Genomic DNA, 72,089 nt, shown 5'->3' with positions numbered 1-72,089 from the left:
TAAAAAAATTACTATAGATTGCATGATTGGGTCATGGTTACATTCTATTCTTTTCCTTATAATACATCCATATGAAAAATACTAGAAAAAAATAAGATTGTACATTGGAACCAATCCTATAAATGTGGATCATGTGCTAAAAACCCATTCCTAAAATTGGAGGAAAGGAGAATGCTTCAAATTTATTCTTTGCAATTTCATGGGCATAAAATTTTTCAATGTAATGGCAAGCTAGATGAATGTTTCCATTTAGGAATTGAACACAAAATCATTGATAAACCTTGAATTAGATATGATGCAAAAAAAAATTATGGAATGTCTCATATTTTTCTTCTTTAAGGCCTCTAATGATAAAATCTCTACACCCAAGAGTTGTATTAGCCTATAAAGATTGAGAGAAAAGTAAAACAAATGAATGGGCTTAATGGATGCTATGTAAAAAAGCATGTAATGTAGACCTCATGAAATGTAAGTAATTGATAAGAATTTTGATTTTGTGTGGTTGATAAATTGAACGTGGGATAACTTTACTAGCAATGCCAACTAAAATACCCGGTGCCTAAATTTAGCGTGAGACACTTAAGGTGGGATACGCCTGCCATGTAAAGCCTATTGGCTAATTACTAATGTTTATGCTCCAATTCAAATCAGTGGTAAAATCTATATTTAGACTCACATTAGATATATTTGATCATGTGCTCTCCTTATCTTTATTGGATCTTAAGCTAAGATATAATTCTATGCTATGTTTGAATGAGAAAAGAGGAGGGTAGCCTAGGTTAGGTCCAACTTCTAATCTTTTTATAGCTTAGGTGGATTCTCTTAGGTAGATGTTAAAGCTTCTAATGATTCTTTTAATTGGTACAATACATCTCTAAATAACTCTAGGTAGGTTTATTGTCTCATGTTTTTAGGTTGGAGGTGCCTTGGTTACTAATTCTAAAATTCTTGATAGGAGAGGCTTTGATCATTGGCCAATTAAATTTTCAACTTCTTCTTTTATTGGTCTTGTTTAGTGGTAAAATGACATCAATGAACTTAACAATGTAGACTATGTGACATGAATTCATTGACAAACCACTTACACTGAGCCATTAAATACAAGAAAATAGGAACTTCCCAAATATAATTCTCAATATAACCTAAGTTAGATTAGAAAAACCAAAGTAAGATGAAGCAATGATAATGATAAACTTAAATTATATCAAGAAATAATTCAAGCAAGTCCTCTTGCATGTAATGTTAATTAACTTGAAACTATGCAATGTAAACCAGTTGATTTAATGACAAGGGTAAACTACATTTGGGTGTTATATATTTCCAATCAACCTAAGTAAGATATAGAAATTAGTCTATTCTAAAAGATAAAATAAAGGATAGAAAATTTACCTTGAAATATGCATGAAAATGTCCTTTTTATTTCCAAAAATAAAATATCTAAAACAATGACTAAGATTGTAACTATAGATCTATGATTGGGACATAAAACTCAAAAAACTCAAACCCTTATTTTTCCAGATATTTAGGAACATGTTGACCTAAAGATAACCTTTTGGAAGGTTTACACAAAGTTTAGGATTTAGGGTCTCGGGGAACTATAACAAATCGATCTAGGTTCTTCCAAAATCTCTTTACAAGTAGTTTTCAAATCCGAAGTTGTAATTTTGATATCCTACTCCTAAACAAAAAAAAAAGGTTTTGTTTTATTAGATAAGGGCTTGCCTTGGTCAAGTACTAGATTGAGGAATCAACATTGAAATCAAGATGAAAAAAACTTATTAAGGAAATGCTAGCATGTACTAGGAATAAATATATCAATGAGAAACACATGTACCTTTGTAAATGAAATTGATTTTGATATGTGATCAAGAATGAAAATATAACAGTCTTGACTTAGAAACCAAAAGGAATCCATATAAGTTGAAACTACATGAATGGAAATTGTTTTGATGTGCCTTGGTGAAGAATGGAAGAATGTGAATGGTTTATATGATAGATCTCATCCTTAGAATCCAAATTCCACTTCCTTGAAGGAAGAAGATTGATACAATAAGGAAATACTTGATCTTGATTAATGCCTCATGTATTCTTTGAAACACTTTCTTGAAGTCTCATGAATGCATCTAAGTTTTCCCTTGATTACTTGTATGATGATTATGAATAGCATATAGATGAAAAATAAATTCCCATGCCTTAATATATATTAGTTTTTGTGATAAAAATGAAGTAGTCACCCCTAAAAGAAAAATCAAACAATTAAAATAAGGTAAGATACTTCAAGCCCTAGAGTCTATATCCCTTAATACACAGATCAACTTAGGTGAACCTATTTCCAAATAGGTCAACCTAAGTTGACCTATTTCCAAGGGGCCCCAAAAATGGGGTCCCCAAGGTCTTAGAGAAAGTACAAAAATATTTAGGAAGTAATAAAATTATGAAAAGATATGAAAAAAAAATGTGATAAAATAAAACCTAAAGACCATACTAAAAAAAGAAAGATGGCCTAGAAATTTGACCAAGATTGGAAGAATAGAGAGAGAGACCAAAAGAACACTAATGAGGGCTAAAAAGTTCCAAAATGAAGTGCTTCTATTTTAATATGGTACATTTAGCACCCAATTTAGTGGAAGTATGAGGCAAATCATACTAATCATAAAGGAAGAAGGACAAGAGATAGTTAGACAAGTCACAACGAGATAGAACATCACAAAAATCAAGTGTACAAGTCTCTAAACCTAGAGTCCTAATTGCATTTACATGCATAAGAGCACAAAAATAAAGTAAAATAAAGAAAAAGAAAAATCAAAAGAATCAAAAGGGGTTAGAACTAAAACCCAAATAAACTAGTGAAAGAGGCCTTAGCTAAGTAAATGTGTCACTCACCAATATCATGTTTGGAAGACTATTAAAAAGCATAAAATATCACATAAGAAATATAAGATCAGTGCAGAAGATGATATCCCTCATGATTCTATCCTACTAGCATGAAATTTTAGAGAGAGAGAGAGAGAGAGAGAGAGAGAGAGAGAGAGAGAGAGAGAGAGAGAGAGAGAGAGAGATTATCTTTCTCTAAAAGTTCTATGTGCCTTACTACATCTCACAAAAAACAAAGTAGGATCAAATGGTCTAATGGTTTTGACCCATTGATGAATTTTACATACATATGTATGTATGTGTGTACACCTATGGATAAATTCCTTAGTATCACCATTAAGTTTATATATGTATGTGTTATTTTTGGATGGACAAGGATCCATTACCCATAGAGATAAATGATTATGTGTGTTTCTAAATGCATTTCCTTAGGATGGAGAAATATCACTGATACCCATTAGGGAGTGACATACATTGAAATGTAAAAGTAAAAGTGCATAAAAATTAAACTATAGTACAAGGAGGGCATATGCATTCCACCTTACTTATGATGACTATGTAGCCATACACATCATAAAGAAGAGAAACAAGATAATAATTTCTAGCAACAAGGATATATCCTATAATAAATAATGTATTTCAAAACTTAGCAAAGGGAATTGGCTCTTATTAGCTAAGCAAAAAGATAATTATGAAAGGATATATCACTTATGGGAAGAGATCTTGTTGAAAATATACTACCTTCAAGAGGAGTGTCTAAACAAATATAAAAACTTCAAGAAAAAAGATGGGGGGGGGGGGGGAGAAAAAAAGAATGTACCTATTCAAACCCATGTATCTAGGTGGACTAAGGATCCTTGGAAGTAGGATGAAAAACTTTGAAAATACATAGTAAGGGTAAATGTTTATAATGAACATATTCTTGAAAATAAGAAAGAGTTGATGATTAAATCCATGAACCTCTTGTATATAAGAGAGAGAGAGAGAGAGAGAGAGAGAGAGAGAGAGAGAGAGAGAGAGAGAGAGAGAGAGAGTCACAATAAAGACAAAAATTACTTATAGGAAAAGAATTTTATATGATAAGAAAATGCCATTGTAATAAGGAAATTTGATCCTTAGATAAAAAGATAAAGAATGCACAAGATACCTTCCCACCCCCCCCAAGTAGAGAAGAAAGAAACTTAAGGTGAACAATAGGAAGAATGAGAAGACCATGGAAGATTATAAAGTGATAAACATAAGCTTGTAAGATGTAAAAAATTGTAAGCATTGACCATAATCTATCATTGCACAAAGTAAAACACTCTATATTGGGCAAGATGTATCATTAAAAAATCGCAAAACCAGATATGGAGAGAAGAATAGATACATCATAGGATAATAAATTCTACAAAACACAAGGTCAGGAAAGATGTAACATATGAAGTAAATTATAAATGATGTAGATGATAATTACATATCAAACACTCAAATAAAAGACATGGAAAGAGATGTTAGGAAAAAACAATCATATCTTCTAGGAACCAAAGCATTACATACCAAAAAATAATAATTTACCATAAAATAATACAAAGCAATAGACAAATAAAAATATATATGGAAGAATACTATGTTACACCTACTTAGTGATCATGAGAGGAACAATAAAGTGATAAAAAATCCTTGAAAGAAATGTGAAATAATGCCCAATATATGCCCTATATGAGAGATTCTTTACAACAGAGATGCACTTACAAGTATATGATTGTACTCATTATATTAATCCTTATATAACACAATAACTTCAAGAAATGATATCAAACTATAAAATAATTCAAGTTCATAGGGAATATTGGATGCATTGAATAAGAAAATAAGAGGACACATTATGCCTCCTTAGTGGTTTATACTAGACATCCAATTTTAAGAAAACAAAAGATTGCACTCGAGATGTTGATCCTTATGTAGCACAATAAATATATGCACAAAAAGAAGTCACTCCATAAAAGAAAAATAAGTTGTCAAAGGATAAAATGGGTTCTTCTATTGATATAAAAGGAAATAGAGCCCTTCATTCTCCCCAAGTTAGGATACTAGGGAAATGACTATTATGTTGCTGATGCAGGAGCATCTTGGGCACAAGGGCAATCTTGCATCACCTAAAAATATTTTTGGTTTGTCTTTAAATAAGGGATATCTTAGTGTAGAATCCCCATTTATAGAAGCTTAATATTTTTTGTAAGTTGGTCATTTGAGCTTCAATCTGATTTCTTTGTTGTAGGTTCAATTTAGATATATTAGTTTGCCACTAAATTTTTATTGCAATATCAAGTCTATTTGTGAAGTTATTGACTTTTTTGGTATTTGCAATAGGGTATAAAAAATTTAAACTTGGTTTTGAAGGCTTTAGAAGCTTTGAGAAAGGGTCAAACCTTGGTTGGAACTTGAGTGATTCAAGAACTATAGAGAATTTTGTGGCATTTCTGGAATGAGGTCACAATAAAGAATTAGAGAAACCAATGATGAGTTATGGTCTTCAAAAGTTGTGCCACCTCAAATGGATGAAAAAATAAAAATTCAAGAATTCTTTTGAGTTCTAAAATTTATTGGGGCCTACTCTAATGTAAAAATATATAAATAATAGTAATTTAGGGTTGGTTAGCCTCAAGATATAGGGTTTACTTTCTATAACCTTCTAGGTAGTTGAAAATTACCTATATAAGGAAGGCTTGTAGGGTTGTCTAAGAAAATTCTTGGATGGTGGTGGCTTTGGTTGACATAATATTATAAGGAAAATTCCTATGTGGCTATGCATTATTTATTTCTATAATTTTTAATTCCATACTTTTGTAGATAATAAGAAGAAATTTCTTGTTCTTAAACTTTCTGTTATTTTTCTATTTTTGTTACGTGTAAAGAAAAAATTCTAGACTAACTGTGCCACATCATCATCAACCAAAAAATGCAAAAATGAACCAATAACATAAAAGTGGAAAAGCCAAACTATTCAATAGAAAAGATTAATAATACATCATTAAAATGATCATCATCAATTCTTTTACATACAACCATGTCATGACATTCATCAATATAGATTTGCCGAACCAACCAATAACAATTTAACAGTTGCATAACATTTTAAAATTTGTTGATGAACATACAACATTTGAATAGTACATATGATTAAAAATTTGTTGATCAAACATACAACATTTTCTTTGCATTACATTTTGAGCATTAGCTTTACAACTGTTTATAACATGAGTTAAAATGTTGTAAAATAAGTACATCTCAAATGATGAGTAAGGAAATCAAACTGAGATGACTTCCAATGCATTCTTTCATAAATCTAGTCTCCAAAGCTATAGGACATCTCCCACCTATTTCTTGAGATGGAAGTGTGGCCCAAGCGCTTTAACCTCACCAACCATAGAGTGAAGTATTCCCCTAGGATTCTTCCTAACAAGAAGAATTCCCTAACCCTAGCACAAGAAACCTAGCTTCCTAGAAAAAGATGGGTCAGATGTATCTGGTGCAATCGTGTAACATTTCTACATTGCAACCATGTGCCTAGTAGTCTAAACATAGAATGTAGCTGGGAAATAAAATAACTACACATCTACACATATGTAGTAAAAGAAAACCAAATAGGCATAACCATGAACACATATGCAATATTTGGAAAACAAAATGGTGTGGCCAAGCACTTTTCAAATCTAGAATTACTTGTAGAAGAAATAAAAACAATATGTAACCATTCTACAGTACTGGCATATAGGGAAACTAAACATGAAGATATCCACCTATTTGTCCCATAATCGCTACATTACACCCACACATAAGGGGATATACACTTTTAACAAAAAGTGTTCCAATAAATCAGATTTATAGCTCAATAATTAGCCAATCACAAAATTACTGAATGAAACACTTTCAACTTATGTGTTTGTATAGTTCAACCAAACTAAGCACACATTCAAATTTATTCATCCATACTTAAGATTTCACCATTTTTTAATTGCTGAATCTGCATATGCATATAAGAATTTAGAAAAATATTCATTATGGTTTCCTTAAGCTATATATATAACTATGTTTATATGGCCAGGCATGTTGGTAATAGACAAGAAGACAACCAAGCTCTCAGTTTGGAAGTCTTTTGCTGATTCTAAGTTTAAGGCATCATTGTCCATTTGAAATTTATTTTCTTTAACTCCATGGTTTAGGAAACTTCTGATTTAGAGTTACAGTTTGAAATGTCTTGGATTACATTTTTCAAGCATCCGTCTCGGAGTTTAAAATAAAGACTTAAATAAACAAATAGTTCAATCCATATATGATACAGTGTAATATACACTCTCCTACACTTAATGAGCTACCAATCTAATTATAATAGAATTTGGTACATTGGTGGTATAATAGTTTGAAACACCATAAGAAAATCACTGGTGTAATGACAACTCGGAGTCATAAAATGATTATGAGGTATATGAAAGTAACAGTTTAAATTCATATTATCTAACCTACTGAACTACTGAAGGATAATAGTTTTATTCTCAGAAGAATGAATAATACAAAACTCTATTTCCAAATTTCCTTAACTCATAACAATATAATACCATCAAGTTTAAGGTAACATTGTTACAGTAAAAAAAATATAGTTTTAATGTAGTCTCTCTTAAACAGTAAATCTAGACCCATATCAATCTTCCTAAACTTAGATCAGAGAACCAAAATAGGAATATGTTTTATAATTATACCTACAATAATTTTAAGGGCGGGGTCTTCATAGGTAAAGGAAATTCATTTGAAGATAATAACATTAACAAACATTCAATTAACAACCATGACATTTAAAGCATTAACATTTACTAGGGTAGTAGCAATACGTTTTTTACACTACATCAATAGTGATGACAACACAACATCAAGAACAACATGAAATACCAAAACATTTTAGTAAGGGTATCACAAGACTTTTTAGTAAGGTACAGACATGAAGTTTTAAATAGTATTCGTAATTCATGTAAGGCTAACAACAAGATATTATAAACAATCATAGCCTTCAGCTAAAACATATAACATTAATAGCATTTAGCATCAATAGTTCTAGCATAACGTCTAAGGTAAAAATATTAGCATTTAGCAGTCACAACAATAACGTATAAGAGTAACAACATTAACACTCTACACATATGGTTCTAGCATAACATTTCATGAGTACAACATTAACACTCAACAAATACAGTTCCAGCACAGCTTAAAGAATGAGCATACCTCATATCACACACTTAAGAAATTAGGGTTTCACAAGACATTTTAAACACCCTTTTTTTTTCTTAACCTATTTCAAACAAGGTTGGGGTTTTTCTAAAAGAAAACTCAGACTAGTCATATTTATTACTTCAATGCTTGTTGGTACCAACATGACTAGGAGATAGAGCATACAATTTTATAGAACTATCACTCATTAAGCAATTTAATCTCCATTATAAGAAAAATGTAAATCGAGGAATACAATAATAGAAGGAACCTGGAAATTTAGACCGGTAGCTATGTGTGTGCTCCCACTTGCCTCTACCTTGAGTGTTGTCCTTGCTATAACTACTTCTTTTTCCTACTATGTGCTTCCTCTTACCTACTCGACTGTGTGTTTTGTTTTCTTCAACCCTATTTTAAAATAGCTCTTTCACCTCAATAAGGCATGTAACTGACCTAATGGCCGCTCCCAACTTTAAACAATGAAACTATCGCATGTTTTTGCATGATGCCAACAAGAATAATATACTCCTATTTAATTTTTACCAATGTCTTTTTAAAAAAGAACACCACTTTTAACAATTTATTCCAATATACATATAATGTTAGAGTAATTAAAGAACAAATAATAAAACATGCTCTATAAGGTCCTACATACATTATCCAAGATTGGAGCTTTTCTAATATATTCAAAATTAATCATTAAACAAAACTCGTCCTTCAGTAAGTTATTATATTTCTTTTCTATTTTCACATTAAATCAATTATTATTTCTAAATTCATTCCCAATATTCCAAAGTTAACATTAGTAATGCAGTGTAAAGATAAACAAACATATCTATCCTAAGTGACTTGTGTGTGGTCACACGGTCATCTGACACATCCCCTTCCAGGAGGCTAGTGTCAGTGTAGTTTTTTATTTTTTCTTATTTTGCTAGGTTTTTCCTACACTTTTAATAATCTCGCTTAGGTTAATAAAGCATGTCTTATTAGGTGAATGGTTGTGAGGTGTCACCTTCCTACATGTGAGCATCCATTAGCTATCTTGGGAAGATACTTTGCTATCTTTAGTCCGATAGATGGTTGCTCCTCATTGGTTGGTGTTGCCACCTCCTCTCTCTTCCTTGCCTATATAAGCAAGCTACCTGGCTTGTAATCTCTTGTTTTTGCATCCTCTTAATGCTATTTTGCTTCCAACATTTGCATTACTCTCTTGGAGACTAACTCTATGATGCTATTTTGATTTTGTATCATTTGCATTCATAGTTTAGATATTTACTCTTTGCACTAGTTTTTTGGGTTATTAATCTTTTCAGATTCTAACATGGTATCAGAGCTTTTCTATGTGCAAGAGTAGATTTTAGTTTCCTTATTTGAGAGATTTCGGGGGGGAAAATAAACTTTATTGTAATTTTTTGAAAAATGAAGTATGCTCTTCTCTTGCATCTTTGGATGATCCTGAGAATCAAAAAAGTTTTGACAAAAAAACACTTTCTGGGTTTTGTTCGCAGCCCCGAAAAACCATCTGGGTGTCTTTTAGATTTTGCATGCAAGCTGTATATTTTTCAGAATCGAGCATGCAAAGCTAAAACCATACCTCTCTCCATTGGAAGTCGCAAATTTGAATGCAATTTTTCTTCAAATCAGGGGATCAGCAAATTTTTGAAGCACTTTCAGCCCAAACGGACATCACCATTGGATCCAGAACGCCATTTGCAGTTAGGATTCATATAAAACTTGTCATTTTTGGAGACAGAGCTCCGCGAGGCAAATTTTTTTTGGTTGCAGGGCTTCTGTATGGATCATACGGACAATTTTTGGCATCAAAAATTTAAATTTTTGGGCGCCGCCGCCGCACCACCACGGGGCCATCACTGCGCCACCCGCGCACAGCCCGCAGCGGCCGCAGCAGGCAGCGCCGCTCGGGCTCTGCCGCGGCCCGGCCGCCGCCTGTCTGCACACCTCCGCCTCCAGCCGCTCTGCCCACCACCAGTCTACACAGTCAGCAGTGACAACATTTTAAACTACAGTCAGCAGCCAGTCCGCGTGAGACACGTGGCAGGGGTGCTACGTGGCACATTGCCACGTGGACCCTGCCACTTCAGCACTCTTGCCACGTGGCTGTCACATGGCATGCCATGTGGCACCCTCCTTTTTTCTGATACGGGCCAGTGGCCGTCAAATTTAAACCCTAGTTTTGCTGATGTCAGCATGACATCATCCTTGCATCACCATCCTTGCTTGCCCTCTCCTTCAAGTTCTCTTTTGGACCTACTTGTGGTTTTTTTGCCATAACTTTTGCATACGGAGGTGTTTTTCCGATCCAAAAGAAGTGCCGGAAAGTTGGTTCTGAGATGGAGATGCTGGTATAGGTATTTTTGAGTTTTGATGCAATTTGGTGGCCTGTTATGGTAGTCAAAGCTAGATGTTCTATTTTGCACTCCGAGAGGCGTATCTTGAGCTTTCGATCTCCGATTTTGGACTTCTTTATATCATTGGAAAGCTCTTTTTGTGCTATTTCTAGTGATGCTAGTTGTTATTCCAGATTCTATTCCAGACACATCCTATTCAGTCTTTTGCATTTTAACATTCTGGTGGATATTCTGTTTGTTTCAGGTCCGGAGATCAATTTTGTTGCTTCAGTTGCTTCATTTTGGGCTTTACCTTCTATTGTTTCAGCCTTATGTTTTTTATGATCATTGTTGATATTCACTGTAAGCATCTTTATGCAATGCACTGAGATAAAGTGCCACTCTTGCATTTTGGGATCCTTTTCATCATTGTGATTCATTGTACTCGCACTATTATATAAAGTGCCATGGGGGGGATAGTTGTTTGCTGATTATAGGCTCTCTTTCTCTAATTCCTCATGCAGTGTCTATGACACATGCCTTTATTTGTGTTTGTACCTCACTCTCGATGAGTTTGGCTCCTGTGTTGTACGAGATTTTTGGCCCATCTTTTCAGCTGCCTGTCACCTCACCTACCTTAAGGGGAGGTTATATTGTTGTTCTATGCTTCTTTGGTTGATGGTTCGTGCCTTCTATTTCCATGGAGGTTCCTTTGGTTGATGGTTCATGCCTTCTATTTCCATGGAGGTTCCTTTGGTTGATGGTTCGTGCCTTCTATTTCCATCGAGGTTCCTTTGGTTGATGGTTCGTGCCTTCTATTTCCATGAAGGTTCCTTTGGTTGATGGTTCGTGCCTTCTATTTCCATGGGGGTTCTACAGATCAACATTTTGACAGATTTTTGCGGTTCTTCATGCTTCAGTGATGCTGCTTCTTCATGGTCACTCCTTGTTCCTATTTTAGGGGACAATTTCCCTAGCGAGAGACTTCTTCAGTTCTTCACTAGGTTCTTGAGGGTTTTTCCCTTGTGGTTTTTTCTCTTTCCCCACTTTCAGAGGTTCCATCTTCTTGAATTGTACTTGGGTACCTAACATGGCCTCGTTGTCGGAACCCATTTCTACATCCACCTAAGCTTCGCTTATGGGGGGGTGTTAGTGTAGTTTTTTATTTTTTCCTATTTTGCTAGGTTTTTCCTACACTTTTAATAATCTCGCTTAGGTTAATAAAGCATGTTTTATTAGGTGAATGGTTGTAAGGTGTCACCTTCCTACATGTGAGCATCCATTAGCTATCTTGGGAAGATACTTTGCTATCTTTAGTCCGATAAATGGTTGCTCCTCATTGGTTGGTGTTGCCACCTCCTCTCTCTTCCTTGCCTATATAAGCATGCTACCTGGCTTGTAATCTCTTGTTTTTGCATCCTCTTAATGCTATTTTGCTTCTAGCATTTGAATTACTCTCTTGGAGACTAACTCTATGATGCTATTTTGATTTTGTATCATTTGCATTCATAGTTTAGATATTTACTCTTTGCACTAATTTTCTGGGTTATTAATCTTTTCAGATTCTAACAGCTAGCCTTCTCTACCTCAATCACACTTCCGTCATAACAATCCCTGCATCCACTCAAACACTTGCAATCATAGCAAGGAGTTAGTAATGATCATTATTAACAACTTAAATACATCATTATTAAGTATAACATTAACTGAATCAGAACTATAAGCATGACATCATGATTACATCAAATAACATCATCATTGAATGCATTTAAGTTATACATATCTGTCATGAATAAATCATTTCAGTTTAGAAATCTAAAATGTTAACTTTCATTTATCTTTTAATTTAGTCTAATTCATTTGACTAGGTCAACATGGCCACATAAGCAAGAAAAGAAAAGGTTCTAGGGCGAGACATGACATCCTTGTGTACTAGGAAAAGTCATCATCTCGATGTCTCTCACAACAAAATTTTATTTACACATACCAAACCTGTTATATATTTTGAAATTAAATAGCTATACAAAAAGATGGGGAAATGACTTTAGTAAATCATCAGCATCTTCCCAAGTGGCACTATCCACCCTGAAATGGTCCCATTGGACCTTACATTGTAGTACATCCCTATCTTGTATGCTAAGGGTACATTGCTCAATGATTTGGGTGGGCTGAACTGCCATCGCCCTTGGATCCTGTACCTGTAATGCATGCCAGTCAAGTATGTGAGATATAGCAGGATGATAGGTTTTAAGCAAAGACACATGAAAAACATTATGAATGCAAACTAAACCAAGTGGCAGAGCAAGTCGATAATCAACTGGGTTGATGAGTTATAGAACCTTGAACGGGCCAACAATTCTTGAAGAAAGCTTTGAACTCTTGCTGAATGAGATTGAAATATTTTGTGGTCTAATCTTGAGAAACACCTTATCCCCAATTTGAAATTGGTAGAAGGTTTGTTTCTTGTCTGCATAACTCTTCTATCAATTTGTTTCCTCCTTCAACTGACTACAGATTAGGGTTACCTGGTCCTCCATTTCTCTTAACATCTCAAGACCTACAATAATCCTATCCTCAACCTTGTCCCAATTGATAGGAGTCCAACATCTCCATCCATAGAGCACCTCAAATGGGGCCATACCAAGGAATGAATGATAGGAGTTATTATAGGAAAACTCCACCAATGGAAGGTATTCCTCCCATTTGTACTGCTGATCCATACAGTACATGCATAATAAATCTTCCAATACCTGATTCATTCATTCTATTTGACCATCAGTTTTAAGGTGGTATGTTGTACTGAAGTTCAAACATGTACCCAAAGCAGCGTTCAAGGTTGTCCAAAACCTTGAAGTCATCTGAGTGTCCCTATTAGAAATAATGGTCTCTGGAATATCATGTAGTCAAAAAATTTCCTGAACAAACTTCCTTGCCAACACCAGAGATCCATCCTTCAAACTGCCAGGAATAAAATAAGCAACCTTAGTCAACTTGTCAACTATGACTAAGATGACATCATGCCCATGTTAGGTCATGGGTAAACCCTGTACAAAATCCATGCTGATAACTTTCCATTTATATTGTGGAATCTTGTGGGGATATAGAAGACCTGTTGGGTGGGCATGCTCAGCCTTGACATGTTGGCATTCTAAACACTGGGCTACATACACCGTCACATCCTGCTTGAGTCCTAGCCAACAATATAAAGGCCTCAAGTTAGCCATCATCTTTTTTACCCTCAGATGCCCTAAAAAAGGAGTGTTATGCATCTCCTCAAGTACAATTTTTTGCAATCCTTCATGATTGGGAACATAAATCCTATTTTGATATTTAAGTAGACCATCCTCATCAAAAGAATAGTCATCAAATCATGGATCAGAAGCATCTGTATCCAAAGCTAACTTTACCCACTCATAATGGGTATCTCTAGGAAGGTATTGAAGAATATACTCTTTCGTGTGAGTTCGAGTTGTAGATATAGTAGTAATGTGTCTTCTATGGCTAAGTGCATCTGCTACTTGATCTATTCTATTTACCCTTAATATACTCGATGCTGAAATCATATTCACTAAGGAATTTGGGCCATCATCTTTGTTGGGCATTCAAATTTGGTTGAGTGAAAATGTACCTCAACCCCATATGATCAGTCTTTAGCTCAAATGTCTTCCCCAATAGATAATGTTGCCACATCTGCAAGACATGTACTATTGCAGCCAACTCTAGATCATGAGAGGTATAGCTTACTTCATGAGATTTAAGTTTCCTAGATTCGTAAGCCACAACTTTACCATCTTGCATTAGAACACCCCCAAGTCCATCTCTAGAGGCATCTATGGTGAAAACAAAATTCCCATTTAGGTCTAGAATAATCAAAATAGGAGCCATGGTGAGTTTTTCCTTAAGTAACTGAAAGGCTTTCTCACATGTTGCTATCCACACAAACCTTTTTCCTTTATGCTAAAGAGATGTAATCGGTGCTGCTATGTGGGAAAATACTTCAAAAAATTTCCTATAATACCCAAAAAGACCCATAAAACTCCTAAGTTTCTTGACATTCTACGGAGTTGGCCATTCAAGGATGGCTTTGATCTTTGTGGGGTCCATAGCGATGCCTTTGGCTGACAAAATGTGTCCCAAATAATGGATTTCCTTTTGATAAAAGGAACACTTCGAGAGTTTCTCTCAGTCATTGCAACATTATGCGCAAATGTTCTTCATGTTCTTCCAAATTCCTAGAGTATATTAATATGTCATCAATGAATATCTCCACGAATTTATCAAGACAATCTCTGAAAGTGCTATTCATCAAGTTCATAAAAGCAGCTGGTGCATTTGTTAGTCCAAAAGATAAGACTACAAACTCATAATGACCATATCTTGTTCTAAATGATGTCTTAGATATGTATTCCTCCTTAATCCAAAGTTGGTGATACCTGGATCACAAATCAATCATGGAGAATACGGTTGCCCCTTTCATTTGATCGAAAAGTTCATGAATCCTGGGTAGTGGGTATTGATTCTTTATGGTCACCTTGTTCAACATGCGATAATCAATACATAGTCTTAAGGTACCATCCTTTTTCTTGACAAAAATTACAGGAGCTCCCCACGGTGATACACTAGGACGTATGAATCCTTTATCTAAAAGCTCCTCTAATTGAATATTCAATTTATACATTTCTGTAGAAGTCATGCGGTAAGGAACCTTTGATTGAGGTTTTTCTCCTGGTATGAGATCTATAGAGAAATCAAACTCCCTTTTAGGGGGTAGTTTAGGAAAATCATCTAGAAATACATCTCAAAACTCTTGTAAAATAGGGTGATCCTCTATTTGAGGTGGAATCTCATCCAGATTCTTAATATGGACATTGTATAACCAACATCCCTTCCTTTTGGCTTTCTTCAACTACATCACTGAAATTAGCCTCAGTTCTAAAGTTTGTTTGACACCATTTAGTGTCACTGAATACCCAGTGTCATCAAGAAATCTAATCACCTTATCCCAATAGTCCACCAAGGCCTTATGCTCTTTTAACCAATTAATACCTAAGACGACATCATATGAGCCCAAAGGTGCTACATACAAGTTGACCTTAGTTCAAAAGCTAGGAAGTTCCAACTCACTGCAAGATAAGCATTGCTCTACCCTATGTTCAGCCCTATTACCATACTCTACAATCCAAGGTTCTTCCATAAAACCAACCCTAATAGCTATCTTGGTTAATATTTTAGGATCTATAAAAAATTTAGTAGCACCATTATCTTTTAGGATGGAAAGAAGGTGACCAAAAAGTGTACCAATCATCTGAATGAGAGTGGCTTGATACTCCACCTATCAGTGATCAACTATAGCATGGATGTGGTGTTACAGAGGAAATTCCTTCTTATCAACTCGTTGCAGACACTTAATGACATAATGGTTTCCTCCACATACAAAACAACTTGCCCTAGGTGCTCTTCTATTTTGATCTCTTCGGTTGCTTCCATTCCTTCCACCACCATTCCTAGAATTCTAATTGCTGTTCCAATTTTCCTTATTCTTGTCAAAATTCTCGTGTCCTTTATCTTTCATGTTTCTAATTTGTTGTTTCTTTCCATTCCTTTTGACCCATCATCTCGATATCCTTTGTTATCTTGATATGACCTGTTATCTTGAAACTTCCTCTTATAGTTTTGGTTGGAAGATTTATATGATGAAGCATCCTTTAATCTCTACTCCTACTTAAGGGCCTTATGCAATACAATGTGCACGGTCTCAGGCTCCTGCATCTCAACTTCACTATAAATTTTAGGTCACAAGCCCATTACAAACTTTCGAGTTCTAAAAAGTTCATCATGCTGATCCTATGGAACATATTTAACCAAATGGCAAAATCTCTCATGATATTGTGTAAAATTCATGTTCCCTTGCACTAACTTATAGAAATCTATTGTTTTCCTATCATAATAAAGCTGAGGTAACCATCATTTGCGAAAAAACTACAATAATTCTTCCCAAGTTACCTCTCCATGTTGGAATTTCTTTTCAGCCATGACATTCTCCCACCAGGTGGTTGCTTCACCCATTAGCTAATAGGTGGCCCAAACTGCTCTAGATTTCCCAATGTAGTTTTGCACTATAAAGTACTTCTCCATGCTAGCAATCCATGCCTTTTCATCTTCCCCAGAAGCTCTTCCATGGAATGTGGGTGGAGTCACCTTTTTGAGATCTTTTCTCAAATCAGCAGCTATCTGAATTCTGTCAGAATTAAGGAGAGCACTTTGATGGTCAGCTTCTAATTTTTTCTCTATCTCAAACTTCCTAAGAGCTTCATCCATTTGCTCATCCTCACATTTTTTTTCTTAACTCCTCTTCTTGCTTACTTAGAGCTTTAGATCATTGATCTTCCTCACGCTTCCTTGCCTCTTCTTTGGCTTGTCTACCTCAAGCCCCTTGCTCTAGGTTGTCCATCCGCTAACTTTGTTGTTGTAACAAAGCTCCCTATTGAGTCAATGGTGCCATTATCTAAGCCAACCTCTCATTAGGTTCCTCAGCTCGTGCACTAATTCTAGACCCAACTTTCCATTTAGATCTTGTGGCCATGGTAATAATTCAACACCTGCCAGGCATAGGTACAATTAGCTTAGAACCCCAAAAGCCTAGATTTAAACCATGCTCTGATACCATATGTAAAGAGCCAATTCTAGACTAACTATGCCACATCATTATCAACCAAAAAATGTGGAAATGAACCAATAACATAAAAGTGGAAAAGTCAAACTATTCATTACAAAAGATTAATAATACATCATTAAAATGATCATCATCAATTCTTTTACATACAACCATGTCATGAAATTCATCAATAAAAATTTGCTGAACCAACTGATAACAATTCAACAGTTGCATAACTTTTTAAAATTTGTTGATGAACATACAACATTTGAATAGTACATATGATTAACAATTTGCTGATCAAACATACAACATTTTCTTTACATTACATTTTGAGCATTAGCTTTATAACTATTCATAACATGAGTTACAATGTTGTAAAATAAGTACATCTCAAATGATGAGCAAGGCAATCAAACTGAGATGACTTCCAATGCATTCTTCCATAAATCTAGTCTCTAAAGCTATAGGTCATCTCCCACCTGCTTCCTAAGATGGAAGTGTGGCCCAAGCACTTTAACCTTGCCAACCACAGAGTGAAGTAATCCCCCGAGATTCTTCTTGACACAAAGAATTCACCAACCTTGGCATGAGAAACCTAGCTTCCTAGAACAAGATGGGTTAGATGTATCTGGTGCGACCGTGTAACATTTCTACATTGCAACCATGTGCTAAGTAGTCTAAACATGGAATGTAGCTAGGAAATAAAATAACTACACATCTAAACATATGTAGTAAAAGAAAACCAAATAGGTATAACCATGAAAAGATGTAATATTTGGAAAAAAAAATGGCTTGGCCAAGCACTTTTCAATTCCAAAATTACCTGTAGAAGAAACAAAAATAGCACATAACCATTCTACAGTACTGGAAGATAAGGAAACTAAACATGAAGATATCCACCTATCTTTCCCATAATTGCTAAATTACACCCACACATGAGGGGATATACACTTTTAACAACAAATGTTCCAATAAATCAGATTTATAGCTCAATAATTAGCCAATCATGAAATTACTGAATGAAACACTTCAGACTTATGTGTTTGTATAGTTCAACCAAACTAAGCACATGTTCACATTTATTCATCCATACTTAAGATTTCACTATTATTTAATTGCTGAATTTGCATATGCATATAAGCATTTAGAAAAATATTCATTATGGTTGCCTTAAGCTATATATATAACTGTGTTTATATGGCTAGGCATGCTAGTAATAGACAAGAAGACAACAAAATCTTAGTTTGGAAGTCTTTTGCTAATTCTAATTGTTGGTGTTTGAAAATGTTACCGATTTTCAATTACCTTGATGAGAACAAAACACTTCTAGGGGCAGCTAACTCCCATCTTCAATATGCCCATTTAGACACCAGGCCAACTCTAAGGCTTGACCCTTCTTCTTCTTCAGGCTCTGCAAAACCTAGGCGGGTAGACCTATAGATTCTTTATATGGTACCAGTTATCAAAGCATACACTGAATCTATTATGAAGCAGATAAAACCCTTATTTCTCCTGATAACTCACAAAATAATGTAATTCTACAGTAGCTAAATGAAGATCTAGGAATCTCATAGGCTGAGTGAGGGTTCAAATTTTATGTCCACTTCAACATGAAGGGAAAATGATTGATTCATATTGAGAAAAGATAGCATGTCCAATATGCAGAAAAAACTTGATGATCCTACAAATGACCAGTGCCTTATCCATTAGGGCAATCCTATACTCCAGAATTATGCATCCTTAAACATCAATCAACATATGGCATATGTTGAGACATTCATGTTTGGTTTGTTCACCTTATGAATTAGACAACAATATCCAATATAACCCCATATTTTCACACATCCTTCTTAATTAATCTACAACCTTTTCTGAAACCACAAGTAATTATATGACTCCTTGAGTCAAAGGCAAGCAAACCTCAAACATACAATTGGGCAATTGCAAATAGGTTCAAGCTCTTTGTTCTTGAACATATAAAATTACAAATTCAACAAGAAAGGAGACAAAATTATATTGAAATTCAAAACCTTCTGCACATTGTATTTATCTCCTTGAAATAAGTACATTAGGAATGCATAAAACAAGATACAAGATCACACTATTGTATCAGAACTATCTATGAAATCCATATGCTGTTCATACAAGATATGCTGGGTGTGTGGCTTTCATAGCCTGAGCAGAGCTCCAAGAACTGGAAATAGAAAACCAACCAACAACCTACAAAAGAGAAAGAAAAGAAAGATATAGCAAAGAAAGAATTCCTGGATTCATTATATAGCTGACATGTTTCCTTTCAGAATTCTTTCCCTTAGCAACTGAACAACCTCTTTCTTCCATCTCCCTCTGACTTGATATTTTGCTTTGTCATTACTGTAACTGATTTGAGAAATTTCTCCGTTGAAATGATGAAACCTTTGAATCATCAAAATATTTGATTGCCCCATGAAAATACTAGTGAAATTTCAATTTTTACTGAGTGAATGTGACCCCAACTATATTTTCACCATCTCTTTAACCCATTCAAGTCATTACTTTGTTAAAAATCAATTCTGAACTTTCATACCTGAATACGGTTGTAGAAAAAGAACCTGATAAAAAACCTCATACTACTCAAATAGACAGATTCCTGTGCAAAAACCAACTGCAGAATCAGATAGTTCATCTTCTCCCAATTCCGAGGATATATACATTGCCTATTTTGCCTTCCGAAAACCCCCTGAAAGTCGATTTGAAAATGACTCCCTCTGCTAGAAATGCTCAGGTCTGCATCCTAATTTTCAAAATTTTTAAAAATTTCTAAAGTATCAACTTTAGAAAATAACCATTTTGAATTTAAAATTCACGTGCATCCCTTTTTTGAAAATATCAACAAAAGTGACATTCTCAAAAAAAAATATTTTTTCCTTTATATTGCCTCTTGGGTCAAAACAGGTCTGACCGGGCTTTTTTGCCACGTGGCAGCCTCTGACTGGCCGACCACTACTCATTCAGACACCAAACTGCCACATTAGCATCGACTGAGACCTGTGCCACATGTCCAAATTTTGTATTCTCGCATTTTTAATCTTTCGCACAACTTATTATTGCCGGGAAGCGAGCATCCGTTGATCTCTGCCATCTGGCGTCATCTCCTTGCATTGCCTCTGAACTTGCCATCTGTGCCACATCATCACGCCCGTGGGACCCACTGCCATGTGGTAGCTTCTCACATTTCTAGTTTATTTAACCTGGGCACAACTTCCTTTTGCGGGGAAGCAGGCACGGTTGATCCTACCACATGTCGTCATCTCGGAGCGATCTTCAATTTGGGCACCACATCAGCGCACACATTGGTTCATTCAAAATTGTACATAGTTTATCAGATGACGTTATTAGTGGGACCTCACACATCACTTGGCCTTCACAAAAAGTGCTTCTAATAAGACACCATATGCTTTATTTGAAATTATATTTAAAACCATGAAGATATCCACCCATGGGGCATGTGGGATAAAACACTTTTACTAGTTTTTTCCCTCTATTCTCATAACCGTCTCATAGATGAGACCATTCAGCAATACTAACACTGCCCACCTACCCTCATTTCCTCCAACACCCACAACATGTTTATGAGAAGTTTAACTATGAAAGCGAGGGCTTTAGAGAAAGTCTCATAGGTGGCTTCGTTCTAACAAAGCATGGGCTATGTTTCTTACGCTATGGCCTTTTCCAGTGTGTGTTCTATGTTCTTTGTATGGGATTTTACCTCCACTTTAATACTGTGGGAGCTCCATTTTCTTATCCAGCCTAAGATTTTTGTTCATTCCTTTTAACAATGGCGGGAGGCTTGTTTCATAGCATCTCAGACTTCCTTGTCCCCTTCCAAACAGAGGTGGTTTTTCTTTTATGCTCTGCAAGTTCATGTGCCGCTTCTTATCTTATGTGACGTGTTTATCCTCTTTCCATTTGCGTGGGGCTGCTACTTGTCAGTGTGAATTCCTCTTTTCTATGTGTGTTGATTGTTGTTCAAACTGCCCTGCCTCATTAACGCAAGCTTCCTTCATTTTGGTTGGAGTGAACATCTTTTGTTTGTTGCGTGGACTCAATATGTTCTATCGCTTCTACATGGTGTGTGAAGGCTCTTCTTCTTAATGTCGTGGGTTGTTGTCTTTTTGTATTAGGTGGAATTTGTTTGCTTTGGCATATTTAAAACTCATAGCTTCCCTTTATTGTTTGGCAGTTCACTTCATGTTTCAGCTACTTAGGAACTCCTCAAGCGTGGATTGAGTCTTGCTGGCTCTTGTGGCGTGGGCAGTTTCCTTCCATTCTCCTTTATTTAACTAGCTCTTCACAAACAAGCCATGAGATAATCATGCTTATCTTAGTATCGGTAGTGGACAGACTTGTAAGGTCCCTCAACGAGAACATTAATGTAAGTAGCTTGATCGGTAAAAAGGTTTGTAAGTCTGGCACCCAACTTGGGAAAATGTAGTGCAATTACTTTCTCATCCAGATGCTTGGGCAACACGTATACCTTCTTCTCATACTTGCTTGTTTTCCTTTCATTCCAAAGCTTTAGTTGTGCAATTACCTAGTTTGTGAATGAGCAAGACATGAAAAAACTTGGGTGTCCAGTGGCACAACCCAAGTTCATGAGATGACCCTCTGCAAGGATAATGATACCGTTGTTTGTTTCAGGGAACACCCATTGGTTTGTATGAGGCTTGATTATTATCTTCTTAATGCCAGGGAAGGTTTCAAGACCATGCATGTCAATCTCATTGTCAAAATGACCAATGTTGCAAACAATGGCATTGTTCTTCATCTTCCTCATGTCATCCATCATAATAATATCCTTGTTTCCTATTTTTGTAACAAAGATATCTACAGTGCTCACCACATCTTCTAGAGTGAGAATAGGGATACCTTCCATTAGGGCTTGTAGAGCACAAATTGGGTCAATCTCTGTGACAATGACTCTAGATCTAGTAGCCATCATGGCTGCAACACAACCCTTGCCAACATCTCCATATCCACACACAACAACCTTGCCAGCAATCATCACATTAGTCTAATAGCGTTTAATCAGGCCCCGAAATGGGTCTGACTAAATTTTTTTTTTTTCAAACAACTGATACTCAAAATTAATCCATTGACCATCTGATGCTGATTAGAATCAAGTTCGACCACTGAAAACTACTTTTAAAACTCATTTTTCAATATTCAATCAACTGTCAAATATGTGCTAGGAGGTCCATTGACTGGCTTTGAAATCTAACCAAATCAATAATCATGCCTTGAAATTGAATACACTGAGTCTTTGCTCTACATTCTTGTACCCTGTCGAATCTCATCTTATGAAAAATTCCTAGTCAAAAGATATTCACCATCAAAGTTGCCTATTCAAAATTACCTGCAAGTAAACAAGTCAGAAAACAACAAACTGGGCTCAGAATTGGCTCGAAAAATTGGGCGAATGAGCACATGGGAAAATGAAAATTGGGGCACTCATTCTCTATCATGAGGAAATTATGGATCTATGATTTAGGCTCACGAAAAATAACTGGGCGCAAATGGCAATCAGTCAAAGTAGGCTACTTGGATTTTGCAAACTGGAAACACTGATAGAAAACATTTTTTGCGAATGAAATTGACCTAGAAAAGTGTGCAAATGGATTCATCATGAATTGAAAACTGACACACTTGGAGTAATTTTGGAAGACAACATAGGGGTACAATTCATTCGATCTTACCAATCATGGATCAGGAGATATGATGTCACGAACAGGGGTTCCAATCAATCTGCAAATGCTGAAACTAGTGAAAAGATAAAAATTGCGTTTGAAAATTGATCAAACAGATTCATCATAAGCTAAAACTTGAAACATAACAAGTTTCTAACGTCTACAATGCAACGCAAAAGGAATTTTCTCATTTTGGTCAACTGGTCAAAAGTTATAACTCATCAAACAGGGCTTCCCAGAATTATGTGCAAATTGCAAAAGCATGAAAACAGTAACTGACCAACTTTGAGGGATTCAAAACCTAGTCAAAAGGACTCAAAATGAATCGAAATATGAAAAATAGGTTTTAGGGTATGGATAATAGACACTCCCAAAGTGGAAAGTCATGATGTAATTCTGGGTGCAAGATATTAAGGCATAAATAGGGCTTCTTATCCCTATTTTACACGGTGTAAAATGCAAATTTGAAACTAGCTCAAAACAGGACTTCGCCAAACAGCTCAGAATGATGATTTATCTTCATAGAATAGGTGGACATGCTGAATGGAGGGTGTTAGAAACATTGAACACCATGTAGGCCTCATACTAATAGACGAGTACAATCTCATCAAAGGGGCATTTATGGGGCTTGATTTCTCAAAAAATTAAAATGGGACTAAAAATGAAGCATGTAATTTTTCATCCCAACACTAAGTTTAAGGCATCATTGTCCATTTGACATTTATTTTCTCTAACTCCATGGTTTAGGAAACTTCTGATTTAGAGTTACAGTTTGAAATGTCTTGGATTACATTTTTCAAGCATTTATCTCAGAGTTTAAAATAAAAAATTAAATAAACAAATACTTCAATCCATAGATGATACAACGTAATATACACTCTCCTACAGTTAATGAGCTGCCAATCTAATTATAATAGAATTTGGTACATTGGTGGTATAATAGTTTGAAACATCATAAGAAAAGCACTGGTGCAATGACAACTCAGAGTCATAAAATGGTTATGAGGTATATGAAAGCAACAGTTTAAATTCATATTATCTAACCTACTGAACTACTGAAGGATAACAATTTTATTCTAAGAAGAATGAATAATACAAAACTCCATTTCCAAATTTCCTTAACTCATAACAATATAATACCATCAAGTTTAAGGTAACATTGTTACAGTAACAAAAATATAGTTTCAATGTAGTCTCTCTTAAACAGTAAATCTAGACCCATATCAATCTTCCTAAACTTAGATCAGGGACCTAAAATAGGAATATGTTTTATAATTATACCTACAGTAAAGTGTAAGGGTGGGGTCTTCACAGGTAAAATTGATTTGAAGATAATAACATTAACGAACATTCAATTAATAGGCATGACATTTAAAGAATTAACATTTACCAGGTTAGCAACAATATGTTTTAACGCTACATCAATAGTGATGACAACACAACATCAAGAACAACATGAAATACCAAAACATTTTAGTAAGGGTATCACAAGACTTTTTAATAAGGTACAACCATGAAGTTTTAAATAGTATCAACAATTCATGTAAGGGTAATAGCAAGACACTGTAAACAATCACAACCTTCAGCTAAAACATATAACATTCATAGCATTTAGCATCAACAGTTCCAACATAATGTCTAAGGTAACAATATTAGCATTTAGGAGTCACAAAAATAATGTATAAGAGTAACAACATTAACACTCTATAGATATGGTTCCAGCATAACATTTCATGAGTATAGTATTAACACTCAACAAATATGGTTATAACACAGTTTAAAGACTGAGCATACCACATATCATGCTCTTAAGCAATTAGGGTTTCACAAGACATTTTAAACACTCTTTTTTTTCTTAACTTATTTCAAACAAGGTTATGGTTTTTCTAAAAGAAATCTCAGACCAGTCATATTTATTACTTCAATGTCTATTGGTACCAACACAACTAGGAGATAGAGCATACAATTTTACAGAACTATCACTCATTAAGAAATTTAATCTCCATTATAAGAAAAATGTAAATAGAGGAATGTAATACTAGAAGGAACTTGGAAATTTAGACCGGTAGCTATGTGTGTGCTTCCACTTGCCTCTACCTTGAGTGCTGTCCCTACTGTAACTGCTTCTTTTTCCTGTTGTGTGCTTCCTCTTACCTCCTCAACTTTTTGTTTTTTTTTCTTCAACCCTATTTAAAAATATCTCTTTCCCCTCAATAAGGCATGTAACTAACCTAACCACCACTCCCAACATTAAATAATGAAAATATCACATGTTTTTGCATGATGCCAACAAGAATAATATACTCCTATTTAATTTTTACCAATGTATTTTTAAAAAAGAACACCCCTTTTAAAAATTTATTCCAATATACATATAGTGTTAGAGTCATTAAGGAACAAATAATAAAACATGCTCTATAAGGTCCTATATACATTACCCAAGATTGGAGAATTTCTAATATATTCAAAATTAATAATTAAACAAAACTCATCCTTCAGTAAGTTATTATATTTCTTTTCTATTTACACATTAAATCAATTATTATTTCTAAATTCATTTCCAATATTTCAAAGTTAACATCAATAATGCAGCATAAAGATAAACAAACATATGTATCCTAAGTGACATGTGTGTGTTCATACAGTCATTTGACACATCCCCTTCTAGGAGGCTAGCCTTCTCTACCTCAACGATACTTCCATTGTAACAATCCCTACATCCACTCAAACACTCACAATTATAGCAAGGAGTTAGTAATGATCATTATTAGCAACTTAATTACATCATCATTAAGTATAACATTAACTGAATCAGAACTATAAGCATGACATCATGATTACATCAAATAACATCATCATCGAATGCATTTAACTTATACATATCCATCATGAATAAATCATTTCAATTTAGAAATCTAAAATGTTAACTTTCATTGATCTTTTATTTAATCTAATTCATTTGACCAGGTCAACATGGCCACATAAGCAAGAAAAGAAAAGGTTCTAGGGTGAGATGTGACATTATGTGTTTATCTTATTATAGGGAGTACCCCTTTAATGCAGGAGCATCCTAGGTGTAAGAGAAATCTTGCATCACCCAAAAATATTTATATTTTCATTCTTTTCTATTTTAATAAGGACTAGAAGACAGGGGGTTTTCTATTTCTAGGAACTTTCTATTTTTAGTAAGTTTGTCATAGGAGCTTGGAATGTTCTCATTTTCTACATGAAAGTTCATTTCAAAATTATAAGCCTACCATCAAAATCTCATTGCTCTAGCTTAAGTATCAAAGAAGTTATTGTGGGAATTTGGTGGAAAATTTAGGAGAAAAATCTTCAAGCTCACTGTTGGAGGCTTTAGAGTGCTTGGATGAGGTCCAAAAAATTGACAAAAGGGCACTTGTGCAATTTCAAGCTTGTAGATTACGAGTTGACATTTCTAAAAAGTGGTTATAGTAGCTAACCAGAGCAACAATTCGAGAGTTATGGCCTTCCAAAGTTGGGCTACCCAAAATTTCTAAAATAATTTGTTAAAGACGTATTTATCTAATTCTATATGTATTGTTAGGGTTTGTTAGCCTTAGGCATTAAGATTGAGCATCTAGAACCTCTAGGTGGAATAAAATTTCCTATTTAAGAAAGACCCAAACATTGTCTAGGACAACTCTGGGTGATAGTTCACAACATTATATTGTAGATTACTATAAAGAAGGCACTCATGTGGTTTAGCATATTATACTTGTGAATTTTTTAATTCTACATTTATGATGAAAATAAAAAGTCCATATTTTATTCGTGCATTTGTTGTTGTTTCTTTGTTTTTGTTATGTGTTTATGATATCAAATGGAGTACCCTTCATTAAGTGGTATAAGAGCTAGAGTTCTTGAGTGTGTGGATAGATCACCTACTATGAGGCAATTCACACCAAGACCATGGTTTGGGTTGAGTGTGTAGATAGATTACCAATTGTGAGGCAGTTTGCACTAGGATTTTAGTGGAAGTGTGAAAATGCCTCCATGAAGAGACTATGGTGAAAGGGCTATAGGTTTTACACCTAAGAGTTTTAGAGCCCTCCAAAGACAAATGAAAGCATTGGAAGAAAAAATACATAGAAGAATAAATCTTGTTGGAATGCTCAAAATCGGAAGAGTACTTCTGAGAGAGGGGGGGGGTGAATTAGAATTATCTCACTTTTAACCTTTCTAATGCTTTAAATCAAATGACTAAAAATGAGATGTATGCATGCACACATATTAAGTAAACATAAAATAAACACATGCACATAACACAAACAACACCAGATTTTGTAACCTAGAAACCCTCCAAGAATAAGAAGGTAAAACTAGGGTGGGGATGATACCCACAAAAATAACTACAACAATTATTGTTTGACCACTTTTGATGGTTTTACCTATGAAAGCCCTACCTTGTTAAATGCTTTACACTGTATCAATAGCGACCTTGTTAGAGGATTTACAAACACTTTACATGAAGTGTCACCTATAAAGGATTTAGTCACCTCTTCAAAGGATCTACAAAATAGCTATTAAGCTAACCTATCAACATAGGATTTTCATTATCTAATACAATGGCTAGAAAGTATTAGAAACCTTTGACCTAATTGCTTGCAATCTTAAATTTCCAATTTTAGGCACTTGATCTACTCCTTCTAGTCTTGATCCTTTGAGATCTGATATTTGATCATGTCCCTTGTCCCTTGTACTATTCTGATAAACTAGATATGTAATTGCTACTCTGTTCCTCTAAGTTTTTCAAACTTCACTTTGAATTTTACTATAGTTTACCCATACACTATTCTCTTCCACTCACATACAATGGGGGTTTTGTCCTCCTTTTAAAGATTGTGAAGACTTAGGGTTAGGTATGGATCTACGATTGATATTGAATCTTAAGTTCTCGCTTATTCCTTTCATTTTTCTTATTTCTTGTATGCCTTCTCCATTTTTCTAATTGGTTTCATGTTGATTGCATAGGAAATTCAAAAGATTCAATCTTATCCTTGTCTTCCTTTGAAATCCTTCTATGTCGACTCTAAAAATGGTTTACATCTGAGTTTGTGAGGGCACAAAATCATATGCTAATTCTATGGTACTCAACACATAGTGGACTACTAGTGCTTGACACATATACTCTCCTGGTTTTCTCGAAACCTATTACATTCTATCTTGCTTGACACATCTATAGTTCTATCTTACTCAACATGTAAAGCATCCTAGTTTGCTTGTCATTAACTATGACTTGACACCTATTTATCACTTGACACGTATATAATGCTTGGCACCTAAAGTCACTTAGCACCTATTGGAAATTTGGCTCAACACACACTGTGGCTTGACATACATAGTGTACTCGGCTTCAATGTAGAAAGTGGTTGTGTGTTGACACTCAAATGTCAAAACCATCTAAGCCCAACAATCTCCCCCTTTGACATGAGTGTCAAAAACAATTAACTGAACATTACTAATGTATCCTTATGAGTACCGTATCCAATCTATTCTGCATATGTTCAAAATTTCAAAATTTGTTCAAAATACCTTGTTACTCCCCTTGAGCTGATTGTGCCTTGACATCTTTGTCTTCTACCCTATTCCTATATTATGTACCTATGTTCTATATCTGATCTATTAGAGCTATAAAATTCCTACATTTTGTATCAAATATTATATGGAATAGAGCTATCTTTCATATGGTTGTCAAAATTTTGTATCTCCCCCTCACTTTGTCTTATTACTTATCTCCCCCTTTTGGCTATCTACAAACTTTCCTTCTTATTCTCAAAATAAATGAAAGAATATAATCAAAATTTATATGTCCCTTATATCTCCCCTAAAACATAAATCTCCCCCTTTTGACACTTATGTCAAAGGGTTCTAAGGAGTAATACCATACTTAGCCAAAAAATTACTATTTACCTCCATTATTGTTTTCAGAGCTGCATCCAAATTTTCCAAAGAAATGTCAAGGGACTTTTGCTGGATGGTAGTCTCTACAGCAAGGTGTACAAGTCTATCAAGTGTAGAAAGATTTGGATCTTTCTTTAAAATAGTTTTTGCATAGACTTGTTCCTTGTGGAGGACTTCCAAATGTGGGGTGATAGAGGATTGAATTTGCATTAATTTAGCCTTTATATTGGCTTCCTCTACTGTGAGTATAGCTAACTCCCTTTGAGTGTTAAGCAATTGTGTAGAATACTTCTCACTTTGAGCTAGATCCTTTGGCAATTGTATGCTAAAAATTTTCAAATTTCTTTCCAAGCTCATTATTCTTTGACTTGTTTCATGTGTGAAGTTGGAAAAATCACACAATTTTCTATACAATGAGAAAATGTTCTCTAGTACAACTTTGACCTTGTTTATTTTCTTGGCCAACTCAACCTGTTCAAGTGCTATACCACTTGATATCTTTTCATTTGATTTCCCTTGAAATTTTCTGTCTAACCATTCCATGAGTTTAGCATTAGTATCCTAGTTTTCATTGGTCACCTGGTCAACTATATCTGATAGTTCCTCTATTATTAGTTTTGCTTCATTTGGTGATTACAAGTTGAAGACATCCATAAAGATGTCCTTAATCTCATGTAATGCTTGGTTGTGTTTGAACTCTTTCCTGAGTATCTCTTGCCTCATCCTTCTATCTAATGAATTTTGCATTTCATTGATTTGTGCCATTGTGATGGTCTTGGAATCATAGGAGGGTATTATAATATCTTCATCTAATTTAGGGTCTCTATAGTGAAGTACCCTTGTTGTCTGGTTGAACTCGAGCTTGGAGTTGAAATTTGTAAAGGAATGGCTTTAGTGCTCAGCTTCTAAAGGGTCTTTGTTGGAGTTCCAGTCTTTGGTAGTTCTACCAATGTTCATATGGTAGCTTGCTCCTTTTCTTTTGACGTATCTTCCTTCTCATCAGATTTTCCTTCCTCTACACTTGGCTTCTATATTGTATTACCTACTCCTGGAGGTGGTGGAAGCATCAAAGTTTTAGTGCTAGTAGTTTTATAAGTGAAAGGTATTTACTTTGGTTTCACCTTTTCTCTTTGTGGTTTTGCTACTGCCTTCTATATTTCATCAACACTCATCAATATAGGGCTTGTGTATAACTATGCCTATAAGGTGGATTGGTGAAGGATCTTGGAGAGATCCTCTACAGTTAGGGGATTGATGTTTTGAGATGAATTGTTAGGAACATCCTTAATAGTTATTGTATCTATAGGTGTGATGGTTATATGAGGAGGGCTAGGAGGTGGCATTTGTGTGTCTTTCACACTCTGTTCCTCTTGCTACTTTTTCTATTCAGCTATTGCCATATCTTGTCCTTTTTGTGTTTCTTCCTCCTCACCTTTTTCTTTCTTATCTTCCTCCTTTTTCTTCTTTTATTCATATTATTTTGTTGTGGTTTCCTCTTGCTTCTCTCCCTCCACTTTCTTCTCTTCTACTTTCTTTTCCTCTATCTTTTCTTTGGCACTAGTCTCTACCTTATTTGTTTCTTCTTCCTCATTGTCAGTTATCTTATAAATTGTTTTCCACAATTGTGTGGATTTATTCACTACATCCTCAATCTTGTTTTGAAGGATGCTAAAGGCTCTATACTTAGGTGCAAATTTACCACCATGTTTCTTATTAGCCTTTTTTATTTTCCCTTTTTTCATGTTAGAATTTAATTGAGCTAGGGTAGATTTTTTGATCTCCCTATCCATTTTTAGACAATAATGCCATTTATTCTCAACTATCTCATATAGTTCCTTGGGCATGGTATTGTCAAATTCTAGAGGTGTGTTTTTGAATTCTGCCATCATGTCATACATAGATTCCTCTATTTTATTTTTCTTTTCTCTATTGAGCTTATTAAAATCAAGAGTCTTTAAATCATTTAAATCTACATTCCTAATATTTTCACAAAGTTTATCAATAGTAGACTTCGGAGGATGACTTACCACTCTAAATTGGCTGTGGTCCTCTGACTCTATTCTCTCTTCATCATCTATAACTATTTGTGCCACATACTTTCTTCTTTTTTTGGCTCTTCAATAGGCTATTCACTAGCCTTCTTCCTATCTTTTGATTGTTCCTTGGCATTTTGTGTGGATGCACTTGTAGTAGCCCTTGTTGCTGGAGCTGGCTTATCTTGAGTTGGCGTAGTGACCTTCTTGGGTTTGGGCTAAGCTGGAGGCTAAGTTGTAGCCTTTCTCTTCTTTTTCTCAGTAGGTGTAGGTACTTCCTTGGCTTCTTCTTCCTTGACACCTTCCTCCTTGTCTTCTCTAAAACCTTCGGTAAACTCTATTGGGTCTTGCCTTTGCTCTTCTTCTTCTTCACTTTCTCATTCTACTTCTTCTTCTTCTTCACCATCTACTTCTCCTTCAATGCTTGCTCCAAATTTTTTCTTTATCTTCTTTACTATTTTATCTTTCTTCTTGATAATAGAAGTTGTCTTTAAGTCTATCTCAACCTTTGATTTGACAACATCATATGTTCCAAAGTGAGGAGCCTTCTTGTCTATCTCTTCTACAAGTAATGTTGTGATTGTTGCTAAGGCTTCATCTATATCAAGCTCATATCCAAATGGCCTTAGCCATCTTACTCTTGGTATTGCTACTTGGATGTAGGTGTTGTCAATGTCAACCAAAAAGCATATGTCATTGATGTGTTTTTCAACTAGGGAAACTGGTATTCTAACTGTTTTCTTCATGGATTTCTTAAAATCTTCAAAGTAACTTGTCATTTGTGCCTCAAAATTGTCACCAATTTGATCAATGAACTCATTGATTTGTGTAATTGCAGTTTTGTTGGGGTTCCAATTTACCTTTCCTATAGAAGGAAACTCTTCCATAACATAAAAGAATATACACATAAGAACTAAACCAAATTTGCATTGAGAACCTTTTGATCTCCTTATTGCTCCTAGTTTTTCATTAATTTGTTGCAACATTAGCTCTAATAGATCATAGGTATGAGCTTTCTTTACCCATTTATAGGCTACATCCACAGCTATACATGGCACACTATTCAATCTGTTGGATTGGTAAAATTTGTGGGATATTATTCTCACAGAAAAATCTAGAAGAGGATCAGCAACAATATCAATAGTCATACCCCTCTTATTCCATTTGGCTCCAGTATTTCTTTCAATGATTTCTTTGGAATCACTATGAAGGGTCTTAGGCTGATCTAGGGTTGGGAAACTTGTTGTAAGAATTTTCTTAAGGGAAAAATTCATCCAGGAACTATGAACTCAAACATGAGCACACAATAGACCAAAGAGAAAGATTATGATCCGAATGACAATGTATTCAATATGCCATGATTAAGAGTACACTAGGAGTGCCTATATATAAAGGCCTCTCAGGAAGCACCTAGAATGTCTCTAGAAACAACCAGAAGATAAGACAACTAAGCACCTTATCCAACATTTTAGATGAGTAGATAAGAATGAAAAAGTGTCATATGTGTGTAGAAAATTCCTGTGTTGTAGAAAGCATGTGCTTAAAAGAGGTGTGGACCCCTATGATGTCATCATGACAACACACAAGAGTGCACAAACTCCAAAGTGTCTCACAAATAAAATAATGCAAAATAATTAAACAATACATAAACTTAAGTAAACTTAATTAAGTGTAATAAGTAAATACTTATTTACACCAAAACCCCCCCTTAAGTGAAAATTAGGGGAATGCCCTTAAGCTTACAAAACTAGGATGAATATGTAGAATGGGTACTGACTACTAAGCCATTTTAGGTACCCATGTACATAATGAAAATGCAATCTCTTAGAAAGCGAAGAAAGAGGGAAAACCTCATGGGAAAAGCCCTCCCCCAAAAAGAGTGATAAAAAGAGATGCATGTATGGATGGAGTAATCAAGACCCCCCCATTATGAAATACATCTAGTATATACATAAGAGAATGAGAGAAGGAAGAGAGACAGAACAGGCTCCCCCCCCAAAAAAAGAATGCCAATAAGTGAAAGCTACTCTGATGAAGAAGCTGGTCCAAGAATGCAGAAAGGTGTTCCTCCCCTTAGGAAGAAACAATGCCAAAGGTACACTCCTAAAGATGTATGGTGGCCCATAGACCTACTCAAGTATCCCTATACTAATGCTCAACTAGAGGTGGAAGATAAGATGTACCATGCTGTGTTGGACCTTTCAGTGTAGCAATATAAGCATGTGGACTGGACTGATGTGACCTCTCACTGCAAGTATTGATAGAACCCCACATGTCTGAACCTGTTGAAGCACTATCGCTGGTGTCACTATCAATTTCCACTATGTATGATGTGTGGAGAGGAATAGAGGATAAGTTGGGTGAACTCTCCTCAAAATGAACATCCTTCTCCACAAAGATCTCATGAGTCTCTAGATCCATAAGTCTATAAGCCTTCACATTGTCTTCATAATCAATGAAGATACAAGGCCTAGGTGCCGGTGCCTTGCAACTCCTAGAAGAAAGGTTTGCCCATGCTAGACTACCGAAGACTCTAAGGTGACTCACAATTGGTTTTCTATCGCACCATGCCTCAAAAGGAGTCTTTCCATCTAAGGTTGGATGAGGAGACCTGTTAAGTATGTGAGTAGCACTACTAATGGATTCAACTTTTAATGTAGGGTCAAGAGACTTGGCCTTAATCATGCAACTTTCCATGGTCTTGAGAGTCCTAATCCTCATAGCTGCAACATCTATCTTGTGCAGACTAAATGCTGGTGAGTTCTGAAGATCAATCCCCTTAATTCTGCAAAAGTTCTTAAGTCTTCTGTCAACATATTTTTTCTCATTGTCCACCCTTAGTACCTTGATGGCTTTCCTTGACTTGTGTTCAACATGAGTCTTGAAATATTGAAGCTTATGAACCAATTTATTCTAATGATGAAGGAAGAAGACCCAAGTGAATCTTGAAAATTCATCAACAAATGTGAGTATGTAGTAGCCTTGGCTGACTGAAGTCACTGCAAAGGGTCCTGCTAATACCATGTGAACTAGCTGAAGAACAACTAGAGCTCGAGAAGACTTCCCTTTATCATACTTCTCCTTGAGATTCATATCCAATGAGCAAGATGAACACTCTCTCTCAGAAAAGTTGATATTAGGTAGACCTTTGACCATGTGTTTTGAGAAAAGTTTCTGAAGAGAGCCGAAGTCAAGGTGACCAAACTGATCATGCCATAAGTTGATGTTTGAAGTAGAGTGAGTTAACAAGGCTTGAGAAGGACCCTTAGGCACAAAGTGGGAGAAGGAATAAAGCCTCTTGTCATCATTGACTTTCCACACCGCTACCAATGAATCATCTTTGAGACTTTGCATGCCATCACTGAATCTGGAAGAAACTCAAACTTATGACCATCTCCAGGGTGAGTTATTTGGTAAACTGATAGGAGATTGGAGCTAAGATTTGGAATGTAGAGAACATCCTTAAATTCCCCATTTTCATTTCCACATGTCCTTTCCCTTCAACTTCCATCTTAGTATCATCTCCCATGAAGATGTGTGGTACCTTTGATTGCTTCAATTAAGAAAAGTCTTCTTTTGAAGAACCCATGTGGTAAGAGGCACCTGAGTCAAGTATCTATTCCAAAGAAGAATTTGTGTTTGCCATAAGTGCTTGACCTTTACCTTTTGAAGAGGTTGGAGTAGAATCCTTGGAAGTACTTGGCACTTGAATCTTGTTCTTCTTGAGTAGATTTTCTAACTCATTGATTCTTTTTGTCTTGCAATGATGCTCATCATGATTTGGCTTTTTGTAGTATGCACAAAAAATTTTGTCCTTCTTTTCATTACTTCCCTTCTTGTTTAAATAATAATTGCCTTATTGAGAGGAGGATTGTTATGTCTCAAATGGTATTTTCTACTTCCACTACTTCTTGTTGCTGTTGCTTTCCCCCCCTTGACTTGATTTGTGATCATCACTAGCCACCAAGGCTTTGGTCTTAGATGACTTGAAAAGTCCAAAATCCACCAAGTGAGATTGTTCAACAATCAACATGTCTACAAATCCATAAAATTAAGGCTTCTAGTAAGAAAATACCATGGTCAACCTATGAGTATTAAAACTCAAAACAAAGTTGGTGTACTAAGAAGGTAGCCTCTTTAGGATATGATGAATCAACCTATCATCCTTCATGGGATTTCCATAATCTTTGAGAAGTGCCCTATACTCATTGACTTTAATGATGTAATACTAAATTCTATCATAATTCTTAGGATCCAAGAGAAGTAGATCATCCTCAATCTAAAATCCCTTTTCTTCATCCACCTTACCATACAACTATTCAAGTTTATCCCAAGCTTCTTTAGAGTTACTGGAGACTGGTTGTCAATGTGTACTGACATGTCATATCTGCTATAGCACTAGGTGACTGTGCACTGGTGACTTGCATGGAAAAATATGCCTGCATGTCAAAAAATAGATGTGGCTATCTATCCATGTGTTGTCGTAGGTTGTGGGGTCTATAGTTAAAGCACCATGTGGCAGCTTTACATAGGTCTGCGTGTCTTTCATTGCAAACTATCCACAAGCGGGATGTGGAAAATAGCATGCCAAGAAAAATTAAATCTGCACTGACGTTCACTGAGAAACCACAAAAATAGTGGCCAAAAAAGATTGTGTGCCACTAAGAAGTGTGCTATGGGCTATAGAGAATATGTTGTTCATTGGAATATGCTTGCCTACGACCAGTATTTTAATACGACTACTACAGAGTTGCTTACGATGCCGAATTTGGTGATCACGAGCATCAAAATTATAAAAACTACCAAGTTTTGAAGTTTGCCAGAGATTATGTGGTGATTTTGGGATTTTAATCCCACATAAATTTTTTGTTTGCACCTTCGGGTGTATAAAAATAGACCTGCATAGTGTTTAAACAAACTGCTTGCCAAATGTTGGAGTGAGGCCGCAAGTCGTTGGGTGTGACTTTGCAGTGTTATATGGAGGGGCCAGGTGGGTTGGGTTGGCTGGCCAATATAATTAAAAAGTTATCTAGAATATTTTGATAAGATTCCTGCTACTATGATGGTATGGTCTTTGCACCCAATGTCTGTTGAAGCCCTGCGAATGCACAATATGCTCCAAATAACAGATCCAAGGTGTCACTGCCTGGGTCTGCTAAAAAAATTTTCTCCAAATTTTTGCAAATAATGAAATGGAAAATAAATAGCAGAGAAACAATTAAATTATAGATCTAAAATAAATCAATTGAATTTGCAAAAAATGACCATACCCAAATAGCAAATCGGGGCTTGCGAGTTTTGATTTGCAAAATTTTTTTGCCTCACAATTGACTTTGGGCCAAGGTAGCCAAGTTTATAGTCAATTTTCACCAGTTCAATGTTCTAGACACAATGGCAAGGTCAGATCTAGCTCTAGACACTCCCAATTTCTGTAGTACTCCAAATTTGGACTGAGGTGTTGAAGTAAGCATGGTCTCGAATTAGCTATGTGATGAGAAAATCTCCAACTTAATCTGATACCATGTAAGAATTTTTTTAAGGGAAAAATTCACCCAAACTCAAACACAAGCACACAGTAGACCAAAGAGAGAGAGAGAGTATGATCAGAATGACAATGTATTCAATATGCCATGATTAAGAGTACACTAGGAGTGCCTGTATATAAAGGCCATGTTCTTGCTCCTACATACATTAGAGGTATGTCCCTTTTTACCACATAAATGACAAGTAGGTTTAGTGTTCTTACCTTTTTTACTCCTTTCTTCTACAGTCTTGGATGATTCTCTTTGTTCAGTGCTAGTGTAACCAAGTCCTAAAGTATCATTACTAGCCCTTGGTGATTTCAGTAGTTGCTCAAAGTACTTAATAGCCTCATTGGTTTTGTTGAAACTTTTTGCTAACTCCTTTTCTCTTTTCAATTCATTTTGCAATTTCTCATTTTGTATTCTCAAGGTGGAAATCTCAATGTCCTTCATGTTTAGCTCATGATGAGCATTCATCATCTAGCTTAAGGTGTCTAGTTGCATGTTTGAGATCCTTTCAAACTCAATTGTCTTCTCCTCCAGTCTATTGGTAAGATTTCTCTTGTCATCTTCTATCATGGCCTTGTCTTCAATGGCTCTCTTCTTTTTTGTAGTCACTTCACAAAGCATTATGGCTTGTGACTCTTGTTCAATCTTGAGTATTCTGATTTCTTCAACTTGTGCTCTATTTTTTTCCATTAGTTTTGCTATTGCTGCATCAAATTCCTTGGAATCTCCATTGGAAAATACTTGTGTGGTATCAATCTCCTTGTAGTATATGTCATTTTCAGCTATGGTTATATCCTTCCTTCTTTTTAAGAATTTTCTAAATTCTTCTCTGGCTTCTTCCAATTTGTGTAGAGCGAGGTGCACATCAATCACTTGATTGTCTATGATCTTCCCAAGTTTGAAGACTTCCATCTTCAGACCTTTTCTCTAAGCTATTAGGCTTCTCCTTGTGAGAACCAGTTCTCTGATACCAATTGTTGGAATTTTCAAAATGGGAAGAGTACTTCTAAGAGGGGGGGGGGGGGGGGGTGTGGATCGGAAGTATCCCACTTTTAACCTTTTCTAATGCTTCAAATCAAATAACTAAAAATGAGATGTATGCATTTAAACATATTAAGTAAACATAAAATAAACACATGCACATAACACACATAACACTAGATTTGGTAACCCAAAAAACCTCCAGGAATAAGAAGGTAAAACTAGGGTGGGGATGATACCCACAAAAATTACTACAACAATGATTGTTTGACCACTCCTGATGGTCTGCCCCGTGAAAGGCCTGCCCTGTTAAAGGCTTTACAATGTGTCAATATAGATCTAGTTAGAGGATTTACAAACACTTTACATGAAGTGTCACCCTATTAAAGGATTTCATCACATCTTCAAAAGATCTACAAAATAGCTATTAATCTAACCTATCAACATGGGATTTTCACTATCTAATACAATGGCTAGAAAGTATTAGAAACTTTTGACTACTTACAATCTTAAATTTCTGATTTGAGGCACTTGATTTGCTCCTTCTGGTCTTGATCCTCTAAGATCTGATATTTGATCATGTCCCTTGTCCCTTGTACTATTATGATCAACTGGATATGTGACTACTTCTCTATTCCTCTAAGTTTTTCACACTTCACTCTAAATTTTACTATAGTTTACCTGTACATTGTTCTTTATCATCCTTTTAAAGATTGTGAAGACGTAGGGTTAGGTGTGGATCTATGATCCATATTGAATCTTAAGTTCCTGGTTATTCCTTGCATTTTTATTATTGGTTGCATGCCTTCTCCACTTTTCTAATTGGTCGCATGCTGATCACATAGGAAATGCAAAAGATTAGGTCTTATCCTTGTCTTCCTTCGAAATCCTTCTATGTTGGCTCCAAAAATAGTTTACATCTAAGTTTGTGAGGGCACAAACTCATATGCTAATTTTTTGTTACTCAACACATATTGGACTACTGGTGCTTGACACATATACTCTCCTAGTTTGCTCAAGACCTATTACATGCTATCTTGCTTGACACATGTATAGTTCTGGCTTACTCAGCACATGAAGCATCCTAGTTTTCTCGGCATCAACTATGACTTGGCACCTATATATCACTCAACTCTTATACAACACCTAAAGTCACTCGACACCTATTAGAAATTTGGAAAGACACACAGTATGGCTTAGCATACATAGTGTACTCAACTTCAATGTAGAAAGTGGTTAAGTGTGTTGACACTCAAATGTCAAAACCATCTTAGACCAACAAATCTTTTCATAAGAGATGAAAGTGAGGACAAAGATGAAGTATAAGAAAATGTCAAAGTAGAGGGAGTTCTAAACCTAGAGGAAGAGAGGCTTTTTAAGGCCATCTCCAAGATAGGGAAAATACCTAAGTTTGAGGTTCCCATATTTTTGGAAAATCTTAACCTAGAGGAGTTGATCTATTGGATCAATGAACTAGAGGAGTACTTTGAGTATGAAGATATTGAGGATACTAGTGGGGTCAAGTTTGCGAAGGAAAAATTGAAGGAACATGCAAAGATCTAGTGGTAAGAGGTTTAGCATGAGTGAAATAGAAAGAAAAAAGACAAAATCGCTAGATAGGATCAGATGATAGCTAAATTGAAGCAACAATTCATTCCTATGGATTATGAGCTTGACCCATTGAAGAAAATGAAAGGATTGAAGCAAGTAAGAAAATCTATTCAAGAGTAAACCAAATAGATCTATTGAGTTTTCATTAGAATCCCACCATGTAGAAGCTAATAAAGAGAAAGTGGCTCATTATCTTAATGGGTTAAGGTCAAGTATTCAAGATGAGTTGAGTGTAGTTTGTATGAATAGTATTGAGGAGGCATACTAGTTTTAGGTAAGAGTTAAGGAGAAACTGAGAAAGAAGTTTGACAACAAGAATAGTTGAAGAGGTTGTAGTGGAAGATCTGGTGGACAATCTTATGGTGGCTATAATGATGATCAAAAGAACAAGGATGAGGCTAGAAGTAGCAATCAGAACTAGAGGGGAAATAATTCCAATCATTTCCATGATCTAGAAGAGGAGACTTCTATAGGAAATGTTTTCACTGCAGAGAAGAAGGGCGTAGATAATTTGAATGTTCCTAGCACTAAGGAAGGCTAGATCAAAGAACAAGAGGCTAGGTCAGAGTTGCACATGTTGATGAAGATGCTAGATCATCACATTCTAAATATGCTAAAGAAAAGTCCTTCTAAGTGGTGAGAATGGACCTAATCAAAGGAGCTTATTTCAAACAAGGTGCTGATGTGAAGATAAGTGTTGTGATGTGATCATTCATGGTGGAAGTACTAATAATCTAGTGTCATAAATGATGGTCACATAGTTGAAACTAAAGAGATAGAAACACTTACATCCATACTATATTTCTTGGGTTCAAGATGACCACAAGGTCATGGTCAATGAGAACTGCTCAGTAAAGTTCAAGATTGGAAGCTACCAAGATGAGGTACTTTTTGATATCATACCTATAGATAGATGTCATATGTTGTTGGGTAGGATATGGTAGTTTGAAAAACATGCCATACATGATGGGCAAGCAAATACCTACACTTTGACCAAGGATGGAGTGAATCATAAGTTGAAGCCATTGAAGGAGAAAGAAGAAAAGGTATATAGTGCTGCTAGAACATGTTGCAGATATGTTGGGAAATTTTTCTAATATTGCATCAAATAATGTTACTAATGGATTACCTTAAATGAGGAAGATTATTCATTAGATGGATTTGGTTCCAAGAGCTAGTTTACCAAAAAAAGCAACACGCAAAATGACACTAGCAGAAAGTGAAGAGTTGACCAAACAAGTACATGAGTTGTTGCAGAAGGGGTTGATTTGAGAGACTCTAAGTCCAAGTGTTGTACCAATAGTATTAGCACCAGAGAAGAATGCATAATGGAGGATGTGCATAGAATCTTGTGCTATCAACAAGATCATAATTAAGTATAGATTTACATTCCCAAGGATGGATGATATTATGGACTGCTTGAGTGTAGATAAGTATTTCACAAAGATAGATTTTAAGAGTGGGTACCATCAGATTCACATCAAAGAAGGTGATGAGTGGAAGACTACTTTCATGACAAAAGAAGAACTATATGAGTGGTTAGTCATGCCTTTTGGGCTAACCAATGCACTGAAAACTTTCATGTGGCTCATGAATGTGGTACTAAAGGAGTTTCTAGGTAAGTTTGTCATTGCTTACTTAGATGATATTTTGATCTTTAGTAAAAGATTAAAGGAGCATTTGATTCATACTATAACATATTTTATAAGCTGAGGGAGGAAAAGTTACTGATAAACTTGAAGAAGTGTAGTTTTGTAAAGAAGGAGTTGGTGTACTTATTATTTGTAGTCTCAACAGAAGGTCTAAAAATGGACCTAGAGATAGTGAAGGCTATCCTTCAATGGCCTACTTCAAAGAGTGTGATAGACATAAGATCTTTTCATGGACTAGCTAGTTTTTATGGAAGGTTCATAAGAGGTTTTAGTAGTCTTTGTAGACCCTTGACTGAAACAATGAGAGGAGATTGGAAAGAATTTAAGTGGACTATAGGAGCAAATAAGAGTTTTAATTTGTTTGGACAAAAAGGTTACCGAGCAACCTATTTTAGCAATGTGTTTCAAGTAGAGTATGATTCTAGTGGTACTAAAATATGAGCTATTTTGAGTGAAGAAGGTAGACCTGTTGCTTATTTTAGTGAGAAGTTGAATGGTGCAAAAAGAAAATATTCTATTTATGATAAGGAATTTTATGCTATAGTTCAAGAATTGAAGAAGTGGAGATACTATCTTCTTCCTAAGAATTTTTTTTTGTATACTGATCATCAAGCTTTGTAATATTTGAATAGTCAAGGAAAATTGAACCAAAGACAAGTAAAATGGGTTGAGTTTTTTCAGAGTTATACATTTATTTTGAAACACAAGAGTAGAAAGTCTAATAGAGTTGTAGATTCTTTTAGTAGAAGATAAATTTTGTTGATAAAAATTCAGATAGAGGTGGTTGAGTTCCAAAAAATTAGTACTTTATATCAAAATGATCTAGATTTTGGTGAAGTGTGGAAGGCTTGTCTAGATGTTGTTACACTTGACAGGACAAAGTGGTTGGATTTCATGATCTAGGATAGTATGTTGTTCAAAGGAATCTAGTTGTGCATTTTTAGAAGTTCAATGAGAGAGAATTATTGTAAAAAAATCTTGCTCCATTGCCTAAAGTTTTAACCTAAAGGAAACCTTGTGAAACATGGAAACAATCTCCAAGTTGTGGGACTTAAACTATGTGATTGAGTCCCCAAAGAAGGCTAGCTTCCTTATTATTAGGGTGCACCTAATTACTCTTTGAGAGGAAAAGGGAGAAGAGATGCATGAAATAAACTACCTAATCTAGTCTAAAGGGCATGATATACCAAAATAGTTTGTTCAACCTTATTTATGCCTAATAATGCACTATCCATCAACATATTCCCAAGATACACTAATTCAGCCTTTGTTTCAATCTAACAACCACAAATAGATCAAAAACCAAATGAAATGCTACAAGGAAGGAACTTCACTTTATAACATTTGAGGCAGAATAGATAATGTTATGTGAATTGAAGGATAGAAGATAAAACATCAAAAAAGAAAAGGAGGTTTTGCATTTATATTAATGGGGGAATGAGGTAAGATAGAGGATACATTCATACATAAATGAAAGGAAATTTATAGCAGTAGAGCATGAAATGAAATACTAATGAATTAGAAAAACCTCAACCCTAAGAAGAGTTACAAAATTTTCTTTTATAGTTCAAGCATAACTCAGATATCTTCTACTCTAAGGCAAAGCTCAACAACTAACATTAAGGTTACAAAGAATAATCACTACAAATCTTGGAAAGAGCTTATCATGGTACACATCTAGATGCAAGAAAATCATATCATTCACCAAAAAATAGCCATGAGAAGATAGAAATGGTGACCATTAATGTTTTAATCGAGTAGATGGAAAACTAGGAAGTGATGGAGTGTCCCTTTACATTTACCAAGCATAGTGAACATTTGTAAGTGGTTGTAGATGATAAAGAAGATCAAATTTGCCATTAAAGAGCTATTTTTCTTTGTTCTCCACATGCCAAATTAGATAAAGTAGCAAGTCAATTGGATTTGACTATCTAGTCTTGCCACATGGCCCAATTCTATTTGAATATTTTGTCTTTTTGTCTATCTTTGTAGCTTTATATTGACCATTAACTACCTATAGGCATGAATTTTCCACCTTTTCTTTGAATTAAGGTTACCATTTCTTTCTGACTTTTCAACCTTCCTAGAGCATGCCATGTGGTGACATTTAATTTACTTCCTCTATTATGGCTTTACCACCCAGGCCCATAGTGACACATGTCAACCTATTGTTATATTGCTATAACTAAAGATCTAGTAGTTTTTCATTAGTGACATAATGATGACTATCAATTTGTTTTCAATTTGACAGTGGAGGAAATAAAATACCTTATGAACTATGATGGGCCTCTTGGGACATGTTTTGCACCATTTCTATCTCACTATGTATATTCATTGTGCAACTTTCCATAGAAACAAAATGACAGTCGTTGGTCATGGAAGATTTGATAACCATTGCAAAATACCCCTTTCTCTCTGTGTTATATTTGTAGTGAATAGGAACTTGATAGCTAGAACTTCATCTATGGAAGAAAACTTTTGAAAACTCCCCACATGGGTTGGTCCTACCACCTCCAAATGTCAAACTATTGTTATGTTGCTATGACTAAATATCTAGAAACTTTTCATAGTCAAAAAATGACAACCATTGATCATTTCAAAATCAATGATGGACAAGGGTACATCAAGAAACTGGCCCACCTTAAGAGGTAATGAATAAAATTTTGATAGTTGTTACTTCGTCTGATAACTCCACTGAATGCAAAGAAGAAAGGAACACTTGGAATACATGGCATGCTGTCATTATGTCACTATGAGTATTGATCATGCAGTTTCCATTAGTAACATAATGATTTCCATTGATCTTAGATCTGATCAATGGTGCTGGTTGAATATTTCAAGAACTTGGTTCAGTTGCAGTATGACCACTTAAATAGGAACACTTGTCATCTCCTTTGACATCCTTACAAGCCACAAAAGGAAGTGGCCCACTGGGATGTGGGGCATGCTACCACTATCTCACTAGGACAAAAGATCTTGCATCTTTCCATAGTGACAAAACAATAGTCGTAAATCTATCTTCAATCTGTGGTTCTTAATGTTTCATTACCTACTTTACATGACTCAAAGCAAGAGGCCTCACCTTGAGACATGTCATATTGTCAGTATGTCATTATGAATATTGATCATACATTTTTCATAGTGACAAAGTGACATTCATTGATTTCTTTAAATTGAATGGCCAAGAAGATGCAAACTTGTCAGGGTGTTTATGACATGAAACAACTTGAAGACTTAGGATATAAAGATAACCCAAGGTTTTATATGTATCCTTATAATATTAGAATGTTTGAAACTTTGAATATTTGAAAAGACATGACCGTTGGCCATGCTTGCTAGGAAAAACTCAAATTTTGGTGGGAGGGCAAAAATGGCTAACAAGAATCTCATCAAAGAGAAGCATAGTGGAGGATTGGTTGGACATTTTGGAAGAGATAAAACCATCACTTTAGTCATTGAGAATTACTACTAGCCATAGTTGTAGCGAGATGCAAAGAATTTTTTATAGAATTGCAGAATGTGTCAGATGGCAAAAGGAGTGAAGCAGAATATCAAGTTGTATTAGCCATTACCTGTACTAGAGAAGTCATGAGAGGATGTCAGGATGTATTTTGTTCTTGGATTATTGAGGATGAAATGTGGGCATGAATCTATTTTTGTGGTGGTTGATAGGTTTTCAAAGATGACACATTTCATTACTTGCAAGAAGACTAGTGATTTTGTTCATGTGGCAAATTTTTTTTTCAAAGAAGTGGTGAGACTACATGATTTACCAGAGTATAGTTTCTAACTGAGATAACAAATTAATTGGGTATTTTTGGTGTACATTGTGGAAGAATTTGAAGATAAATTTGAAGTTTAGTTCTTTGCATTATCCACAAATTTATGGACAAATAGAAGTGGTGAATTAGAGTTTGGGAAATTTGTTGAGATGTTTGGTTGGAGATAAGCCAAAAGGATGGGATATGATTTTACTATAGGAATAATTTTCATATAAAAATTCTATCAACATGAGTATTGGTAAATCACCATTCCATATTGTAAATGGGATTAGTCCTAGAAATGCTTTTGAATTGTGACAGTTGGATAAATGAGAGATAAGTAGTGCTAAAGAAAAAGAATTTGCTAAACATTTGAACAACATCCATGAGGAGTTGAGAAAGCACATCATTAAGATGAATACATAGTACAATGCTAAGGTAGATGTGAAAAGGAGGTATAATGAATTTTATATTGGAGATGAAGTCATGGTTCATTTGAGAAAGGAATATTTTCTAATGGGTACATATTGTTGGTCTAAATAAGTATTTACTATTTACACTTAAGTTTACTTAGGATAATGCATATTCATATTTGTTGTCATGTAGACACCTAGGATTTTGCATATTCATATGAATTGTCATGTAGAAAACATAGTAGTTTGTACTCCAATTGAGCACATGTTGTCTACTACATCTCTTTATGAGATACACATTTACATTCTTATTCTGTCATTGTTGCACGTACATTCATGCACAATGGAGGATAATCCACTCTTGGTAGACATGTTCTTAGTTGTAATGCTTATCTCTTGTATGACTCCTAGAAATATTAGTTGCCTTTATATACAAGGCACTTTCATGATATATTCATCCAATTATTTGATTAATCCATTCTCATTTGATCATATCTTGCCTCTCTTGTGCTATCTCTTGGGCTTCTAGATCTTGGCATTTCATTCTTGCCTTAGGAAAATTATTACATGGTATTAGGGCCATGGGAGTTTCATTACATAGCTATTGGAGAGAATTTTTTTGTAGGTCAAGATTAGATCTTGCTAGTTGTGAGGCCTTGCCCTGACCCATCGTAGCATAGTGGATACATTATTATTTTGATACTCATGACTCGATATGTCAAGACACTATTTGATGCACCAAACATTATTATGCTATTTTATGATGTGTGATGCTTTACCTTTAGATATTTGATTTCATCATTTAATACTCTATAACAATGCATGATGATGAAGTAAATGAATGTAGAACTAACACTTTGATTATGCAATTTTAATGGTAAAAAATATGAGTAGAATGAGATGAACAATTGATTATTAGAAAAATGGATGTTTTTAATTTAAATAATTTTCCTAATACGTAATTTACATATATGCATGTCATTTCTTGAGCTACTGATGTGTGCAATGAGTGTGCAAGATAGTTAGCTAAGAAATCTAATGGAAAGATGGAATTGAGCCCCTTGCTAATTTGTGCTATTTTGCATTGTCTTTCCTTGAAGGTTTTTATTGGGTCTTACTATTCTCATAGCTTTTTTTTGGTTTCTATTAAGTCTTTAAGGCCTAAAAATATTAAATTTAAGTACCCTAGGGGTAACAGTATGGGTTGGGAGTACTTTCCACCCCCTTAGCCTCTTTGGTTGACTTTTAGGGTCACTCAAAAACCCTACTTTTGGTTGATTGCGAAAATTGATTTATCTCCTTCATGAGTTGGTGAATCAAACTCCACCTTGGGGTTACCTAAAATTTAGTTGAGTTAGGATCATATTTAGATGAATTTTGGAGAAGTTTTGGGGTTGTTACCCAATCTCTAGTTTTAGAGATAAGTTTCAAGATTGAAGGAAAGAAAGGAAAATCTCTTCTCAACTTGTCATTTTACCATAACGTTTTGTGAAGGTAGGGTTCTTCACTCTTTTGATCATGTTCTTCATATTGTTCATGCTTTGATTCATGCATAAGGCATTGTGTTGTTCTTTGTATTTCTTGTATGTGTGTTGAGGTTGTTTGGGAGGGATCTTAACTTGTTCTTGGATGTCATTCTTATGCTTTTCTTTGAAATTTTGAGGGTATTTCATGGGGATTGTTTTGGCATTACTCACCCTTGGATAGGGAAGAAGTGGCCATGTATGGGGGAAGGGCCTTTGTTGGACCTCAATAGTGTAGAGTCTTCTCTCATGGTGAGAAGAGGGAAAGAGGGTAGGGCGTTATGGGCCCCTACTTGTCATCACATACCATGTTTGAAAATTTGAATTCTTGAAGAAGAGAATGAATAAAAATCCTTGTTGTATTGGCCTTGAAAGGGCATTTGTAGAAGAATGGAAGTTCTTGAGTTTTAGCCCTAAAAGGGCTATGTTATGGTATGGTGATTGACATCTCCTATTGAGAAAATCCACCTCCCCCCTAGTCTAGTTCAATGTTGAACCTATTTTGCAAAATCGGGTTGGGGATGCATGCTTGAATTGTTCATTATATTATGTTGTTTTACCTTTGAGTCAGTTCTCGTCTTTCCCATGATTCCCTTGATTCATTGAAGATATTGGAAAGGATCTCTTGTAAAAGACCTAGAAGAGAATTCATTTGAATTGTAACATTATGCAAAATGTATTTAAATTTTGATGTATTGGCAAGGATATCAGGTTTTCTTACTAGTTCTTTCTCGATGGAGCCTTGAACTAGGTTAATTAATAGAGAGAAAAGATTGAGAAAAACTCCTTGCATTGTATCTTATGTTGTTCAATTTATGCATATGAGTATGGAAAAATGGATTTAACGATGATGTTTTTGAATTATACAATCTTCAATTTGCAAATATGTTAAGGAAAGTAATTGGATATGTTGAAGTTTTTTTTCCAATTCAATGTCATATGTATTAGTAGAAAGTAAATAATCCTACATTGAGGATAACAAAGTTATCACCTTCCTTGTTAAACTATGTTGAGGCTAATCAAATTAGACACAAATATATATATATATATATATATATATATATATATATATATATATATATATATATATAATGCATGACTTAGGAAAACAAGTCTTAAAACAAATAGAGTTTACGCAACTTTAAAGGAAATCAATCAAACACTAGATTACACATAGAAAGAAAAACATGACAAAAAAGAAGAAGAAGACCAACACTTAGAAAATTATTGGTAAAAAAAATACATGTTCACCCCCAGGAGCAATTTTCTCTTTGGAGTTTTTATGGGGATACAAAATAAAATCCCATTGGCAACAGAGCATATTCCCCTCCTAATTATCCTTTTAAAAACCTTTATTCAAATTCCTCATATATAAAAACGAATAAAGTTGGTTTGAAGGTAATATTTATATGTAAGAAATATCCCTATGCTATGAACTCACCTAATAAACTTTAAATCATTGTTGCACCACCCTTTCCCTTGTTCTTAACTCCACCCCCACTCATCCTACCTAGGCGTGGTCAGGGCTTCCTTCATTACTCAAGCCTCCCACATACCCAAATCCTTCATGTTAGAGGTGCTTGCGAATGCCATGTGGGGGCAGGTTGAAATATACTTGTTTTTTTTGTACAACTTAATGAATTGGGCTATCAAGTCAACTTAGCAATAAATGGAAATTGTAGCTTGTCTTTATTTTCAAAACCTCTTGTCCTTGCCCATACAAATTTCTCCACCAAGTAACCTTGGGATCATGTGCCCCATGGCCAGACTATCATAAGAGTCATGTCAACAATTAGGATTAGTGCAAATTTTGGTTGAAACAAGTTTATGAGTGTTTGGTCTAATCATCCCTTCAACCTTTATGTCTTCCCTTCAGATCTGGCATACCATTTTCCCCAAATTCTTTAAACTTGCATCCTTTTTGACTTGGGCTGCATGGGAGTTGCCTTGGAAGGCATCCATGTGTTGGGGAGGGGAATTGTGACATGTGTCACATGGTAAAGGGGTTAGTCTAGGTAAGTATAGAGTATGTTTAGATTATTTGTTTAGTGGGTTGGTTAGATTGTTTAGTTTAGTCTTGTATTATATTAAATTTGAAACTATAGGTTTGTGGTAATTCCTTTGAGTTAAATAATATATTGCTTAGTTTTAGTTATGGTAGTTTAAGATTGTTTTAAGTTTTTTTTGAAATATATATATTAATTTGTATGTTTAGATTTTAACATTAGTAAATTTAGGTATTAATAATGTTAATTTGTTTAAATTATTTATTTTGCTATTAAAGTTTTGAGTTAGATGGTTTTATAGATACGTTGTTAAGTAATCAAGTTTTATATTTTAAAGGTTTTAGTAATGGTTATATAGTTATTTAGTTATAATAACATTTATAATTTTAGTTAAATTAATCTTAGTGATAATTAGTATAGGTAAATATTGGAAATTATTTTTAAGTGGTTAGCTAGAATAATATTCGATTTATGGTTGGTTAGTAATTGAATATTTAAGTGTTAGAATAATTTATTATTGATTGCGATGGAAAAAAAAGGTAGTAGTTTCTAATATTAGTTTAATACATTGTAGAAAGGTTAGTTGTTTTATTTAATTCGTTAAGGAGATAGTTTTAAATATCATGATGATAGAAATATAGTGTTAGTTAAGTTGAATTTTAGTATAAATTAAAGTTAATTGGTAGATTATAGATTCAAATAATTTTTTATCAAAACAAAGTGTATGTAATTATTTGAAGGATATTATTACAATAATATGTTATTTAAAATGATTCAAATATTTAGTTGATAATAGTTGGACATCCAAACCAACGAGTTAGTGATTTTTCGTCTAATAGATTTTTTTGTTGATTAAAGTTACTAGGTCCTAACATGATTGTAAATTACATTATCATTGTTCTAAGGAAGTAATATTTTAAAAGAGAGTTAATTAAACTAATAAGGTGTTACATCTTTTAATTTAATGAAATTAGTTGTTTATTTTAATTAATTGATTTAATAGTGAACAATCTATTCCTAATTGATGGGCTTCAAATTGTATTGTAATATTAAAGTATCGATAGGAGGTCGGGTATCTGTCTTCTAAGTACCTTTGTTTTTATCTGAACTTAACCTTATCAACTTAGTGCACTTAAGTTTAATTATTTAAAAGAAAAAATTGTGTGTTTTGCCCTATATTTTGGGCATGACACTAGTGCAAATTAGATGTTGGTATCACATTTAGAAGGTCAAAAAATCCCTAAATTGACTTTTGTTTCATCAAAATTGGACATCTAAGTTGAAATATAGAGTCATTTGATTTTTGTAGGTGCGATGATGGTGATTCAAGAAAAATAATTATAGGGGTGATTTTCAAACAACGATATCTCCCTCATATGAACTCCTTTTTTCGATAATTTTTTTTTGTTTTGGGGTAGAATTTTGTGATCCACAAATTGGTGGATGTTGCATGTGATCTCTATTCCTAATTTTTTATCAAAATTGCTAATCTAATTTTTTACAACTTTAGAGGCTTCATTTGAGCTCATATGGACAATATTTAGGTGCTATTTTTTTTGAAAATGCATAATTTTTGTGTACTTTCTAGATCTTGTATCAATTTGGAGTAATTTTGAGTGGACATGGTACTTTCAACATTTGGCCATTTTTAGCCTATTTTGGCACTTGTAATTAATTAGATCCTTGAGAGGTCTTGTTGAGTCATATATAGCTCCATATTTTTAGTTGTAAATATCAAAAATTAGAGTTCCACTTTGGCCCAAAATTGGAAAGTGGCTATTGTACCCACATTAAATATAAAGTGCCAAATCATCCTTTTTGGGGTGGGGATTCTTTGAGTGAGTGAAAGGGGGTGTGTGTCTTGTGTTCTTGTGTCTCTCTTTCTCTCTTGGGCAATTTTAATTTTTTCATCATGGGTTCACCTAAAACTCCACTATTAAATTCACACAATTATACTACATGGAAAGATATTGTATGGAGTGGACTGATGGAAAAAGGTTTAAATCTATATGTTGATGGTACAATTGTAAAACCCACTAAAGTCAATGCACAAGTTTATTGGAAAATTAAAGACAACTAGGCTTTAGGAATTATTAAGAGTTGTATTCATAGAGATCTCTTCTTTCATATTTCCAGCTTTAAAGATGCCAAGGGTGCTTGGGACAAACTTGAAGGGTTGTATGGTAAGGTAGATGAGGAAAATGGATTTCAAATTGAGGATGATTGACTTCTCTTGGATCCTAAGAATTTTGACACAATTCAAGACTACGTCAACAAAGCCAATGAGTTGAGAGCACTATTAAAGGATTGTAGCAATCCCATGAAAGATGATAGAATGATTCATCACATCTTGAAGAGACTACCTTTAGAGAATAGATCTTTTGTTTCAAGTTACAATACTCACAAGTTGACCATGAGGAGTGCCTTCACTAAGCCTTCATTTGATGCATTTGTAGAAATATTGATGTTGGAAAAATCCAATTTGATATATATGAAAATTCTCAAGTCATAAAAGTCCAAGACACTGGTGGCTAGTAATGAGAACCAAATAAATCAAGGCAGAAAACATTTCACCAACAAAAAGAAAAAGTAGTGGAAGCCAAAATCACAACCAGAGACACAACAATCTTCCTCCTCACAACAAGGAAATTCTTCTTCCAACAAGAAGGGAAACAAGAAGAAGAAGGGTAAACTATTTTGTGCATATTGTAAGAAACCAAATCATGATGAGCATCATTGCAAGACTAAGAGAATAGATGAATTGGGAAACTTAATTAGGAAGAATAAAATCAATGTGCTAAATTCTTCCAAGGATTCAAATCCATCCACTTCAATGGGAAAAGGGAAAACACTTATGGCAAGTTCAAGTTCTTCAGGGGGATGGGTTCTTGATTTAGGTGCCTTACATCAAATGGGTTCTTCAAAAGGACATTTTTCTTCATTGGAGAAATGTAAGGTACTTCACATCTTTCTAGGGAATGATACAAAAGTGGAAGTTGAAGGGAAAGTAAAAGTTGAGATGGAAAATGGAGAGTTCAAAGATGTTCTCTAAGTTCCTAACCTTAGCACTAATCTCCTTTTAATTTACCAAATCACTCACTGTGGAGGTGGAAATAAAGTTGAGTTCCTTACTAATTTATTAATGGTGTGAAATCTTAAGGGTGATTCTCCCACTTTATGACTAAGTCTTCTTCACATGCCTTCTTTACATATTCACAATCATAAAGTAAATTACGACATGAGTGGTATGGAAATCTTGTCTTTTTTTATCTTTATTAGCTTAACTCAAAAAAAGGTTGAAAGATCTACCTACAATCAACTTTTCTAAGGGTGAATGTTCAACTTGTTCAATGGATATGAATCTAGAAGAGAAGTTTGACAAAGGGAAGTCCTGGAGAGCATCAATAGTTCTTGAGTTTGTTCACATTTTTCTAGTGGGCCCTTTTAGTGGTATCAGTTAGCAAGGGTCTCTATGTCCTCACTTTCATTGATGACTTTTCACGCTACACATGGGTTTTATTTCTTGATCACAAGAATGAACTGTTTGATAAGTTGCTCACCTTCAAGAGTCATGTTGAGAAGAAATCAAGTAAATTCATCAAAGTTCTTCATATGGATAATGAAAGTAGATATATGAACTCAAGATTTAGTGACTTTTGTGAACTTGAGGGTATTGATCTTAAAAATTTGATAGCATTTAGTCCATAAAAGATAAGTGTTGTAGAAATGAGGATTATAACTCTTAAGTCAATGTCAAGTTGCATGATTCAAGATAAGCATCTTGATCCATCACTTGAGGTAGAAGCTATAAGTAGTTCCAATCACATCCTTAATAGATCTCCTCTTAATGTCTTAGATGGAATGACTCCTTTTGAGGTATGGTATAGACTAAAACTAGTTCTGAAACACTTTAGAGTTTTTGGTTGTCTAGCATGAGCACACATATCTTCAAGGGAATGCAAGGCACCACCACCAAGGCATTATACTTTAATTGGAAATGAAGAAAGTGTTAATGAATATAGACTTATGGGTCCTAAGACTCATGAGATATTCATAGAGAGGAATGTTCACTTTGAGGAAAGTTCACTTAGCTTATACTCTAATCCTCTCCATACTTCATACATTGTGGAAACTTATAGTGACAATAGTGATAGTGAATCAATAGGTTTAGATGTGGGGATCCTTCTGACAGATGCAAGATGAGGTCACAACATCAACAAATTCCACATGCGTACATTACTACAGTGATAGGTCCATGTAATTTAGTATAGTTGGGTACACCTTTTCTTCCAATTCTAGCATCAGGGGATGACTACTTGAAAAAAAAATTAGGTTTGTCTATGGAGTCCTACATAGCAGATTTGGGAGACATTATTGATGATATACATATTCTCTTTAATGAAGAAGATCCTTCTTTAGTTATTGTGAGGGAATACTCTGACCCTCTTATCCATTCTCTACATGATCAGTCTTACAAGGTTGATATGGCTATGGATCCTTATGTACAATAGTTGCAAGAGGTCTCTTTATCATTCAAGGAGATAGTTGGTTCTTTGGGATATGTTCTACATCCATCCTTGCTAGATCCAAACTTGTTCTTTTCAGCAATGGTGGAAGGGGTGGCTATTAGTATCAACATAGGGATAGTTGAGAAATTTTTAGAGACATCATTCATCTTCAAGATTATTTCTACACATTGGGAAAGCATCTTGTATGTACCTATAACATTGTTTCCTCCTAAGGGGAGGAACATTATTCAACAATCATGGATCAAATTCTACATTCATCTTGGAAAAACTATCACTGATGGGCATTATGTATTGAGGGGGAACTACCTTGTCTCCTTTCTTCTTCTTCTTCTACTTCTTCTCTCTTATAGGGGGAACCTTTTCCTCTTATGGGGCTTTGTCCTTCTCATACTTCTGTATTGTATAGACATGATGTATGTTGTAATGGGGGGGCCTTAATTACTCCATCCATCCATGCATCTTGTTTTTTCATCTCTCTTTTTAGGGGAGGGTTATTCTCATGAGGTTTTGTCTATTTCTCCACTTTATGAGAGCTTGCATGATTTTGGCATTTTGTACATGGGTACCCAACATGGCCTAGAAGCTAGGACCCATCTTGCATTATCATCTAGCTTTTGTGAGCTTAAGTGCATTTCCTTGTGTTGCACTTAAGGGTGGGTGTTGGTGTAAATAAGTGTTTACTATTTAAACTTTACTTAAGTTTGCTTAGTGTAATGCATATTCATATTAGTTGTCATGTAGAAACTTAGGAGTTTGCATATTCATATGAGTTTTCATGTAGACAACACAATGGTTTGTACTCCAATTGAGCACATGTTGTCTACTACATCTCTTTATGAGATACATCTTTTCATTCTTATCCTCTCATTGTTGCACGCACATTCATGCACAATGGAGGATAATCCACTCTTGGTGGACATGTGCTTAGTTGTGCTTATCTCTTGTATGACTCCTTGACATATCATTTCCCTTTATATACAAGGAACTTCTATGATTATTCATCCAATTATATAATTAATCCATTCTCATTTGATCATATCTTGTCTATCTTGTGCTATCTATTGAGCTTCTAGATCTTGGCATTTTATTCTTCCCTTAGCCAAATTATTACACACATATAATAAGCTGAAGATGAAGAAGTTTGGACAATGCAAGATAGTGAAAATGCATGATTCTAGAAGTGCTTATGAAGTGGAGTTTCCTACTAAATTGAATATATCACTAGTATTTAATATTTTAGATTTGAATTATTTTTATGAAGGAGGTGATGGAGATGAAGTTATAGAAGTGTAGTGGAGTATTCTAGTAGCTAGTTCAGCTACAAAGGAGATTGAGGAGATACTAGATAGTAGTGTTGAAAAAGGTACATGGAAAAAAATTATGAGGAATACCTAGTCAAATGGAAAGGGATGCCAATAGAGGATTCATCATGGCTAGCAATGGAGGAGGTTAACCATCTTGGTTTTCCTCTGAACACTTGAGATGTGAAGGTTTCAATTTTTAAATTACCCCAAGTGTTTGATGCAAGAGCATCCTAGGAATAAGAGCAATCTTGCATCACCAAAAACTATTCTTAGTTTCAATATTTTCTATTTCAATAAGGACTAGTAGACAGGGGGGTTGCTATTTCTAGGAACTTGCTATTTTTAGTAGGTTTGTCATATGAGCTTAGAATGTTCTCATTTTCTACATAAAGGTTCATTTCAGAATTATAAACCTAACATAAAATCTCATTGCTCCACCTTAAGTATTAGAGAAGTTTTTTTGATTTTCAGTGGAAAATATAGGAGAAAAATCTTTAGGATCACTGTTGGAGGCCTTAGAGTGCTCAAATGAGGTTTGAAAACTTGAAAAAAGGGAATTTGCATAGTTTGAAGCCTATAGATCATGAGATGAAATTTTTGAAAAGTGCTTATAATAGCCACTCATAGTAATGGTTTGAGAGTTATGGCCTTCCAAAGTTAGGCTACCTAAAATTTCTAATATAACTTATCAAAGATGTATTTAGCCAACTCTATATGTATTGTTAGGGCATGTCAGCCCTAGGTATTAAGTTTGAGCATCTAGAACCTTTTCGGGTGGCATAAAATTGCCTATTTAGTAAAGGCTTGAACATTTTTTAGGACAACTTTGGGTGATAGTTCACAACATTGTCTTGCAAATTACTATAATGAAGGTGCCTAGGTGGGTTAGCATATTGTACTCATGCATTCTATATTTCCACATTTATGGAAAAAATAAGAAATCCATATTTTGTTCTCACATTGAATATTGTTTCTATTATGTTTTTATGGTATTAAGGGGAGTACCCTTCATTACCCTTATCAAGTGGTATCAAAGTAGGAGTTCATAATCATACATATAAATTATCAACTGCAATAAAATTTACACTAGGAATATGGTTGTGGGTTTGAGAGATAAGTGTGAAAATGAATCCACAAAGGAAACATGGTGAAAAAGTTCGAAGTGTGAGAAAAAATGGTTTTATAGCCCTCTAGAGATAAGTGTGAGAATTGCAATAAGAGATTCACAAGAAATGAATACTATGGAAAGAGATGAAAGTAAGGATGAATTTGAAGAATAAGGGCATATTAAACATGAAACATAAGAAGTTGTTGGATACAATCGATTAATTATGTATTGTCTTTGATGTTACACTAATGTCATATCATTATTAGTCAATGTATGTTGACCTCACTCAGATAGTGAAGCCAGTTTTCTATGTGTACCAAGTGTTCTTATGTTTACCTAGTTTAGAAGGTAGTGTCTATCGAATTCACTTAGGCATCAAAGGAAAGTCTACAAAAGATGAGTGTCAACCGAGATCACTTGGGTAATAAAGGAAATGTTGGATGGAGCTAGTGTTAACTAAGCTCACTCAGTTACCAAAGGATCTTCATGAATATGTAGTGTTAAGATAGTTCACTTGGTTAACACATGAAAATCATTTTAGTGTCTACAGAGCAGAGTTGGCTATCAAATTTTTTTTATTTTTTTGGCCTATTAAGTTCAATTGATTTATCTATTGATTCTAGCCAATTGGGAAATAAATATTAATTATTCTAAGTTGTTGTGGGGAAACTTGACAATATGAATGAGATAAGGTCAAGTTGATAATTTGAAAGTGTGAAAGATTGTGAATGCATGAAAGATTTTGAAGATCTAATGATGCAGTAAGAAAGTGAATTAGAAGGATAAGCATAATATCCTTGTGAAGCTAAAAAGATATATTCAATTAGGAAGGATAAAGTACAAGCCAAAAAAAAGATCTATAATCAATAATTCAATTGCATTAGAAATTAGGTCATCTCATTGTTACTCTCTAACCATCATAGTAGTAATCTAAAGCTCTTAACTAAGTTGGCTTAACAACTATTTGTAAAACCTCTACCAAGATGGCAGTTCTATTAAACTTTCTAAAGACCTCTAACAAGGCCACTGTTAGGGTGATTAAATCCTTTAACAGGGTTACACCTAACAATGTGTTTTGAAATCTTTAACAAGATTGGCTCTTAATAGGGCTCACTTCAAAAGAGTGAAAATAGTAACTAGTTGCAATTGGTGATTTTTCCAAATTGGGTTTCCATGTTAAATCCTCATGTCAATTATGTTCATACTATTTTATTTTATGTTTTAACACCTAAGTTAAAGTAACGCTAATCATAGATAACATCTAAGATTTGCATATTCAGTATTTACTAATTTATAGCATTATGTGTGTTTGTCGAGCATCAATAGTATTAAGTTTTTAGAGTTTATTTTATACTGACATCTAAGGGGTCTAGGATTTATTTTTTTGGTAATTGATTCACTCCCTCCCCTCTCAATTACTCCTTTTATATGTCCAATAATTGGTATAAGATCTTTTGGTGCTTACAGAGAAGGTTTTAAGGACTTAGCTAAAAATCAAGATGTTTTATAGAAGAGAATTTCCCAAGTTGAATAGAGACAGTTTTGCAGCATGACAAAGACTTATGAGCTTACATTTGACTACCATTAGTGATTCAAGTTGCAAATATATTAATGTTGAATAAAAGACTCCCACTAGAACATTATAAATTGAAGATAATGCTGAAATGAAGAATCATAACATCATGATGATTGATATTGCATCTTCTCTTAGTTATGCTAAATTTGATGAAGTAAAAGATTGTAAAACTGCTCATGTAATGTGAACCAAACTAAAATAATTTTATGGAGGAGATGACAATGCAAGAAGAGCTAAGGTTGAAAGTATTAGAGGTCATTTTGATTAGATGAAAAATGAGAGAAGATGAGAACATTGCAAAATATGTGGAAAGAATCAAAGCAAGTGTGAGTGTAATCAAAGCATCTGGAGGAGATATTCAAGAAAAAAATAGTTGTAAGCAAGGTACTTAGAACTCTTCTTTCTATTTATGCAATTAGAGTGTCTACTATTCAAGAGATGAGATGTGATCCAAATAATAAAATATCTTTGGATGCTCTAGTTGGAAGATTGATAGCTTTTGAGTTAGATAACTTTGATAACTATGTTCCTAGCTCAAAAGGTATTAAGTCTACATTTGAAGCTAAATTATCACTCAAGAAAAGGAGTAAGAAATAAAAGTCTAGTCAATCAAGAAGTGAAGAAGAAGAAATAAAAGAAAGCTCAGACAATGATCTTGATGTTGTTGAAGTCCTACTTGAAAAGAATTATTCCAAAGGCAGAGAAAAGTACAAAAGTAAAGTTCCTCTAATCTGCTTTTCTTGTGAAGAAGTTGGTCACATTGCTGCAAGGTGTCCAAACAGAGAAAAAAAAGATGAAAAGTAAAAAAATAAGCATAAAGGCAAGAAGGATTCCAAGAACTATAAGGAAAAAGGTAAGAAATATTATTTTATGGATAAAGATTCTGATAACAGTGAAGATGAAATGGTATATATTGCAATAAAAGATGAATCTGATGATGAAGGAGATAAAATGGCACTTATCTCTCATGTTAGCAAAAATGATACAAGAATTATTGATAGTGTTTGTTTACATCATATGAATGGAGATAAAACAAAATTTGAACACATGAAATAATACAATGGAGGTAGTGTGAGATTTGAAAACAATGAACCCTATAACATAAAAGGAAAATGATGTATTTCTTTGACAAAGGAACTTATATGTGACAATACTCATTGATTTCAAGGACTAAAGTACAATCTACTAAGTGTGGCATAGTTGAATAACATTGGATTCAAGGTAGAATTCATGGATGGACATGCCAAACTATTGGATGGAAAAGGAAATCTAGTTGGATTAGGCAAACAAACAAAAGGTAATCTATTTTATCTTGATCTTAGTGAATGTTCATGTTTTATTGCTCAAGTAGAAGAAAGCTATATATGACACAAAAAATTATGTCATGTAATCTTTGATAATATAGTTAAGATAAGAAAACATAAAAGAGTAATAGGTATTCCTATTTTGAAGAAGCTTGATATGGATCTATGCAAAAATTGACAAATTAATAAGATGGGAAAGACTAGTTTTAAAAGAGAAAACTATCAATCTGGAGAAGCCTTAGAATTTGTTCATATAGACTTATGTGGACCTATTGGAATAGAGTGTTACAGTGGAGAATTTTTTTAAATTCTTTTTGTTGATAATTATTCTAGAATGATGACTGTAATGTATCTAAATGAAAAATCTAAAGCTTTTCAAAAATTCAAGTAGTGTAACACTAAATCTAACAATACCAAAAAAAAAAAAATGAATCCAATAACAAGTACAAAGAATGCAATAAATTTTTTTTTATTAACTTCACTTAATACAAGTACAAGTACACAAATTGAACCATTCTCAATCTGAAAACCTCAAAATACAAGTAAACATCATCCAAATATGATTCCATAAAGATTCTAAAACATATAGAGTTCAGTACAATAACGAAGTATAATCTCATCCTTAAATGCCTATGTCCAAAATATGGACCCTACTAGCAAATGCAAAATGATACAAGAAGAACTTCAATAAGCATCTTTAGCTACTTGAAAACTCAAGACACCTAGAAACACATAGGATGCAACACAAAAGAAAATAGGGCTCAGTACACACTGAATTGAAAAGCGTAATCCATCTGCATGCATGTTAGACCAAACATATACAAAACCATAATGCAGATGTCTATTTTAATATAACATAGTGCAGTTCCAAAATTAATATGCAAGAAGTAAACTTTTACTCATTATTGCAAAATTAAACTCACACTAAGAATAACATGTAAATGAAATATATATATACTAAGGTGCCATTGTTATGGCACTAAGATACTGCATCCATGTATGGTATGCTCATAGTCAACACATAACTCTACTATACTCGTCATATGACATAATAGAGATCTGCCTTATTCTCCGTACTTAACCATTTAGGTCCAAGTCATAGGTAAGACCAATTTAATCTTTTAATATGAAATTAACCCACCCAGCTCATTTTATATGTTTTCACTGCATTAAATAACTAAATAGGATTACCCAATTTAGCCACCCCGATATATGTTCATCTCAGATATTCTTAAAATACACATCAAACAGATATTTTAGAATGCCTATACTACATGATACCACTTTCCTCTTCTATCTGAACTTAATTTCCACAGCTAATCTTGAAAGTAATGACTAGGTTATTTCAACAATATGAATAAAACTTTAATATTAAGTACTAGTAAATACAACTAATTGTGACATCACATTTAGTGATACTTACTAATCTTAACATTATAACTTTATCCCTATTGCTAAAATAAACCAAACAAACCCTCAAGTTAACTATGATAATAAATTCAATGTACTTATGATATTCTTGTTGTTTACACGAACTCAACATATATCATTTTCATCTATTCATTTGTTTGAAACAACTTTCCATATCAACATTGAAAGGAAAATAGCTCTGAAATCAAATAACAAGATACAGTTATAGAATAGAAGAATTCTAATTCATTTCAAACACCATATATATTTTATTTATATACTTCATGACACATTTAAAACTGTAAAGAATATCCATAATACATTCACCTATAGATTATAGAAGTGTATTAACAATCTTAAAGTAACAGTAAAATGCCAGTAATCAACAATTACAGGGTTTAAGTTTTAATACCAACCTTACCACTAGAATAATTGTATTATGCCAATTAAAAATCTTAACAAAATTCTAATCTTACTCAAAAGTAAACTTTATAAATCATTTTATCAAATGCAACTGATCATCTTAAATAAAAACACAAAATGATCGAATCATTCCAAAAGCTAATATTTGCTAATGATAAGTTTCATGCTAATAATTAACAAATGCCGATGTCAAATCTTTGCCAATGACTATTTTTACACCCATATGATCTTGTCCATGTTTGATGTTACGCCTCAAATTAGCTCGTATTCAAATCTAAACAAGCCGTAATTAAAATGATTGAGACAACGGTTATGTGGATGTTTTAACCAGTCAAGACAACAAATCCAATACGCTCAGTTTCAATTCCTATTTATGTTGAAGCAACATTCACAAAATCGAGCAACAAGATATGTTTACTAAAAAACATGTTTCAAATAGCTTATTCTGCCACATTGACCAAAACATTTCATGATAACAAACCTATGTTCAATAACTTTTGATACTAATTCTTAAAAACCTTCTACAGTCCAAAATTTTATAACCAAAAGATAGTGACCTGTTAACTATTTGTTCAAATGCCTGAGCTCGGTGCCGTAACCATGACTCAGAAAGAGCTATTCTTTGTAACTCTTGTTTAAGACAAAACCCCAAAAGTTAGGTGCCAACATACTACACTCTTTCTTGCTTGTTGTGCAAGCATGATCGCTCACAGAGCTAAGCTCTATGGGTACTCATCCTTGTGCGCCAAGTAACTATATAATACAGTTTTTTGTGAAGTCTTTTATAAATTTTTTAAATATAATCAACCCAAATCATAATCTTGCATATGCATGAAACACAAGGGTGTGTGAGGTCTCAGAACTTCACATACTCCTTTGTCTCATGTTTATGCAAACTGAATGATTGATCATAAAATAAAGACAGAATATATTAAAATTTTCATGGAATGAGTTCCATTCATTTCAAATCTAAATTAAAAAAAAAAGAGAAAGATTAGGGTAAGGAACTGCCCCCTACCTGAGAGATAGTAGAGAGTAATTTCTTAGCACCAAAAACTTTAGCAACTCGCTGAGAAAGCCAAAGCCCAAAAATAAATACCTCACTTTTAAAATGCAAAGACCCAAATACTGGCTTGCAATAGAGGATATGATGATCAACAACATAAACCAAGAGAAATTTTTCAAAAGAACTGGCTAAGAGCAAGACCACAATGCTCGGCCTTAAAAACTCAAGATTTTTTTCAACAAATTCTTCCATGAACCCGATTCCACAGCGACAAGGGTTACAAGTGTTCTTAAATCAAAGTAGTGCAACCAAATTTTTGGCCCTTTCTCAACAGATAACCAAACTATCAACATGAAATGGTCGACTATACTAATAGTACCATAAAACCTCATTACTCTACATTCAATGAACCTTCCCTCAAAACAGAGCCATGTAAGCTGCAGTTTCACTACCACCACCATGATCTAGCTATGTTCGAAGCAAATATCCCTTTGATATAAAAGTATGCAATACCCATGAGGTTTTGTGTTATGTAAATCTCATTTCATAACATCAATTAAACAATATGATATGTCCTAATCCACTAGAGAATGGTAATAGCCACGGGTTAAAACCCTAATAAAAAACAACACATTAACATATTGATGCCTTATTTTAAAAACCTTATAAAAACAAAAGAATGTATATATATATATATATATATATATATATATATATATATATATATATATATATATGCAAGTTACTCTTCTAAGATAAGATTACAAACATATTTAGATGAATACCTCCCCACTTTTTGCATAAGTCACCAATAATTTAAACTCAAGGTTATAATCCCCAAACAATATTAATTGAATGACTGCTCAGCGGTAAAAGAGAAAATTGAATAAGTATATATATATATTTCCTTAAGCTGGTAACATCAAATAGAACTATTTTTATAAACAATTGTACCTAGGCAAAGAAAATTCATATAGCATAACCTAAATTTAACATTGGCCAATAAATAACTCGCAATGTTTACAAATGAGTTCCACCAAAACAACTAAAGTATACTTTCTAATATTAATCCAAAAGATAGTGCATCGCAAAATCAGAGAATTCAAATATAGAATCCTGAAACACGCTGAATATTTAGACATAAAACACATGTCCCAAGGAAATTATCACCAAGTTCAATAGATAAAAAGAACATAATTTTAGAGAAAAAACTTATAACCACAAATTCCTAACATGAAGTAAAACCCAAGAAGTGGTCAGGCATGACACCCTCCCCCACTAGGATTTGACTTTCTCCTGGAAGTCAGCAAACAAGTGCGGATGAGCTGCTCTCATCATTTTAGTGTCCTCCTAGGTAGCAGATGTTTCATCATTGGGGTCCCATAGGACCTTTACCTACTTTATTTCTCTTTCTCTTAAACTCAAAGTTCTACTTTGCATGATCTATACTGGTTCTAGCATGATTTGACCATCCAAAATCTGCAAATTTTTCCAATCAAGCATGTGAGCAATATCAGGTATATACTTACGTAATATTGAAATATGAAATACATTATGTACACGTGAAAGACTCAGTGGCAAGGCAAGTTTGTAGGCAATAGGTCCAATCCATTCCAAAATTTCAAATGGACCTACAAATCATGGTGCTAACTTGGAACCCTTTCCATATCGAATTGGACTCTTACATGGCCTTACCCGGAGAAACACTTTATCACCAACCAAGAATTGATGGTCAATCCTATGCTTATCAACATACTTCTTTTGTCTATCCCAAGTAGTAATAAGGTGTTCTCTGATCCTCTTCACCCGCTGCTCCAAATCTTGCAACTAATCAGGTCCTAAAAGAGTCCCGTCTTCCAAATTGTCCCAACTGAGAGGTGTCCTACAAGGTCTACCATACAATGCTTGGAATGGTGCCATACCTATGGAATTGTGATATCCATTATTATACACGAATTCTACCAAATGTAGATACTCTTCCCACTTATTTTCTCTATCCATTACGTACATCCTAAGCATGTCTTCCAGAATCTGGTTGACACGTTCAGTTTGCCCGTCTATTTCTGGGTGATAGGCTGAACTAAAATTCAGTTGAGTACCTAACTCTCGCTGCATGGATCTCCAAAGAGATGAAGTAAACACTAGATCCCTATCGAAAATAATCTTTTAAGGAATTCTATGTAACTTAACTATCTGTTCCATATATACTTTGGCAATAGTTACTGCATTATAGGATGATCTACTTGGAATAAAATGAGCAACCTTCAAAAATCGGTCTACTACCACCATAATAGCATCATGCCTATGAGCTATAATAGGAAATCTAGTTATAAAATCTATAGAAATGGTGTCCCATTTCCATTCTAGAATACTATGTGGTTGTGACATTCCAAACATCAAGCCACAAAATTTGCTATGTCTCTCTTCATTCCAGGCCAATAATAATGCTGCTTAAGGTTAGAAAGCATTTTATTGACACCTGGATGAGCTGAATATGGTGCTTTGTGAGCCTCCAACATAACTAGATTTCTCAAATCACCCAACTTAGGAATGTATGCAGTCCCTCTAAACAGCAGCAAACCTTCAAGATTCACTGAATACCCCTCAAAACACCCTTCTAAGATGCTACCACTGTCAATAACAGTCTTAACATCCTGAAACCAATGATTTGCAAAAAGATTTTGAAGAATCTTATCCCTAAGATCCACTGTTAAGATCAAAGAAGATAATTCATGTTGCCTTCTGCTAAGTGCATCAGCAACCACGTTCTCCTTCCCTTGCACATACTTAATCTAAAAGTCATATTCACACAGGAACTCCATCCATCTTCACTACCTAGTGTTGAGGTCTGGTTGTGTGAAAAGATACTGAAGGCTTCAATGGTTAGAATGTAACTCAAAATGTTGACCCAAAAGAAAATGCTGCCACTTAGTCAAAGCATGCATAATCACAACAAGTTCAAGATCATGAGTAGGGTAATTCACCTCATGACTCTTTAGCTTTTTGGATTCATAAGCAATAACACATCCGTCCTACAACAACACTGCTCCTATGCCATCCAAAGATGCATCAGTGCAAAGCACGAACTCCTTAGTAGAATCTGGAACTGCTAGGACTGGTGTACTGGTCAAACATTCCTTAAGTTTTTGAAATGCTACCTCGCACTCTTCTATCCACACAAATTTCTTCCCTTTTCTCTGAAGGGATGTGATAGGATGCACTATTTTGGAGAAGTTTGACACAAATCTATGGTAATAGCTTGCCAAACCCATGAAACTTCAAACCTCAGACACATTCGTAGGTGCTGGCCAATCAACAATAGCCCGAATCTTGGATGGATCTACAAAAATTCTATCACCTGAAAAGATACGTCCTAAGTAGCAAATCTTCGATCTGAAGAATTCACACTTCTCAGGATTGGCATACAGTCTGTTCCTACGAAGGCATTCCAAAACTTACCCTAAATACTATTCATGTTCCTCAATAGAGTTAGAATACACTAAAATATCATCTAGAAAAACCACTACGAACTTGTCAAGGTAAGTTCTAAACACAACATTCATTAGGCTCATGAAGACAGAAGGTGCATTTGTCAACCCAAAAGGTACTACTATGAATTTGTAGTGTCCATACTTGGTGCGAAAAGCTATTTTATGAATGTCAGCTTCTTGGATTCTAAGTTGATGATACTCAAATTTCAGATCAATCTTCGAAAAGACTCGGGCACCCTTGACCTGGTCAAACAAGTCATCAATTCTAGGCAAAGGATACCTATTCTTAACAGTGACCTTGTTCAACTGTCTATAATCTATACAAAGTCTTAAAGAATCATCTTTCTTCTTGACAAAAAACAATGGAGCACCCCAAGGTGATACACTAGGATGAATCAAACCTTTCTCCAAAAGCTCCTCCAACTAAAATTTAAGTTCAACTAGCTCTTCAGCTGTCATTTTGTAAGGAGTCTTGGAAATTGGTTCCGTTCCTAGCACTAAATCGATTCGAAAATCAATTTCTCTTCTCGGAGGTATTCTCGAAATCTCTTCAACAAATACATCCAAAAAACTCTGCAAAATCGGATGATCGTGAAAAGAACCCTTATCCATGGAATCATTTAAGTCATTTATCGATATGGAAAACAAACTAAAGCCTTTTTGAGTACAACTTGCCAATTGTTTGGCAGAAATTGTCCTCAAAGAGATGGGTCTCTTGATTCCCACAATAACTCTAGCTAATCCAAGATCATCAACACAACTGCTTGACTTATCCTTGCAATCCAAAATGGCTTGATGCTGTTCTAACCAATCCATACCCAAAACTATGTCATACGATCCTAAAGGTATAACCCTAAGGTTCGCTGAAGTAGAGAAAGTTTTCATATGAATTTTATAGTCAGGTGCAACAATATCAACATTCACCTTGGATCTTGATGCTAACTCCACTTGCCATCTGTCCCTTGCCCTAACCATAGAAATACCACTATTTGCAACTAAAGTAGAAGAAATAAATGAGTCTGTAGCTCCAGAGTCAAATAAAATAGATACTTTCATACCTTGAGTATTACCCTGAGCTTCAATAACCATATTTTGGTGTTCGGCCTGCTTCTGATCCAGGGTTGCAAAGATATGGGGGTTCTTGGCAGAATCACCAACTGTCGCTTTAGACCTAGCTGGCTTAGGTCCAATGTTCGACTTGTCCCAGTTAGGGCATTGAGACTGGTAATGACCCAACTGACCACAATGGAAACACTCAACAGATTTCCTGAATCCCATGTTCTAACTAGAAGGATTAGGAAATGGATTATTACTCTTTACACTCTGAGGTGGTTGAGATGGTTTAGGCTATTTTGAACCCTTGAAGTTCTTACCGAACTTTCTCTTCTTGAATTTCCCACCAGAAAATCCTAATTTTGAACTGCCTTGTGGAGGCTTTTGATTCCTGCTGACATTTGGAGTAGGTGGATTCATGCTAGTTTTGTATGAAGCCCCATGATATCCAAACTTCATCTCAATCAACTTTGCTCGCTTCAAAGCTTCCTTCATAGTCATAGGTCAAAAATTTCTCACTTCCTCCCCAATCTTGGCTAAAATTCCTCTGATGAAGTGCTGTATCATGGCCTTATCATTTTCATCCCACCCAAAAAACTTCTTAAGCTCATAGAACCTACATTCATAAGCTTCCACTATAGAGCCAAACTGTACAATCTGAAAGAACTCCTCTACACGTGCCTGACGCCAATATTTTGACATAAACCTCTCCTTGAATCGCTCTACAAAGAGCTCCCAAGTAACTAGAGAGATATCAATGCCCAACTTCTCCAACTCCTTCTCCCACCTCAAGGAACCAAATCCTCTCAAATGTATAACTGTCCATCTTACCTTCACATTACTCAAGTAACAATGTAAGACAAAGCATTGCTCAATGTTTAGCAGCCAAGCTTCTGTCGTTGTAGCCTGCTCCATATCGTAGAATAACAGTCCTTTCATCTTGGAAAGATCCTTGAGCTAAGCTCTTGCCACTAGATCTTCCTCGACAGCAAGGTTAACACCTTGCACAAGAGGTCTCCTATCATTCACTCCCCCACCAAGAATCTGATTATTAGCCTCAATATTATCAAGATGTTTTAGTATCCTTTGAAGTACCATAGCTTGATCTGCCTGATTCTGGTTGATCTGCCTGCCCCTGCCTTGGCCTCTGCCAGCAAGGTTATCCTTAGGAATACCACATCCTCGAATTCCTCTAGTGATGGGAGGCATGATAGCAACCTAAAAACAAAAATCTATAAATATGCATCAATAATGGGTTAAACCCTATAACCCAAGAGTCCTGGTTATTCTAACCTTGGCTCTGATACCAAATGTAACACTAAATCTAACAATACCAAAAAAAAAATATGAATCCAATAACAAGTACAAAGAATGCAATTAATTTTTTTTTATTAACTTCACTTAATACAAGTACAAGTACACACATTGAACCATTCTCAATCTGAAAACCTCAAAATACAAGTAAACATTACCCAAATATGATTCCATAAAGATTCTAAACATATAGAGTTCAGTACAATAATGAAGTATAATATCATCCTTAAATTCCTATGTCCAAAATACGAACCCTACTAGCAAATGAAAAATGATACAAGAAGAACTTCAATAAGCATCTTTAGCTACTTGAAAACTCGAGACACCTAGAAACAAATAGGATGCAACAAAAAACAAAAGAGGGCTCAGTACACATTGAGTTGAAAAGTGTAATCCATCTACATGCACGTTACACCAAACATATACAAAACCATAATGCATATATCTATTTTAATATAACACAGTGCAGTTCCAAAATTAATATGCAAGAAGTAAACATTTACTCATTATTGTAAAATTAAACTCGCACTAAGAATAACATGTAAATGAAACATATATATACTGAGGTGTCATTGTTATGGCACTAAGATACTGCATCCATGTATGGTATGCTCATAGTCAACACATAACTAGTTTCTCTACTATACTCATCATATGAAATTATAGAGATCTGCCTTGTTCTCCGTACTTAACCATTTAGGTCCAAGTCATAGGTAAGGCCAATTTAATCTTTTAATATGAAATTAACCCACCCAGTTCATTTTATATGTTTTCAATCCATTAAATAACTGAATAGGATTACCCAATTCAACCACCCGATATATGTTCATCTCAGATATTCTTAAAATACACATCAAACAGATATTTTAGAATGCCTATACTACATGATACCACATTCCTCATCTATCTGAACTTAATTTCCATAGCTAATCTTGAAAGTAATGCCTAGGTTATTTCAACAATATGAATAAAACTTTAATATTAAGTACTAGTAAATACAACTAATTGTGACATCACATTTAGTGATACTTACTAATCTTAACATTATAACTTTATCCCTATTGCTAAAATAAACCAAACAAACCCTCAAGTTAACTATGATAATAAATTCAATGTACTTATGATATTCTTTTTGTTTACACGAACTCAACATATATCATTTTCATCTATTCATTTGTTTGAAACAACTTTCCATATCAACATTGAATGGAAAACAACTCTGAAATCAAATAACCAGACATAGTTATAGAATAGAAGAATTCTAATTCATTTCAAACACCATATATATTATATTGATATACTTCATGACACATTTCAAACAGTAAAGAATATCCATAATACATTCACCTATAGATTATAGAAGTGTATTAAAAATCTCAAAGTAACAGTAAAATGCCAGTAATCAGCAATTACAGGGTTTAAGTTTTAATACCAACCTTACCACTAAAATAATTGTACTATGCCAATTAAAAATCTTAACAAAATTCTAATCTTACTCAAAAATACACTTTATAAATCATTTTATCAAATGCAACTGATCATCTTAAATAAAAACTCAAAATGACCCAATCATTCCAAAAGCTAATATCTACTAATGATAATTTTCATGCTAATAATTAACAAATGCCGATGTCAAATCTTTGCCAATGACTATTTTTACACCCATATGATCTTGTCCATGTTTGATTTTATGCCTCGAATTAGCTCATATTCAAATCTAAACAAGATGCAATTAAATTGATTGAGACAGTGGTTATGTGGATGTTTTAACTAGTGAAGACAACAAATCCGATACACTCAATTTAAATTCGTGTTTATGTTGAAGCAACATTCACGAAATCATGCAACAAGATATGTTTACTAAAAAACATGTTTCAAAAAACTTATAATGCCACATTGACCACAACATTTCATGATAACAAACCTATGTTCAATAACTTTTGATACTAATTCTTAAAAACCTTCTACAGTCCAAAATTTTATAACCAAAAGATAGTGACCTATTAACTGTTTGTTCAAATGCCTGAGCTCGATGCCATAACCATGACTCACAAAGAGCTATGCTTTGTAACTCTTGTTTAAGATAAAACCCCAAAAGTTACGTGCCAACATACTGCACTCTTTCTTGCTTGATGTGCAAGCATGAGCGCTCATAGAGCTAAGCTCTATGGGTACTCATCCTTGTGCACCAAGTAACTATATAATATAGTTTCTTGTGAAGTCTTTTATAAATTATTTAAATATAATCAACCCAAATCATAATCTCACATATGCATGAAACATAGGGGTGTGTGAGGTCTCAGAACTTCACATACTCCTTTGTCTCATGTTTATGCAAACTGAATGACTGATCATAAAATAAAGATAGAACATATTAAAATTTTCATGGAATGAGTTCCATTCATTTCAAATCTAAAAAAAAGAAAAAGAGAAAGATTAGGGTAAGGAACTGCCCCCTACCTGGGAGATAGTAGAGAGTAATTGCTCAACACCAAAAACTTCAGCAACTCACCGAGAAAGCCAAAGCCCAAAAATAAATACCTCACTTTCAAAATGCAGAGACCCAAATACTAGCTTGCAACAGAGGATACGATGATCAACAACATAAACCAAGAGAATTTTATTAAAAGAACTGGCTGAGAGCAACACCACAATGCTTGGCCTTAAAAAATTGACATCTTTTCCAACAAATTCTTCGATGAACCCGATTCCATAGTGACAAGGGTTACAAGTGTTCTTAAATCAAAGTAGTGCGGCCAAATTTTTGGCCCTTTTTCAACAAATAACCAAACTATCAACATGTAATGGCTGACTATACTAACAGTGCCATAAAACCTCATTACTCTACATTCAATGAACCTTCCCTTAAAACAGAGCCACGTAAATGGTAGTTTCACTGTCACCGCCATGATCTGGCTTTGTTCAAAGCAAATATCCCTTTGATATAAAAGTATGCAATACCCATGAGGTTTTGTGTTATGTAAATCTCATTTCATAACATCAATTAAATAATATGATATGTCCTGGTCCACTAGAGAATGGTAATAGCCATGGGTTAAAACCCTAATTAGAAACACCACATAAACATATTGATGCCTTATTTTAAAAACCTTATAAAAACAAAAGAATGTATATATGTGTGTGTATATATATATATATATATGTAAGTTACTCTTCTAAGATAAGATTACAAACATATTTAGATGAATACCCCCCCACCTTTCGCATAAGTCACGAATAATTTAAACTCAAGGTTATAATCCCCAAATAATATTAATTGAATGACTGCTCAGCGGTAAAAGAGAAAACTAAATAAGTATATATATGTATATATATATATATTTCCTTAAGCTGGTAACATCAAATAGAACTGTTTTTATAAACAATTGTACCTAGGAAAAGAAAATTCATATAGCATAACCTGAATTTAACATTGGCCAATAAATAACTCGCAATGTTTACAAATGAGTTCCACCAAAACAACTTAAGTATACTTTCTAATATTAATCCAAAAGTATAGTGCATCATAAAATTAGAGAATTCAAATATAGAATCTTGAAAGAAGCTGAATATTTAGACATAAAACACATGTCCCAAGGACATTATCACCAAGTTCAATAGATAAAAAGAACATAATTTCAGAGAAAAAACTTATAACCACAAATTCCTAACATGAAGTGAAACCCAAGAGGTGGTCAGGCATAACAAGTGGTATCTGGCAAGAGTAGATAAAGAAACTGGAAAGAGATTGAAATGTTTAAGATTAGATAGATGTTGTGAATTCATCTCCAATGAATTCAATATTTTCTACATTGAAAGAGGGATCAAAAGATAAGTATTAGCCCCTGGTACTCCATAGTAGAATGCTATAGCTGAAAGAAGAAATAGATCCATCATAGATTGTGCAAGAACCTTGATGATTGAAAATAATGTTGCAATCAAATATTGGAAGGAAGCTATTAGCACTATAGTTTGTACCTTAAACAGAGTATAGTTGAAGAAAGATTCAAATAAAACTCCTTATCAACTATGGTATGGCTACAAACCTAATGTAAGTTACTTGAAAGTATTTGGTAGAAAATGTTATATTTTGAAAGAATCTAGAAAAGGAAAATTTTATGTCAAAGGTGATGAAGGATTATTTTTAGGATACTCTTGTAGAAGTAAAGCATACAAATGTTTGAATTTTTCTACTCATAAAATCATAGAAAGTGCACATGTGAGAATTGATGAGTTTATAGAAAAGAGTGAAGAAGAAAGCAATAAGGAGCTACAAGATTATAGAAGATTGTTTTACTATGAACCTAATGCCCTACAAAATCTATATGAGAAAAAGGAACATTCACCTCCTGAGTACCCAAAATCTCCAATAGTTACTGAGTTGCAAATAGTGCAACCCGAGTCACAGTTTGAAGGACCCAAGTCATAGTTAGAAGCTACCGAGCTAATTCAAATAGAGTCTGATGGAGCCAAGTCATAGATAGTGGGACCCAAGCTTGATATTGAAGTTCATGATGAAGATAGTGGAATTCATCCCAAAACCAAAGAACCTATGTTAGCAAGATATGTTAGAAAGAATCATGTACCTGATCAAATCATTGGAGACAAATCTGATGGAACTATAACAAGAAGAAAATTAAAAGGTACATGCTTACTTGTTGAATTTGAGCTAGAAATGTTAAAGATGCTCTAGATAATGAAAGTTGGATTGAAGAAATGAATGAAGAAATATAACAAATAGAGAAGAATAAAACCAAAACCCTCATTCCTAGGCCCAAGGATAAAAATGTAATTGACACAAAATGGGTGTTTAGAAAAAAGCTTAATGAAAATGGAAAGGTTTCTAGAAACAAAGCAAGATTAGTGTGCAAAGGATATTCTCAAGAAGAAGGTATTGATTATGGTTAAACTTTTTCTCCTATTTCAAGATTAGAAGGTGTTAAAAGTATACTAGCATATACAATATAGAAGTATTTAAAGTGTATCAAGTGGATGTTAAATATACATTCTTAAATGGAATTCTTAATGAGGAAATCTACATTAAACAACTAGAAGGTTTTGTAGGTCCTAACAAAAGAGACATGGTCTACAAATTACACAAAGCATTATATGGTCTCAAACAAGCTCCCATAGCTTGGTATGAAAGACTTCATAATTACTTGATATAGATTGGCTTTCAAAGAACAAATGATAATAGTAGTTTGTCTATCAAAGAAGGATTAGACAAGAAGACTATGCTAGCAAAAATATTTGTTTATGATACCTTATTCATAGGAAATATGACTTAT

At 34.4% G+C, this 72,089-nt stretch overlaps 1 pseudogene; it reads right to left on the bottom strand.

Moving 5' to 3' along the window:
* Positions 1 to 21,484: 21,484 nt before the first annotated feature.
* Positions 21,485 to 66,696, bottom strand: LOC149537535 (adenosylhomocysteinase 2-like; annotated as a pseudogene).
* Between the last annotated feature and the right edge of the window lie 5,393 nt (positions 66,697 to 72,089).

This window comes from Cupressus sempervirens, chromosome 9, assembly GCF_028749045.1.
Source record: "Cupressus sempervirens isolate cs-2001-9-10 chromosome 9, ASM2874904v1, whole genome shotgun sequence".
Taxonomy (NCBI): domain Eukaryota; kingdom Viridiplantae; phylum Streptophyta; class Pinopsida; order Cupressales; family Cupressaceae; genus Cupressus; species Cupressus sempervirens.
Note: the sequence above shows the minus strand (reverse complement) of the source record. Positions and strands in the feature narration are given on the sequence as shown.